The 72089-nt window shown below is 38.7% G+C and overlaps 1 protein-coding gene across 1 annotated transcript; it reads left to right on the top strand.

The window, feature by feature from the left end:
* Window positions 1–38702: 38702 nt before the first annotated feature.
* Window positions 38703–70819, top strand: CWC22 (CWC22 spliceosome associated protein homolog; the record flags this gene model as incomplete). The annotated part of the gene is made up of 19 exons (XM_082001621.1): window positions 38703–38729; window positions 41229–41296; window positions 41936–42052; window positions 42185–42442; window positions 43528–43656; window positions 45916–46084; window positions 46426–46479; window positions 47407–47542; window positions 47628–47834; window positions 47948–48010; window positions 48367–48459; window positions 49736–49817; window positions 51048–51108; window positions 63215–63292; window positions 64375–64527; window positions 65445–65572; window positions 66525–66626; window positions 66730–66923; window positions 70217–70819. The coding sequence occupies 19 exons, from the start codon at window positions 38703–38705 to the stop codon at window positions 70801–70803; spliced, it is 2706 nt and encodes a 901-aa protein (XP_081857747.1). The 3' UTR covers window positions 70804–70819.
* Between the last annotated feature and the right edge of the window lie 1270 nt (window positions 70820–72089).

The raw sequence follows: 72089 nt of genomic DNA, 5'->3' as shown, positions 1-72089 counted from the left end.
CTGCAAGCCTAGTGATTTAATAGGATTAAATTCTGATCAGCAGAGAGGAGATTGATCATAGTAATGAGAAGATGGGTAGAGTACATCTGGCTCAATGGCAAACGGGCTTGAGGAAGAAAGTGATACCGTTCCGTGTACATTATGAAGGAATCATATTGGACCTCGGGCTTATTTGCTATGTTAAGTGAGCAATACTGTAAGAAAATCGGATAGGCTAGCATCCTCTTTTTAGGTAAGCATCTAATGCTTTGCTGTGATACTTTTTTCCTTTTTCAGTACTAGGCATGAAATGAAGAGTTCAAAATATTATGGTCATAAAAGCAGATTTACAAACAGAGAGAATTCCCAGCCCAGTAGCAAATGTAGTACCACGCAACGCAGCATTTGGTAAAGATTATCATGAAGCAATTTTCATGGTTGGATTCAAAACGTGTGCTGTCAGTAGTCCTGTTTTCAGTAGCAGTGAACCTGACAGGGAAAGCATCTGAGAAAGAATAGGGCCCCAATGCTGTCAAACTGCAAGGCAATTCTCCAACAGGGACAGCCTGCAGAATACAGATGAAGTAAAGAAAACTACAGAAGGTTAGACTCCGGTAAAGTATGGTATAGGTGCTCATTACTTAGAGGTATAGCAAGTGGAGAAAGAAAGTTCAAGCAGAGGGCTCCAGGGAATTCCCGGGGAGAATTATTAAAAATTTGGGGGAATGCTAAATGTGCTGAACTAAGAAAAAGGAAAAAAATTAAAGATTAGGAAAAAAAAATAGGTCAAGGGAGTAGAAAAGGCAATGAAACCTGACGACTACAAATGTGCTTTCCTGCTCTCCTGGCAGCCTTAGCCCTGATAAGCGGAGATTGGCAGAAAGCAGGCAGCGCAACCAGCATATCCAAGTGCAACCAGCAGACACTTTTAATGAAAAACAGTAATTGGAAAACGTCCTCTTCAAAACTACTTTTGCCAGAGTTTTGTTTCGGTTGGTTTTTTTTTTCCCCTGTGCTATTTTGCATTTCTAGAACGTAATTTTTTTTTTTTTTCCGGCCCTTTGGTGGTGGTGGGGTTTGTTTCAACGTGGCCATTCTGGTGTCTTTGCATTGCTGCATTTCAGTTTGACGGCGTAATAGGACTTTATTTAAACCTGGAAGTTTATCATACAAAGAATGTGCAATTTTTAAACTTAGGGAAAAATCTCATCAAGAATCCATGCATGACTTCAGGAAATGTGAAAAGTAATTTCTTTAACAAAAGCAAAAAGCTGCAAGCATCTTTTTATGCCATTGTGTTTTATTTTTGTGATGTTTAATGTTAAGTCTCCACATACGGTCCATCTTTTTTTAGTTCAAGTCTTGAAGTAGAAGCAGTGAATAACAACTTCCCTAATGTTCATTATCTGATTAAAGAAATCGAGGCATGTAGCAATACAGAGGTTAAAAGATAGGGAGGATTAAAGGATGAGCGTAGCTAATTAAGGAACCAGTCCTGCAAGAAATTACATACATGGTTAACTTTAAGTACTTCGGCATTAATGCGACTACTCGCACGCTTAAGTTAAGCACATGTGTTTGTGAACTGGAGCCTGAAGACGACATCCTGTGAGATGTTGAGAACATACTAGACATTGAAGGCAACAGGATTGCCCCGATTCCAGTGGGAGCTGAGGGTGTTGTGCACTTCCCAGTACGAGGACAGGGTTAGCACAAGCTAACTGGGAAGAGGCTGTTAACGGGGGTTTCACAATAAGGCTTCCTAGGTAAATAATGGACAGCGTTTCTCTTCAGACACGTTCAGAAGCAAGCCTTTACTGACGAGCATCTATTTTGAATAAGCTTCACAAGATCCATACTGAAATTAAAAAGGTTTTTTATGCTATCAGACAGCAACATAGAATACAAAAGACACGATCTGAAAGGGATCCATTCTACCGGGGTAGGTCGGTACAAGGTGTGGTGCCTGCAAGAAGAAGTGGGTTGCGACAAGGTGCAGTTTTACTTCCCGAACTGCATGTTATGCAGCAGCATGAAGTGAGCTACCTCATTCACACATTTGGGCTCACACCAAGGTCACAATACAGCCCTGTACAACCAAAACCTCATACCCAAAGGACATATAGCAAGTGAGTCATTCTATGTATACATTCGATACAGACATCATTGCTTAAGTGACTGAATTCATACATCCCTGGGAGCTGTTAAAATCTTAGAAATACTAACAACTGCTTTTCAAGTAAAAGTGCACTGAACCCACTCCATTTATATGAAAAAAATTGTTCTGTATTACCCCTCTTCCTCTGATAAAGGTAAATTTAATTTTATTTCAGATTAAAGTTAGTAACCCTTGTCTCTCCTGTAGTGATGATCTCTTGATTCAAGAAAAGCACAGAACGGTCGATCCAATAGGATTTCTTTAGTTTGCCAGTTTAATTTTTAGAAGCCTGACTACCTGTAACTTAAACAAGCAAAGGGATCAAATGTAATTTGGTCACATCTTCTAACAGTCACAACGGCCTATGCTAGCTGGGAAAATATTTCTTGCACTGTGTTTGGTTTGCTGTTTCCTAGGAAGAAGGAATGGCTGTGGATATCTTATCTTGGTTTTTGGTTTTTGGGGTTTTTTTTCCCCTGGTGTGCCAAAAGGAAAGGGCTTGTTTGGCATCGTGTTCTACGTCATTTATGGTCTTTCTGTATCATTTCCAGAGAAAGAAATAGTTGTTGACACTGATTTAGAAATTAGGATTAAACTGTCAGCATCATAACTGCCAACCAGTTGAGCAGACAGTAAAATGATGAAAAATGAGAAGACAGCCTTATCTTCGGCAAAGTGTATCTCGATGTCCTATAGTTTCCTCAGCTGGAAACCACTAAAATGACTGGGATTTGGGGTTTTGTTTTGGGGGGGGGGGTTGCGGTGGATTTTTTTTTTTTTTGTCCTTTCCAATTTAAAGGAGCTAACCTTTTTAAACTGGACACTGTAAAACCTTCAGTGCTGGTGTTTTCTCAGCTGTTGTCTTCACCAGTGAGGCTCCATTAGTAGTGGCAATTGTGAGAATTCAAAAGAGGGGAGATGAAAGGCGTGGAGGAGAGGAGGGATTGACGTGATTGATTGGGCTATCGGAGAAAATGCCCTTTGACACTGAAACTCTTGGTTACTGTCGACTCGTCTGTCTGAGGTGGTCTCTTGAGAGACAGTAGGAGTTACAAGGGATGGTCCCTTCTCTTGTATTGGTTGTTGTTTCACTTTGAGGTGTGAATTCTGGAGCAAACCAACTGGGAGAGTTTAGATGCCAGCAGCAATATGTGGCTACTTGGTGTTAAATTCCAACTTGCTACAAAGGTCTGTCATTTCACAGAGACACCATTCTCTTCACGTTCCGTAAACTTTCCGTACCCTATCATGAGTAAATAGCCTCAGCCAAAGAACTCCTCCTCCCAGAAGAAGGTGAGATTCTCCTGCCTTCCTCCTCAGCTCTCACGTTAGCAAGGTAATGCTGGAAACTATTTATTTTCTGCCATTTTTGAGACAGCGTCCATTAGCAAGTCCATCCCAGACTCTCCCCATCATGGTTTTTTGCCCCATTCACACACTTCCATGCACGTTTTGGGAAAAAAAAAGGTTTTTTTTTTTAAAGTAGAATTCACATATAATATTTTCAGCAGTACCTTTTGTGCAGTGATAAGCCTTATGTTGCTAGTGTGGATGCCCATGTCAGTATGAGAAGGGCAAGACTACATCTTTCATTTCTTCAGTCACCTTGTCACAGTTCTTTCTTCTCCTCCGAACACCATACCAACGTACCACTTTTCCACAATCTTGAGTGAAATTTGAAAGACTACTGCGACAACTCTATTGCCCCTGAAAACAGGAAAGGATGGTTTTCATAGCATACCTGAGGGCTGTCAGCTTACCTATCGTTCTCTGTATCAGCACCTGTACACCCTTCCCATACCATTTACCCTTAAACCACTCTCTGAAAGCCTCTGCCTAGCACGCAGACTTTGCGAAAGGGTCAGGAGTAGCATCTCAGAGCTGCTTCTTGTGAACCTGAGAGGCCATTGCCAGTTACGTTACCTTTGTCGTTCGCTTCATTTAGACACCTCAGCATGGGCGCATCCCAGGAGCCGTGAGCACCTGCGCAGTGATGTGTGCCAGGTTCACCTGGACCGGCCCGGACCAGAGCGAGCTGCCAGCAGCAGCTTTGGGCTGGGGAGCATAGGGGAGAATTTGGCCTTTGCTCTGCCCTGGAGTCACCCCTAAGAATTTCCAATGGCGGTATCTTCTAAAGGCCCTAATTCTTCTTAAACCTTGTGTAATTCAACATCAAAGTTCATACCCAGCTGTGCTCACTGTTGCTTTTTTCCGTCTTCAGATCCAAATCCATCGCTAACTGCATTTTCAACTTTTTCAAGTTCCTGGGTCTTTTGAAGTGTCACTATGCCTGTGTTCCCCATGGCCTATTCCCCAACCTTCTTTCCACTGTTATCGAGGACTGAGAGATCCTTTGTCCTAAATCCTCAAAGGAATATTTCAGTTCTTTCTTTATCCATTTCTGAGACAGCTCTGTCCCTTGGCCTGTGCACTTCTTAATTTACTCTTAACATTCAATGCATTTTTCTATGGACGCTTAAAATTCACTCTTAACTTTCCTCGTTTCAATCAACATTCACACAGGGACAGTTGCATGTGTCTGGAATTGTCATTTTATTACAACCCTTTGCTCCTTTACCATTTCAATTACCATTTTGTATAATATCATTTGCATTTGCATGGTACCTTCACACATAAAAGACAAAAGTTTTTATTCTCTCTTAACAGATGAGTAAAATGGAAACAGAGAGATTAAAAAGATATCTTTGCAGCTCAATACAACTATATGGTCTCCAATTCGTGAGCTTAATTGCATTGGAGGAAAATACTGTAAGCACGATGGATTGACATGTAAATCAAAGTGATATAAATCACAGATCTGAATCATGGAACCTTGATTTGAATAACTGCTTTTAATCTTGGTTTGCATTTGCACTTTTCTTTGTTATTCTAAAAATGTTTGCTCTTAGTGTTGTGCATAATCATTAAAAATTGCAACAGCACATAGCCTTTACTCCAGCTGGATATTTCCTACTACATACTGTTCATATACATTTATTTAAGCAGAAAATCTAACATACTTATTCAAATTCTATAGTACAAACCTTAACTTCCATTAGAAAGTAGTTCACTACTTCTTCAATTTTAGTAGATGAGAGATTTTTTTTAATTTGTATCAAGCTGAATGTACCATTACAGTGCAAAAGATGTACAAATTGAGATTTTAAAAATATGCTATTAGTAAACCCTTTTTTTCTTTTTAATCATTTATTAAAACATATATTAGCATTATATTAGTATTAGCTACACTTAGTGAATTGGAGGTTTGTTTCTTGTTGCTATAAGCCAGATATTAGGACTTGAAATCTGCAGTAGAGGTGTAATGAGATTTTCAAAACTGCACTGGCAATCAGGTGCCTGCTTCCAAAGAAATCAATGGATACAAGGTGACCTGTAGGTAGTCTTCACAATCCCCAGAGACATCTGTTTGCAAATGTGCTGAAAAACCTGTGCTGGGGACCTTCACATTTCTGAAATTAGTTGGGTTCATTCTCACTTACTGTGTCTATTCGTGGATTTTGAAATAGCAAAATAGGCTGTTCTTTTCAACTCAAAATTGATCTCATTACTACAAATGACTTATTTGGAAAAGAAGCACATATTCTCTCTATTCCTGCTGAACCGCAGCACAAAGTCACTTGGCTAAAAGCTTTTCTGCAGTCCTGAAAATACTTACACCTACAAAAGTAAACAGAACCCCTCATCTGCTCCGTTATAAAGATATAGAAAATATATTTAATCAATAGCACATTATATATGTTGTTATATATAACAGTGATTCTGCATGTAATTTAAAAAGCAATAGTCTTCAACTTGCTCTTGAGTAGGGTACTTATTTATTAAACATGGTTTTGTTTAGCAGTAAGTTTTACTAAGTGTAAGTCTTAGCACATTCTTGCTCCACACATCATTTCACGTTAAATTTTAAATAGTTTTAAAATGAAAAAATAATCTTTTTTTATTAAATACTTTGTATGAGTTCTCTAAAAAACTATTTTGGTAATCTATTCTTCCCTTGAGCTAAACAGTGGACCTCGGGAAACTTTTCAGACTTTCTCAGCCCTGAACCCTGGTTTCTGTATACAGTTGCCAAAACCGTCTCGAAGTCCCTGACAGCAGCACTGTCACTGTTTGACCCCTCAGCCCTTTTCCGTGCGGGTCGTTCTGCTGTTGCTTATCCTCTAAGTGGATTTTTATTAGAAGATGATGAGTAAGTTTTTCAGAGTCCAAGATCTTTCCCCAACTAATTTTCTGTGGGATCTGCGTGCAGAAAGAGTGTAGCAAGAGATGTGAGATGAGCCAGAAACGGGAAAGCGATGGCTGGGGCAGAAGGGGTAGGCCCCGCCTGGGCACGATGGGGAGACAGGCCTATGGTATCCAGCAGTCAGACTACTTCAGGCCTCTGTGGCTGCTAACCCGGGCGGGGGGGCAGGTTGTCTTAGTGGTGCAAAATTGATGTGTGCCTCTGACAGGCCATGCCAAGCCGGCCGTACCCATTGCTCTCGTCTTGTTCTCCAGTGTTTGGGCAATGGTTGTGTGCAAGGCCTGACTCTCAAACACCCCCCTCGATAAGGCCAAGTGGCAATTCCGCTGAGGGCTCGCGAGCAAGACAACTACGCCGTCATTAACGCCATGAATTTGGGTGGAAGAAGCCGCACCACCGCCTCGTTTGCCCCGCTCTCCTCCCCGAGTCACGGCTGGGGCTGGTGAGCGCTGACGCAGGCTCCTGCCGGAGCCGGCCTGGGCCGCGCCGCGCAGCCCCAACGCCGCAGCGGGCCGGGCCCGCGGCTGGGGCGGGGACCCGGCGGCGCGGGGAGGCGGACGGGAGGAGAGGGCCCGTGTTGGAGCGGCAGCCCCGCAGGAGCGGCAGCCCCGCAGAGGCTCTGCCCCCGCGCGCTGCTGCAGGCCCTTCCCGCGCCGCCTGCTGCCATCTTGTGGGGAGGCGCCCGCGCCGCCCGCCGCCTGCCCGGCGGAGGGAGAGGGCGGCGCTGCGGCCGTGTCCCTGCGGCCGTGTCTCTCCGCGTCCCCTCAGCGCCCCTGAGGCGTTACCAGGGCTGGTACCGCTCACACGCAGCCGGCGACTGCGCCAGGACAGGAGCTGGGCTCAGGGCAAGTCGTGGCATTAGTGACAGCTAACGCGCCGAGCCCCTTTGCTCTCTTGACTTGGCAGTGGGGGGAAATGGCGATGGTGCAAGTGACCTCTTGTGACCAGAGCTGTTTGTATAGTGGTCATTGGAGGCATGTGTGTGCAGGCCAGATACGGTATTTCTTTGCCCAAGGACCATGAGGTGGGCCTTCATGCCGAGGGCCACAGGACCACCAAAGCCGGGCCCAGCTGCCCACAGAAAACCCTCAGCAGCCTTTCAGAGAGGATGCTTTCCCATAAACAGCCATGTGTCAAAAGCTCTGCTTAACCTTTCATAACATAGAGACCAGAAAACACTTCTTGCCAAAGGATATTTTTTATGATGTGAAAATTGTCATGCTGTGTGCAAAGAAAAGTACACGTTTCAGTTTGACATACTAAGAATTATTATTTAAATTCTAACCGGCAATTTTAAATAATTTCTATTTTATTCTAAAGAATGACGTTTCAAGAGCTTTAAGAAAGAAATGTTTCATTTTTGAATCAAAGGAAATGTTTCATTATGTTAATTTTTTTTTTTTTTTTTACTTTCTGCTTTCCTTTACTTGCAGCTTGCTGCAAATGTGAACACTTTTTGGGTTTGTTTCAGGTTACTCCAATACAATTTTCATTTTGATAGATCTCCAGGTAAAACACAGTATTTGTTACTTATACAGCTCTGTCTGTTAAAGCAGTAAGCGATATTCACTGCTTACCACTTTAAGGACAAATTGAGGCCCTAATCCTGTAAAGACCTACCTATTTTTATGGGTAGAACTGCTTACTGAGAATAAAGTTAATCACATTAAGCTTGTAAAGCACTAGAGATCCTAGAATGGAAAACACTAGGGATGTGTTTGAAAGTCAAAATACTGCTTTGCACGTCTCCCTTTCTCGGCCTTTTCCTGATGAAAGATGGGGGGATGCATTCAAATGGAATTAAAAATTTTTTTAGTTAGAATGTCAGTTCTGCGTATTTTCTTTCATTTTATGCAGAGACCACATTCTTGATATTAGTTTAAATAATGTCTGTATGCTCAATCCAGTTCAACTTCAAATACTTTATTCTGATCCTTTGTTTTAAAATGCCATATAAATAGGATGGGTAAGAGCTGTGCAGACATGTAGAAAATTATTGTTCACCTTAATTCAAAAGGTGCTCTGAGCAATGTTTGTTTTTACAGTTGGGAAAATGCCCTGTTTGCTCTCCTTTCCCTCCTCTCTGTTCTCTTCAGAACATAGATCTCGGAGTTACTGACCAAACCGAAAGACATTGCGCTCTTTGCTAACCCTCTTCTTTGCACCCTCTCCCACCCGAAGCACCTCAGAGCATGTCTCTGCTGTAGACTTCACTCAGTGTCATAGCTTAGGTGATGCTTTTCAGTCTCCTTTTTTGTATGTGGGAAAAAAAAATCATACACCATCTTGAGAATGCTTTATATTCAAATAAGTGAGATGGAATGAGAGATAGGCTTAATCTCAGTTTTGCCTCAAACAGAGTTTGAAATGGGCTTTTCTCAAAATATATTCTAAATTAGCATGGGAGATGTTAATTTTGGCATCCACAGTTTCATGTGGGCCATACTTCTCCTAATTTCTTTCTTCTTTCGCTTTATTTTTCATCCTCTTTTCTGTAATTTAGCTGCACTTTCTCACCGTTCAAACAGGGACAGACTTGGAGACCTACTCTCTCCTACCCCCCAGACTTAAGATGGCATGATACCCGATAGATACGGGTTGGTGGAAGACCAGAACAGTTGTTAACAAGATGTATTGTTCCCATGCTGGGCAAGACAGAAATAGAAGTTAAAGAGAAAAAGCTTTCACAGGACTGGGAAGTCTGAGAGCCACTGGAGGCTGTAAGTCAGCCAGCTGTAAATCCATGCCTTTGCACTGCGAAAACGGCTGGACTTTGGCATGGATGGTACCAGGCAGGTTCTGCAATGCCAGAGTGTCACCTGAGCACAGCTACTATTGCAGGGAAGATGTAACGCACCTCAGGACAAAACTCTTGGGTTCTATCCTGAGGGTAGGAGTGCAGGTTTAAACATACGTTGGAGCTGGCGATCACTGTTTATCACTTAGGGTTGTTCAACGGTTAAATTGGGCTCTGGCAATGCAGGTCCTCAGCTAGCATGGCTCTGAAGGCTTCTCTTTATTGCCTCTGCAGCTATGCCAGGCTAGCCTGGCTGGCAGAGGCCCTAATACAGATTCAAGACATGCTGACAGAAGGAATTTTTTGGCTGGTATAGCTGCACTACATTCCTGACTGACATCAGAAAAGACAGCATTTTTCTGCTGACATAGCTGAGCACACATTTCTGAGCATAGCTAAGAGAAGCAGAAGTGTGGATTTATTTTTAAGTTTAAAAAATAATTATCTATCATGATTGCTCCAGAAATCTTGAAAATCTGAAGCCAAAATGTTCTAGAACTATAAAACAAATTAAAAAAAACAAATATCATTTTTTAAATCTCATTATTTGCAGTAATGGGGAAGCACAGCTCATGACTTATGTTTTCTTGCAACTGCAAACTTTGCTGTTTGATTCGTGTGTGCCCTGAAACCATGACAGTCAGTGTAGTCATATGTTGACATAAGTCTCTGTTCTTTGGGTAGGGGCAGAGTGTAAACCGCTTATAACGATTGCTTAAACGTTCAAACATGTATTTTTTTCCCCTTTCTTGCTGGTACTTTTCAGCAAATAAAAGAGTATTAGTACCTAATTTCTTAAGTACCATTATCAGGCAACAAGGATTTATTTTTAATTAAAAATCAATGGTATAGAAAATAGTTAGCATGTTATTGGCAGAAAAACACAGAAAAAAAAATCTATGTATAAATCCACAAAACATCTCACTAGTGACAATCTTAATAAAACTTATCTCAAGCCAAAAGATTAAGGGACTTTTTAGCAAGTAAATATAGAAGCAAAGAAGAAATTTAGACATTCAGTCAGGCGTTTGTATAAGTAAATATATTCTTTCATTTATTGATGAAGATCAGAATCCTGTTAAATTGTTTATTAAACAGAGCTTCAATATCTTTTGTGTCTGTAGCTGAATGTACTTTAAAGAGTGAGAGATTCAATACACAAAAGATTAAAATAGCATTATTCACTAATCTGTCACAGCAGGGTGACCAAGTCTGCCTCCATTAAAGCTGTCATTGCCATGATACCTAAAATACCTACATTCAGAGACTGAGATAAATGTATACATGAAATATTTTAACATTATCAACCAATGAAAACAAAAGTAGCAGTTAATGTGTTTTGTAAAAAGATTATTAAAAAAAAAAGAAAACAAAAGTAACATCAATGTTCTGCTGCAAACATCAGTCTTCTAGTTTAGTACACATTTCAAACTTACCATTCATGGATTTGAATCACAGAATCACAGAATCACTAAGGTTGGAAAGGACCTTCAAGATCATCAAGGAATTATCTGTCAGGTTTGCCACTGATGCAAACACAAGGTGTCTTCAAACAAGTTAACACTGTTATGATGTTGCGTGCTCACTTCACTCTAACTTAAAAGTTTTTCCACACAGATTGAGCAACATGCTGTGTTGCTGATAACGTACTCAGAGGCAATGCTATGTTAGAATACAGAAAACATTTTTAAGCCCAGCTTTGTTTGCTTAGAATAGTAACCTTTCTGGTTGAATTTTTGCTAGAGGTATTTTTTTTCTTTTTTGCATATTGTGTTTTGGCAATAAGCATTTCAGCCATTTCAAATGAGGAAAGACTGAAATGTCATTTTTTAAAATAGATGATACAAAATATAAACAATTACAGCATTGAAGTAATTATACACAATTGGCACTGCAAACAGATCAAGTTCTCCAATGCAGTTCTGTATTCATAACTTTGTCTTACACCTTTTATAAAGAAACGTTGCACATGGAAGACACTTTATAAGGAAGGCATTGTCATGACAGTAATTCCTTTATGGTATTTTACTATATCTTATGTAAAGATACTTGTGAGTGAGTTGTCAGGCAAATGCATAATTATTTAAGAACATTTACCTGTGTATTTCAGTTTGTGAACCTGTGTCAGTGTGCATATTTGTATATAATACATGATGTATTTTAATATCTAGGTAGCTATTCAAATTACTACATCATACTGGAGTGGGGCACAGTAAATTTTAGCATTTAACAACATTATGCATAAGCCCCGAGCAAGCAAAAAAAATGCTGTTAGCATGTGTGTTGTGCCACAAGTGACCAAAACCATTAATACTGAAGTTAAATGATGTGCTATTAACCATAGAGATACGAGTGGAAATACCTAGCCAACAGCTTCCAAAGCTTTTGAATAGAAGAACCACTGGTTTTCGAATATTTCATAGACCACTGTGCCTCCGTATCATCAATCTTTATGAATACATAAGAGCTGTAAATTAATGAACACGTTTAAGTAATTCACACATTTATGAACATGTTGAAGTGTGTGTTTCTGTACTTGGAGCACCATCTACTGGGAAGTCGGAATTAATGGACATAGCTTTCCTGGGTTTTGGGATCAAAGTATACCGTTTTGTAAAAAGAAAAATACTGTAGCAGGGATAGCTATTAAGTGAAAAACATGGCTTTCTTCATAATTAAATTTTGCACTGTTATCAAATATAAAAGGGAAATTATAGTGTGGCAGTGAAGTTAAAATTCTGTAGACTTAAAAAAAATTATTATCCACAAATAGATACCATTAAGTAATGCAAACTTGCCTATCTCATGACAAATCTTTACACATACAGTTTTAAAGTATTTTTAGTAACATCATGGTAGCCACACATTGGAAAAACTGTTACCCCCAAATTAAGAGCAAAGCTCAAATTAAGAGCAAAGCTTTATTCTTGGCTGATCATTTTACTATACATGGTGAAATAATAACCCAAGGTTATGATGTAACAAATCTACTGTTAAGACTTAGAGCTAGAATGCAGTTTTGTGTAAGGAAACCTTCAGAAAAGGAATTCAGTGTAAGTCAGAAGATGGCAAAATTCAGCAAGGATAAAATAAAAAAGTTTGCAATATGCCTGTAATTCACAAAGAATAATTATAAGGAGCTTACCTGCTTGTTAGTTTGCTGTCTGTATCCCCTTTTTTTGTTGTGGGTTTGGTGTTTTTTTTTCATTTCTGATTCCTGTTCTACCATTCTTGTTCAAGAAAAGTGGGGCCAAACAGTGGAGCCCACAGTCTGTGGGTTTAGGACAGCAGAAGGTGGCAGGAGATGGATTCTAGTGAGCATTGGTCACGTTGTGCTCAGTTTGTGTAAGGTATTTATTGTGACTATGACAGAAACAAAAAGTTAAGATGAAGAGGGAGAGGGGGAAGCAGTTGACTGGCAAGACCTCTGAAAAATGCTGTATGACATCGCAATGAAATGAAGGAGACAACGAAAATAGGGGTTATTCCATTTTATAGTTACTGGGTTACCTGTAGACCTACTGCCTTTTCTCACTGAATGTTTCCTACAAGGTCATGCCTGGGCACTACTACATGGGGACTAATGCAGGTAAATTTCTCTAAAATCAGCTTTTGTGGCTCAGTGACTAGCTTTAAAACCTTAAAATTAAATAGCTTCTTTAAAGGAGTAATGTTCAGTTCAAACAGTTAAAATACAGCAGGGGCAACAGAAACTCAGCTGCTAGTTTATGTTTCTGCTGCTGTTTTCAACTGTGGTACTACTTCAGATGTCTTGAAGCATAGTTCATGATACAATTAATTTATAAAGGATACAATGCTGAATTGCTGAGTCGAAATAAAAATCTGTATGAGGTGCTACTTCATTATTTTTTCTTTCTGAAAGGAAAACTGGAAGTTCTTTTCTGAGTAGAACTGGATGAATTGATTCAGGTAAAGGAAGCCACCTGAAACATCTGACATAATTTTAAAAGGATTAAAATACCTGCTGGAAAATTTGGAATAGCCCAAGTAATTTTCAGTTGGTTTGTTGTTGGTTTCTTCCGTTTATATTCCCCGTTATTTTGGTTTGGTTTTGTGGGTTTTTTTGTGTTTTATAAACTTCTTATAGTGGTCCTTTGAGACATAATTATCCAAGTTTTATAGAAAAGTCTATCTTTGAGGAAATTTTGACCAGAGAGAAATGGGGGGGAGGTGTCAGATACCTGACCAGGAACTCTGTCCTTGCAAGCTTAATGTTTGTGTGCCAGATCCAAGTTCTATGCAGGCTTCTTTGTGTGCATCTTTACCAAAGATCTTAGACTGGGGATAGACTCTGTAGTAGGGCCTGTAGCGACAGGACAAGGAGTAATGGTTTTAAACTAAAAGAGGGCAGATTTAGACTAGATCTAAGGAAGAATTTTTTGACAGTGAGAGTGGTGAAACCCTGGCCCAGGTTGCCCAGAGAGGTGGTAGATGCCCCATCCCTGGAAACATTCCAGGTCAGGTTGAACGGGGCTCTGAGCAACCTGCTGTAGTTGAAGCTGTCCCTGCTCACTGCAGGGGGGTTGGACTAGATGACCTTTAAGGGTCCCCTCCAACCCAAACTATTCAATGATTCTATGATTCATCACTGTTTTCTTTATGGGGCTGGGAGAAGGTTCAGTTCAATTTGCAGCTGGACTGAAAAATTCGGCACTGAGCACGTTTCACTGGACTGGTAACTGCCTGTACAGCTTGGGACACAGAAATCAATGGCTCCTCTATCTGGAGGACCATCTAAAGGGAAAGCTGTCTTACTGTAACTGAGAAGCAGAGGTGTAAGACGTCATCAGCAAAGGAAGAGTTAGCAAGAGATACAGAAACACGAAGGAAAAGTCTGATAAATAGAAAATGTCATGAAAATGAATAGATAGACAGTAGGAGAGAAAAAGGGGACTCTGTACAATGGGAGAAAACAGGAACTGAGAAAATTTCAAAGAAAATACTAACTTAACCTCAGTAACCCACTAACACTGGAAGGGCAAAGAATCTCATTTAACATTTCTTAGGTTTCAGAATTCATTGTACTTTGAAAGAATACTTGATAAATTATTTAGACAGTTTCAGCCAAGATTGGAAAAATCCCAGCCTGTCAGAAGCTAGGTTAAAAAAGGTTGGTGCTGTATAAATAATTTACTTCTTTGGGGAGGAAAAAAACATACAAATGCTAGTGTCTAAAGTAGAGAAGCCTGCTGAAGCTCGCTAGCCAGACAGTGAATTTAAGCCAGCACTACAAACCGAGTGCTCTCATTTAAAAGCAGAGGCTATGCCAAAGCTAAGTTATCAAAAGAAGGTCTACAATTCACTGCTTTTATACGTTCAACCTTTTAACACCATGAGCATACTCCAGTTTAAAAAGAAATGGTAAAAGCCTCTTTCTTCAGTGATTTCTCATAGCAACTAATTTAAGTAAAGCTAGCTTATCATATCACTGTTGGTTTTTTTCTTAATTCATTAGTTTTTTTTCTGTAAAGCAGACACCCTCCAGCTTCATCATAACAATCCACTATTCTTAGCAGATACTTCCTCTTCCAGTCAGAATTGCTTGACATTTCAACGGAACGAGTGCAAGGGGTTTGTTTGTTTTTACATGGGATAATTGTTATTCATTGTGTTTATTATAGTACCTATTAAGACTAATCACCATAGTAACAGAGGAAAGGAATTTTTTAAAAATATGTATATATATTCTATTATGGCTTTTATGTCAGTAGGTACAAGTGCAGAATTCAGGGACAGCAGTGCTCTTCTGCTCTGACATACCAGCACTATGTAATATTCTGGGTAAAGTCACTTGAGTAATACCATATAGTGAGCACAGAAGCTGTCCCCACTGCCAGCTTAGCTTTGCTGGCTGTCATGAGACAACGCTCCTCCCCAAAGACACCCTTCCATGAAGGGCTTTTGTCTTCCATACCTCACTGAAGTGTACCGAAAATGAGGCGACTCAGCAGCTCAGGAAGGACAAGGCCCTAAGTGCAGTCCTTATTTCTGGCCACCACAAAAGCCCTCGGATAAATAACTAATCAGCCTATCACTTAATTTTGTGTATGGCCAACACACTCAGTGGCAAGGATGAGGAACGGTATTTCTAGAAGTTTGACTGGCGTGTCAGGACCATCTCAAGATTTGTGGCTAGCAAGAGAAAATAAATGCTATAGATCTGGTCAGTGAACTACAGAAAGGAGGTTAGCTAGATCACAATACCTACAAATTATTTAGCGCCTGCCCATACATAAAACTGGAATTCCACTGGGTTGCCTCCTACGCGGTCCCATTAGCTCACTAGTCACAGCTAGGATATTTGCATCTCAAAGTTGCCGTGCAAAGTCTACTTGATGCTTGTCAGTGGAATTATTATGTGATCTCTGCGAGAAGATGTATTTAGACTTGATTTTCAAAGTATCACCGCTGTGAGAGAGCATGCCCTGTAATTTGGTTGACCTGTGAGGGAGGCTGGGGGAAGCAGAGTCATGACTTTATTAATTGCTGAGAATCTTAAAAGCATATGGCCCACAGCATGGCAGCATCCGCTGCAGGCACGGCTGTGACGCAGCCTCTTGCACCTCAGAACTAGAAACATAACACTTTCTATCTATCTTCAGTGTCCTCAGTATGTTTTTTTTTTTACTAAAAGGGTGTGCCTCAAACACTGGCTTTAATTTGGCACCTCTATGGCTCTGTAGTAAACCTTTTAACTGGAAGAGCTTAACGAAGAGGTGATAATAAATGAGTTGGCCGCTTTCTTGTTAGCATTTACAATATTTTTTACATACCTAGTGAGCAGAACATGTAATAGATATATGCTCAAGTTATCTAGAAGCGCTACAGATAAAGACAATTACCACCCTCAGTTTTAGCAGCAGATATTGATGTGGTAGGAATGACAACAGCTTGTAATGTTATATGGAGTTTGGAATAGGGAGTTAAATGCAGAACAAGAAAGTTTCCCTCTTTGAGAGATTTTTCAAAATGAAGTGGCAAATCCAGTGAAGAAAATATTGTCCATGGTGGAATTCCTCTGTTTTCAAAGAACAAGCTAAGGTAGTTCAAATATTTCAAAAAGTTGATATTTTGTACACTTGAATTAAAAAAAAAAAAAAGCAAACTTCAGAAAAATCAAGCAATTCCTTAATATTTATTGTTAATCCCTTCCAAATGAGGCTTTATTCACTGCTTGTTATACATCAAGGGGTTTATCAAGGTGTTATGTATTTATTTACTATTTTTTTCCCAGATTTTCCAACTGTAGCATAACAAACGGAGAAAAGCAAAGAGCATTAAATAATTGTGATAAAAACCGAGCAAAAAGAAATGGAGGATTAGTTTGCTTGTTAAATTTGATGTCATTCTTTGCTTTCAGAATTAGCTGCCTAATCGATATTTCTGCTCTTCGCATTTACTTACATCAGGCACCGGAGGGGAAAAATCACTCATGGATAAGTAACACCAAGGATAAAAAAAGTCTATTCCAGTGTTATTTTGCCTTACATAGAGTGATAGCCACTAGATGGGAAAATACCGATGTGTCAAAAGAAACAAAGCTCTTAAGCGGGTCTGCCTTTTATGAAAGCTAGCGCAAGCTGGAGAGCCCGCGGCCTGGGGAAGGGCTTTTGGGAGCTCCCGCAGACCCCACGCCCCGGCGCATCCCGCTGTGCTGCTGCGGTACCTCTGCCAGCACCATCGGGACTCGGCCACTAATAGGAGAGATGTGCAACTTTGGCTTAAATTCTCTGTGGAAGAAAGATGTAATGACTCGCTTGGGGTGGGAAGGGTAATTTTTAAACCGGTACACTCTGTTACTTCACGTTCTTAATTGCTTGTTGGTTGGTGGTAGGAGGCAAGACCCGGGAAGGAGGCGGAAAGGGACTTCGTGGTGTGTGTTTGCAGCCTGTTCCTACAAGGTGGCTCTCACAGGGTGGGCGTCAGGAAGCATCAGTTTATCCAACCTGACGTAGCCCATCGCTAACCCGGCACAGCACTGCCTTCCAGGCATCCCACTGGGGTCTGCTTCCGCGCCAGCGCCCACAGATGCCAGGGACTGAAGCGGAGAAATGGGCACCGCGGCTACCACTGCGGCTATCGGAAGCATCATCACAGGGGCCGGGCCGGGCCGGGCCGGGGGAGGAGTACTTCGGCTACCTTTTGTTTCTGTTCTTGCATGGCTGCATAACAATTACCGACTTCTATTGAATCTCTCCCCGTCTGCTCCTTGGCCCTGTGGCTGCGCGGGTTGCAGCACCCGGGCACGCCCGGCGTTGCTGCCCGCCGGCTCTGCTCGGGCGGGGCCCCGCAGCGCCGCGCCGCCGGGCCGCTGCCGCGGTGCCTGGGCAACGCTCCCCGCTTCCCCGCCGTTCCCATCTGCATCTCAGCGCCAGAGCCGGCCGATGAGCTGGACTCCACCTCACTTACACCAGAGGAATAATTGATTTCAGGCCTGAGTAAGTCCGTTGAGCTCAGCTGAGTTTCTCCAGGTTTACGCTGATGTCACCGAGATCACTTTGTGGCCTCTGTGCGAGATGAAACGTTATTATTAAGAATTTGTCCTTCGCCTTCGTGAAGAGCCACGGACACGCTACTGACAGCCGTATGCTAGTAAGATAAGGGAGCAAAGGATGGCTGAGGAAGGAAGAAATAGTTTTAAGTGTAAATCTTTCATAATTCTGAGACAAGGTGAACAGTATTTAGATAGAGATGGATCTGACAAATGTACTATATATAGTTCTAAACTTTCATTCCCATGATTTCAAAATGGTTTTTCCATCAAGTTCAAAAAAATTAGTTATCCAAATATTCCCTTTTCTCTTTCTCTCATTGAACTTTATGCTTTCATGTGAACATGCTCACCTTGCTTCACTGTAACGCTTTGCTTTTTTATTTTGAAAAAAAATCTTTGAATATTGTATTATAACCTTGAAAATGAAATACTGCACTTTGGTAATTATTAATTGATTTGTAGTTCTATCTCCTGTTTTAAAAAAATCTGAATTCTTTGAGATAAAACCAAAATTCTGTAATTTCTCTGTGAAAGAAACATGCAGGTCCCACCTGCTGACCAAGCCTTGTCCTTTCTGTGGCAGTACGTAGCTTTGTCCTATCCAAAATTCTTCCTCTGCGTTGCATTGCCTTCAGCTGCCATCGCACGGCAGAGATCCCCAGGTCTTCCCGAGAATGGTACACGACATCCACCTGAAACTCCAGAGGTTGGTACGTTATTACTTGCCTATGTAGAAAACAGCAGGAAGAATATCAGAAAACCTATGTTACTCGTTTTGGAAGGACCGGCTGTAGTAAGATCCAACACCTTACTATGTCATAGTAAGACACAGTAAGATCCAACACCTTTAACCTTCCACCAGGGGAAAGAGGCAAAGTCCTACATCGTATCACTCCCACCTGAAACGGGAGGTGGGCAGATGAACCACACCAAATTGCTTGTCTGCTGCAGCCAACACACAGGCTGCCTTCCCTTTTGAAGTTCATCTATCAGCTTTTCACATTTCTGTTCCCCGTCCTGCCATTACTCAGTTCTGTGACAATCTCTTATACAGATGCTGGCAAATGACAAAGACGGCTAGGAAATTCAGTGTGAAACATTTACAGATTATACATGCATAGCTGCGTACTGAGTATCTAAGAAGAAAGCACATTTCTTGGCAGAGTGGATTTAAAGGAAGTCCTACAAAGTTAAAACCAATCGTACAAAGTTCTGTCTTTCTGCTGTCTTTCACTCTTTTCCTTCCTGTATTCTTTTTTTTTTCTTTTTTTTTTTTTTTGTCATAAAGCAGTAAGGTCAGCACAGCAAGCCCCGCTCTCTATGCATTGGTTACTAGCTGAGGCTAGCCTTTGATGTTGGGAGTGGGATCTGACTTACTATATATTTCACTGAAGACTTTTTAAGGTACCATATTTTTTCAGCTGGTAAATAAAAAGACACGATCCATGCTTTTCAAAGAACGGACGTGTTTTCCACACACACAGTGGTTCTTACTGACTGGCTGAAATAGAATTCAGACAGCACTTGAGAAGAATTAACTTTCTAAAATCCCCACCGTCCCTGCAGAGGTACTTTGGTCCAATTTTAAATAGACAGCTCTGTTCCTGGTTTTATTCAGTTTTAAGATGCTACTCATTTTAGTGCATCTTCTTTTGCAAATCCCAGAATAAAAAGAAACATTGCAAGTGTACAAGTCAACGCTGTTTCAAGAGAATGTATTGTAAAATTATCTTTGCATCCTTTTCATACTATAAAAGTGCTGACAGCACTTTGATGTGGAAAGGATGAGATACAGTAATCTGAGGGGCTGCTATGAAAGGAACGACATGCTTGAGGCCGGAACTATACAGAGAAACGCACAGTAATGACAGCTTCACACAACATCTAATTTGATTCCTTCTTTGCACCACAGTGGAATCATTAAACCACAGCCATCTGCTAATGAGCAGGGAGGCTTCTGAACAGAGGTCACCTTTTGCAAAATTCCCTCCACCCCAGCTATAAAACCATCCATTACCTCCTTTTCTTCCACAACATTTTGTCTTTGGTGAGTTTACTGTCACATAGAATCAAATCAAGAAAAGGAAAAATTAGTGCCTGCTTTTGCAATTGAAATTTCTTCTAATTTGAAGTAGAAATTACTTCTATAGATGGGGAAATCAGTTACAAATATTCCTAAAAAAAAAAAGGGGGGGGGCAGACCTCCTCTCCCACACACACACTCCAACTAAACAACAAATGCAAAGCCAGAATACTATAGTTTCAAGCAGGAGTAACACTACATACGTGCTTGCAAATTACTGCTCTACCAGCAGCTGACCTGCTGTGTGGGATCCCATTTTGGTATTGCCAACTCAAGTTGGCAAATGTTGACTACAAATTAGGGCAAGAAATTTCAAGAGCAGCAGAACTATTCCCAGCTGCACTGGGAAATGAAATGTTAACCTATTAATACACCTGTTCAAGCTTGATATTTGAGTGGGCTAATGCTAAAAAGAACAAACTTCCAGATAAAGGAAAATGCTGAATTTTAAATGCTGGAAAATACATGCATCAAATTATTTTTATATCTATGAATGTTAGATAGCGAAATATTTCCTAAAGCTCAGAGATTTGTCAGATTATTAACCAGAACAAAATAAATCCACTGAATTGCTAGTAATGTCCTGAATGCCTAGTGAAAAGGCATGCCGATACGCTGTACCACAGCGTTCCTGTGCTTACACCAAGCACAAAACACAAGCAACTCACCCCAAAGTGTCTGTAACTACCACAAGGCACCTAAAAATTAAAGGAGTGTTTAATTTTCTGAGAGTAGAGTTTATTCTTCCACCTCCAAGGTATGTGCTGCGATGCAAACAGACTGGAAAAACTAGACGTGTGGTGTCAAAGCTATGAAGACTCATAAAATAGTGATTAAGAGAGTAGAACTTTACTTACATTTGTTTGAGAAGCCAATATAGCCTTTAAAAGATTGTCTACACAGATGCATTTGACAGATAAATTACAGCACATTTATTATTATTATTAGGGAATCTAGTTAGTTGCTATGATTTACTTCTCGGGTGTGTGTTTTGTAGTACTTTCTCGTACGTCATTCACACGGATCCGTACAACTCAGAAATAGCCACATCTGGCTGGCTGCACGCTTGGTCTGAACAACATCATCTCGTTCACGGCATTACTGCGCCGGCACAGACCTTCCACGTCACAAGCCTTTTACACTTATTTATCCGTCTGAAATGTTCTGTATGGTGTCCAGGTAGAGTTCCAAGCGCTGGCTTCGACCTCTAAAGCTCTCAGTGGCCTGCGACCTGGCTGGCTGTTGTCTGTAGTTTAAACTGAGATATACCTGAGAAAACTAGATCACCCTGCTAAAGAGAGCTATTAGCAGGCTGTTTTGGGAGACCGTGCCTACTGTTGTAGATGAAGTCCTGAGCTGTTCCTGTGACAGGTTATTGAAAACTATTGCAAGCAATTATTTGCATGTGAATGTTTTTTTAATTTCATTTATAAATTTCAACTTACGGCCAACCCGTGCAATGGGATGGAGAGAAAGACATAGAACTACCCAAAATTCTGTCGGTGGTAGATGCTTTGCAGGGTTAGACAGTATTAGGGCACCAGGGTGGTGTAAGAAATATCAGAGGGGAACAAATTTTGTTTGCAGAGGAGGCAGCTGCGTTGAACCAGCAAAGCCAGGGCCACCAGCTCAGCAGGCGGAGGGGACCCTGCTGAGCCCAGGAGGTGCCTCAGCTGGGCGGTGGAACCTCAGCAGAAGTGCGTGGGCGTGTGACTTCCATCGCCTTGCACTTACACACCCCCAGCTCCTCAGTTTTGGTGTGAAACAGCCCGTATTGCTAAACATCGCAGCACGCTGCAGAGCTCGTCTGTCAGGGACTGCGGTGGATGGGACTGGCGGGGAGACTCCGTCTGCCAGGACGGGGAGTTCTTCCTCTCTGTGTCGTGAATGTTAATTTGTCACTGCTGGATAGCGTAGCCGCTGTGTAAGGCGGATGCTCTTACCTTTCATTTTAAATTATTTCGCAATAATTTTCATTGGTGTGGAGCTCGTTGAGAGGAACCTTCTTCTTGCTTTCCTTTCCAGTAAGGTCTCTTACTCCAGGAGAAGACCAACCATTACGGAGCAATGAAGGGCCATGCCCTCTTCTCCCGGCCGTTCCCCTCAGGAACCCAACCTCGGCCTGTCGGCCACAATCCCCACTCCCTTTCTCTGCCTTTCTCTTCCTTCGCCGCTCTCAGCGATGAGCTAATCAGAGCTAAATGTTTAGTGCCCATGCACAAACCTGTAGCATCACTCTGATGTAGACCCTTTAACTGAAAGGTAAAAATTGCTACTTTTCCATAGATAACTATGTTAATATACTACAAAGCAGACAGATTAGACTATCATCTTTTCTGGGAAGATCCACAGTCCAGACTGTCCTGTCTGTACATGGTAGGTAATCTGCAGGCAGCTTTGGATTATAATTAAGTACAGTTTTATAAAACTAGTTTGCAGACTGAAGCCAGTTATTAATTTTCCGCAAAACCCACCCTTTCCTTTTGCTTATGACTCTTCATGTTCTCTGTGGTGCTAATAATACATTAGATTCAATTCTACACTGAACGCAAAGATTAATGAAGGGATTTTTCTCCCAAGTGGCATCCTTTCCTCTTTTCTCTCTTACCCTTCCCCTTTCCCTCATGCTCTCTCTGAATGTAAAGGCTCATTGACAGATAAACCATAATTTTTTCATTTCCAAATTTTGCTTTAAAAAATTCCTCCTTTGCAGAGGATGAATTTACTAGATGCTGTGGTTATGATTCCTCAGTTTTTCAACAGTCATGATGCTGTCAATCAACTGTTATGTATTACTTGGAAAAAGTAGTTACGACTCTTAACACTTTAAAAACGCTAAAAAATTATGTTGCTTCGGGTTATTGTAAAAATCTGCCCCTATGAGATTTAGAGGCTATTCATTATTATTTTCATGTGTATTTCATGTGTTTTAGGGAAAATGCCTGGCAGGCTTGATAGTTGTGTTTTTATGAGGCTGCTGTAGCTCAAGCTGTTGCTTGTTTACTCGCTCTTTGTTCTTCTTCGCTTCACGCCTTCTTTCTTCTCTGCTTATCCACAAACCGACCGACCGACCGACCGACCAACAGTGCTTCCCGCTGCCTCCGGGGCCGCTGCCAGCTGTCCTGATGTCAACCGGCAAAGGACAAAACCAGCCCGGCAACAAAGAAACCCGCCAAGGAGCAAAGCTCTTCAGCCTCGGCAGACAGCGCGCCCTCCCCTTCCCCAGAATGCCAGCGAAGATGTCCTCTGCGGGCCGAGGTCTCCGTCCTGGAAATATTAGAGGAATTCAGGAATTTAGTTAACTTTTTATTATTTGGCATAAATTTAAGAAAACCGAAATAAACTACCTTTCGGCTGTCCTTCAAGCCAACATCTCTGGTTGCAATACTTGGCAGAATTTTTATGTTTAGAGATTAATATAGTGGTGAATAGTTAATTGGCTTAATTTTCTTAAACTGCCCCTTCCTAAACAAAAGCTCTTGAGGGCACTGTTTCATTATGAAGAGAAGGGAGAAAAGCTGAGAACAACAAGATGCTTCTGTTCTCAGAATTTAATTTCCTTCGGTGGTACACAGTGATACTATAGAGAATGACACATAAGTGACAGAAGCATTATCAGTAAATTTTGAAGCCATGAAAACTCCTCAGTGTCAAAAATGAATAACTACATTCAAGGTAATTCATAACTGGAGCTGAGAAGCAGTGAAACAATATATGAGGGAACTTACTTACAAAAGGCTTTCCAGAAGTAATAGCTTATTATTAAGGTAGGAGGTGGGGAAAAAATCCATATTGTTGCTAACAATTGGTATGATAGAAAACAACAACAGCTATTTGATTAGATGGGGAAAAATAGGAATGTATTTTAATTCCTAGAGAATCCGTGCCTGAAAGAAGAAATTCTAAAAAGAAATTATAAACAAGACACCCTTTCTCCTATTAATTCTTATACAAGAAAATTACCTATGATCCAAAGCTTAAAAAAAACCCAGCAAGAACCCAAACCCTCCAACGCTTACTAATGCACACTGACAGGAACGCACACCAAAAAGAAAATCAAATCAGGTTTTCAGGAAACGTTCATGTCCAAAAATAGACTACCTTCAAATTTTAAGATTATACCAAATGAGATTTTTTTTAAATTACATCTATGGAGTAAACCGAGTTTAAAGCTGAGTCATAGTAGATCTGCAGGATGCCTCATCCAAGTAAGAGTTAAAGAACATGTTTTTTGTAAATTTTAGTAATTTTATTCTTTTTGACCTGCGCTCTTTTTCAGAACTGCTGAACCTTAAGCGTATGAATGGGGTGAGTATTTGTGCTTATTTTCAGCTCCGTTAATTGAGGAGGCCGTCTGTCCTTGCTTTAACCTACTTTCTCTGCTGAAGTCATTTTGCCTCATAAGCCCCATGGAGATTTGAGACGCAAAGCCAGTTTATTTCTACAGTGGTCCCACTTTGTTCAGAATTATTGCCAAAGGCTTATTTGGAAACCCTTCTCACAGGAAATAGGAACATTTGGTACTTTGCAAAGACCGTTAAGGACTCAACGCAAAACAGAAAGTAGCGTTACCAACCGCAAGATGAGTACACTGCCTCCCTTCAAATTTAACATCTGAGGAGAAACCCCATTAACCCCCCCCCAAATTAATATTCATCAGGTATTAAAACATGGCGTGACTCTAAGTATTGATATAATTATTGGTTAATTGCTTAATAGTTATTATATATGACATTTTCTGGTATAGGACTTTACCACAAACTCTGTAGCAAACAGTTAAAGAAAATCACTGGTTTTGTGTACACTTTCATGCTGCATTTTATGCCTGAAAATGTAGAAGTCTTTTCACCATGATCGAAAAGGATGGGACGTTAATTGCACATTTTCAAAAAAAAATCTCAAATTTTTACAAATTTGTAAAAAATTGAAGTATGTGTCGATGTGCTGGAATGCCTCCTGTTAAGCGGGACGCAGAGGTGGCTGACAGAAAGTGCCATCTGTGTGGAGGCAGGTTTTTTGTGAGCAGTCTTCACGATTGCTTTGTGCTTTCAAAAGAGAACAAGCGTCGCTATTTCACGTCATCCTCCCCACGGCAAGGATGAACCCTCTCTCTCCAGAGGGACTCCCGGGAAGCAGCCAGATTTTGTCAGTGGTCAACTGCAGTCATGGTGTCCCCAGAAGCTTCGAGAAGTAGATACTTCACCAGTAACAGGACAGCAAAAAAGTATAACCATACCAGCAGCTGAATGTCCTGCCCGGGGCCGCTGGGAGGAACGGTGCGTGGCCACAGTGATGCGGGGGGGAGGCAGTGCTTGGGATTAGAATTTGACCTTGCAGGGGAAAAGAAGAAACCTCTTCCTTGAGCGCAGTAGGACTCTGCCCTTCAGAGGATCACACCCATGTCATCATACAGTCTGTTTCGGTACGGGCCACGCAGCAAATCTGTTCAGGTATTCCCGTCGGTAGTTTTTTGTTTGTTGTTCGTAGGAGGTCTTCGTCAAAACAACAGTGCAATTAGCTTGGCATTACTCCATTAGCTGTACCCTGGTGCTTGCGGATCTTCTGATCTGCAGGCCATAATGCTAACTCACTCATCAAATAACAGTAGTCTAGATCCTGAGGTTGGTATATCACAGCCCTTCGGAGAAATACAGCCATATGCCATAGGCAAACCAGTGACCGTCTTTAGCACAAGCAACACCGAGATACAAATCACATCACACAGAGTCAGAGTTAATTAAGTCAGGCACCTACTGTTTGCCTATAGTTTGCAATAGCTATTAATTTGAAGGTCTGCTATAGTCCTATGAAAAGATAATTAACAAATGTAGCATTTCATGACATGATGAACACATTTCTAAAGGGGCTTGTTACGGAGACTTCTAGGGATAACACTGCTCAGTAAAACTTTAGACAATATATCATAGTAATTTAAAGGGGCAAAAATGTTAACAGATCTTACATCTGTCTCTAGGTAAAATGGAAAAAGGCCAAGAGCTCTTACTGTTGAATATACAGTGTGCAAAACCACACTACAACTGGCAAAACTATTAAAGGAGCATCAACATTTTGGCATTTTCTTCATTATTTTGAACACATCATTTTGCCAATTTGCCAACCTTAAATACATACATTTTCAAACATGACAGAAACTCTGTATTTTGTTTCAAATCACATTGAATTACGTACATGCTGCCACTGTCACTCCAAAGTCATTGCTTTTCTCTATTTAGTGCACCTGTATTTGTTGACTGAAATACCTCCTCTTCTAGATTGAAGTGCTAACTCTTCCGTTACACAACACCAGAAGAAGCTTTGATCTAGGAAAAAAAAGACAGTCTTCTGGGTAGGGCTAAGGAACAATTGCTATGATATGAACTATGATTAAGAAGATTAAAACGAGAGACAGGAGGCAGCGTTAAGGCTCTGCGAGGACTTAGACCAGCTACAATCACAAGTCAGAGAAGATCCTGGGATCACTTCCACCCTGAACACAAATGTAGGTCTCACATAGTGCAGAGCTGCTCTTTAGCATAACTAAAATGTATCACTTCCAATAAAAGAATATTGGCATCATATTTTGTACAAAACCTAATTCTTATTGCAACACTAGTTGGCTGTTATAGAGGAATTAAATATTTTAATACAAATATGCTTAGTTTTAGAATGTAATTGTTATTTTTCTGGCTACTATACTCTCCTGCCTTTATTTTTTTCACTCATGTTACTGTTTTGTATATAGTAAAGGTCTTTGAGAAATACTTCAGGGGGTCTTCCCAGCATTGTTACTGTGTCTAAACTCTGAAGGAAATGTTTTCAAACAACCTTCTAAGTTTTTAAGTCTCTGTTGAGATGAACTGACATAGCTGGATATGCTGCAAGATCCAGGAGCTCCAAGGGGTGCTCAATGTCCTGCCAATATCTGGATGTTCTGTCATGACATCAGGACCGCATGATTAATCAAGAACTGAAGAAATTTAATTAATACCCAGGTTTTTAACATTTCAGGTCCACTAAACATAAGGCAAACTATATATAGTCAGGTTCTTTCCAGGACATTATGATATACCACCTACTCTGATGTATTTATGCTTTAATCTTACATGAGATTCATTGCAAGCAGCCACTAGCTCTAGTCAGACAGTACCTTTCCCTCTGCGTCACCAAAGAGATGAAAGATGAACACAACATCTAAATGCTAGTTCAGTAGCTGAGAAATAGTTACGCTAACTTGTCCTTTAGTTAAAGACTTGAGTGGCAGCTTCTGCTCGATGAAATAACCATAAATGCAAAGCAGAAGAGTGACAGAAGAAACAGGGGACTATTTTTTTTTTCTTTTAACTGTTGTGAAAGATAAACTATGGGAAGAACACATATTTCCATTTCTAGCTTGGAACAGCAAAGTTGAAGAATGGTCTAACACTCTAGCCACATTTTGAGAAGCATGTAACAATTGGTCCTTAATACCGGCCAAAATTTAGGTGGAATTTCCAGTATGGATGGAATAGTCTTGTTTCCGATATCTTTACACTCATGTTCTCTTTCTATTTAAAGAGTAAAATTTGAGTAAAATTACATACCAAGATTTCAGTAAGAGAAGATTTACATCACGTAAGCTTTGCACGCTTAGCAAAGAATGTGGACACAACCCCCCAAACCACTAACCAGCACATTATGCTGCTGTACAGTCGCCGGTTTAATGCAGGTACACCAAAAGAAAAGTGCATTCATCATAGCCTGTCCCACGGTTTCTGGGCACAAACCCACCTTCTGGCACTGAACGTCGTGTCCCCACGAGGGGCCTCTACTCTCCCAGCTCTGCAGAACAGCAGAGCTATTTTTTCCTTTAAAGGTCAGGAGATATCAAAATATTTCATAGAGGCTAAAAAAAAAATCAGCATAAAGAAACAAAAAAACATAATTGAAGGTGGTTTTAGTTGCTAAAAAAGGGGTTTAGTTGCTAAAAAAGGATTTTAGTTGCTAAATAAGCAAAAGCCACCAAATGATGACACAGCTCTATTCATGGTATAGCCTTGAAATTTTAGACAGACTTATTCTAACTTCAGGGGGCTGGCTGTAGAGTAACACCTTAGTTTGATGCACTCTTATCACTGTGGAAGAGAATCAGCATTCTCCTGCAGTGTGTAAAGATGAAGTGAAACTAAGGACAGGAAAACACCAGTTCACACAGACCGGAGTGACCTGTATCTACAGCTCTACCTCTGGCTTCAGTCCACACCGTTGAATAGGAACAACTTCAAACAAACAAACAAAAAAACATTAACAACATTCATGAGCAAAACCTGAGAGTAAAAAAAGAAAGACTTTTTCATGCCAATCCGCATTTGCTGTGCCCTCCTTTTCTGAGCAGTATGCTTCATCTATATATAACTTTAAGGGTGGAAGGTGCCTAAAGGAACAGGAATTGCTTCCAGCCCCAGAAGCTGGTCAGACAACAGCATTGCCACAAAATTAAAAGACCGGAAATCCCAGCATAAAGGCTAGGAACCTGCTTTAAACAGGAGCTGAGCAGATTTTTGACTACTATGAGAAGCAGCTGAGAGACTGTCATTAAAAATAATAGAAAACATATGTGATGTGTTTTCACACAGTGGAAATTGTATGGAACTTCCACATATGATCATCCCTACCCACTGAGCTCATGGGGATGGCTTTGCTTTGATGAGGTTTCAAAACAAGCTAGGAGTCTGCTGGAAAAAATAAATTTTGTGATGGAGTGTCACGAATGTCACCCATTTAAGGTACCAAAGAGAGATATTTCTCAGCGAGTATTGTAAATCCATGATCTTCTAGCATTTATTAAAATGTAACAGTGATGGGACTTCACAGCACAGATATTAGATCCCTCTGAAACAGTGGTGTATATGTGATGTAAGAGCTTACTTGCTTGCTTGCTTTCTCTCTTTCTTCTCCTTTCCTTTCCTTTCCTTTCCTTTCCTTTCCTTTCCTTTCCTTTCCTTTCCTTTCCTTTCCTTTCCTTTCCTTTCCTTTCCTTTCCTTTCCTTTCCTTTCCTTTCCTTTCCTTTCCTTTCCTTTCCTTTCCTTTCCTTTCCTTTCCTTTCCTTTCCTTTCCTTTCCTTTCCTTTCCTTTCCTTTCCTTTCCTTTCCTTTCCTTTCCTTTCCTTTCCTTTCCTTTCCTTCCCCTTCCCCTTCCCCTTCCCCTTCCCCTTCCCCTTCCCCTTCCCCTTCCCCTTCCCCTTCCCCTCCCTCTCCCCCCCTTCTCTCCTTCTCTCTTTCTCTCTTTCGCTCTCTCTTCCCTCCCCGCCCCGCTGTAGCAGAGATTACTGCTGCCACAAAAAAGGTAGCAGAGGGATTGCACGGCCACGTCCCACTCTGCTGTGTTTGCAAAGTTTGACTTTGTTGTCTCAGGCCTCCTTTGCTGGCTAGGCTCAGCTCACTTACCCGACCTGTACTGACGCCTTAGAGGATGTGCTTCCTTGTCTCAGCTGAGGTGTGGAGCGGTGTCCGACGGCTGGCACGCTGTAACAGCTACCTGGAGACACAGGTTGAGCCTTGCACAACATTCTGTTTCTACAGCATGCTGAAGGTCACACTGATATTAACTGTAATGGGAATTAGTTGTGTATAAATGCCTCACTCCTAATAAAGCAGGCAGGGAAACCAGTCTCCAATCCGTCATTCTGTGATTAATTAATGGAGCAATATTAACTGCAAAGAACCAGCTACCAGAATAAGGTATTGGAACCACTATGGTTGCTGTTCCAGTAGCATTAGGTACTTCCAGTGAGCTTCTAGATACAAACCTTTGTAGCTCATTTGTAGAAGCCAGGGAGCTGATGGAGCTACCGCTGCTTATGCCAGGAGAGGTGCCAGTCCAGGGAGTGCGGCATGGGGATGATTTTTAACTTGTATCATTTCAAGCACAATGACAAAAACCGCCATGGGAAAACAACATGACTAAAACTATGTTTCCTGTGGCTTACTAATGGAGTATTCATGCACAACATTAAGCTGATGAATATGAATTTGTTGGACACATTATCCTTTCTCCCTTTGTGCAGGTTTCAAAGATTATAATTATGTTTGGTTTAATTGCTATTAGTCTCAGTTGAATTGTCACTGCTTTCAGCATTTTCAGTGCGTAGACATTTATATTTTAAATTTGCCTTATCTGAAGGCACAACTTCTCATGTTGATTTAATTTTGTATGAATTGAGTGTTATTGCGTTTTAAGGTCCGATCTATCATTGTGCTCACTTAAGGAGAAGCATTCTATGTTGATTATTCCTGTCCTAAATATACATAAAGCCACTTGACATGAGTTAATTCAGATACCAGAACCGATGTGATCCTGCTAGCTCATCCATAGCACTGTGCTAACCTAATGAAACAAGGTGTATCAGACAGCACAGATTTCCACTTAGCGTGGCTATATGGTTTCTGGTACCAGCACTAGCTATTTAGAGTTAGCTGAGCTCATTTATCTCCACTTCACTTGCACTGTGCAGTAGACATGCCCTGCGATAACTCGGAAATACATATAAACCCATATGAAAGTAATTGCCAAAGAGCTCTAGAGCACTCTCATGCAGTTTCTTCCCATCTGTGTTTGTTTAACAATGTTCATGAGTTACTCTTGCTTTTATACATTTTACTGGAACTCGAGGGGGTCAGGTTTTGGTACAGGGTTGAACAGATTCCTGCCACACTCCAACTGGTTCCACTGGGTGAAGGTGCTGTTGCCTGGGGACCTGCTCTTTGCACGTGGAGGCAGCTCTGCGAGCTGCCTGGGGTTACTTGTGCATAGACGTAGGACTGATGATCGAGTATACACTTCTTTAGGGCTTTTTAAAATTTTTATTGGGCTTTTGTTGTGTGTTTTTGTCTTTGGGGTTTTTTTTCAGACTCCATAATCATGCTCCATTCTAACTACAAGAATTTACTTCAGACCGAGATAGAGATAAGAGATGCTAGACATCTCTTACACTTACAGACTAGCTGCACGGCTCCTGCAGAGGGATTAGGTGTTAGGTGCTTCATCCGCCACAGCCACAGAGACCTGAGTGCTTCCCAGCAAGTCAGAAGGCCCACATGCTGAGCAAGAAGCTCTGCAGGACACACCAAGCAAGAGGATGCACCTGAATTCCTCCAACTCTCTTGAAGTCAGAAACCACAGTCATGGCTCTACTTCAGACTCCGTACATTTGGGATCTTGAGTGTAGTAGATTCAAAAAGGCTGTTCTGGGGCGTTCAGCCTGCACTGCTGCCTACTCCTTAAAGCATTCACTCAGGAAGCGCAGGCTTTGGACACACTTGTCTTTTCACCCACATAGGATTAAAAATTACATCTCTTAAAGCACGTTGCCAAACGACAAGACTAGACCCACTATAAAACTGAAGGTATTCTTCATTCACCCTCATGAAGAATAAAATGTTAGGGTGACACGCTGCAGAAAAGGGACTGCAAGATGAGCAGACCAGAGAAGAAATGCGCAGAAGGGAGTTTTGCTCCATAATCCAGTAGCAAAAATTTAGGAAAGGAGAAAGGAAAAACATCACTTCACTGCTTCTATTCAGTGTGAAACTGCCCTTTTCCTTCCTTGTTCAAGGAGTCTCACCCTCCCAGCCCCTCCTCTGCTTTCCACACTTAAGCAGAGAACTGAAGAGTGTAGTTTATGTCACCCTGTGTTATTCGGCTGCTTTCAAAACGTGAACTTGTTTCTCAGAGGTAATCAGTTGTGTCCCGGTGAAAGCACTTTGAAGCAGACTGTTTATTTCCCATCCCTGCCCTCAGGCTCCCTGAGGCGAACGCTCGGCTGTCCGTGTTTGCGCTCTCCCAGGGTGTGTGGAGGGACAGCCCGAGTGATGGTACGTGCGCCATCGGCCACAGGACGTCCTTCTCGTGAGATGCTGCTGCCACATTGATGCCATATGCCTTTTTATTTCATGACACCTGTTTACACAGTGTGAGTCAGGAAAAAGATTACTTTCACAGCAGAATAGGAAACCATACAGCGTTCACGGGCAGGGGTTGTTGTATTTGCAGTGGGTTCATAGAATATCTAGTGAAAGCATTTAACAATTCATATTGTCAGAATCTCTATAACCATCCAGATACATGCTGGTTTCAGTCTCCTGTGTAAGTGCCACAGTTGCAAATCATTTTGAAAGCCAAAGAAATCAAATTCTGTAGCTAAAACTTAGTTATAAGCAGAAAAAAAAAATCATGTACTTTTTCTGATTATTATTACTTAACATATCCTATCCCTGTGTTTGTTTTGATTAGGGATTTCTTGCTTTATTGATTGATTATTCTTCTCAGTATTGCAAAATAAATGAGTTGACTTTTATGACTTTGTAAGTAAAAATAGCTATTATCTCTGGAGTGCAGAATATTTATAGCTGGTATCATGCACAATTTTATGATAGAACTACTGGCCTTTGGAAAAGTTTGAGAGCAGGTTTGTACTCATTTTGTTAATGCTTCAAGTGCTGGAGAGCAAAGACTAGTACCTTAGTTTAACCAAGGCAGTTTTGAGTTAAAGTGCTGCATAGCATACTCAATGATCTCAGTGCTGCAGTGGGAAAGCGAGGGACAGCTAAGAAGGAGGGAGGAAAAGAAGGGCACTGATGTTGCAGGGAAGTATGTGCTTTGCCAATCAGGAAAGAGTATCTCTAGAAATGATCAGAAATTTGGATTGTAGACTCTAAAACTGTAGTAAATAACCTCTTGGACATGAATTTGAGCCAAACTCCCCTCTTTTTATACTAAAAGGAGATGTATCCACATTTTGAATATGGCTCTTATTACTACTACTGACCTTACTAAAACAGAGTAATATTTTTTCCAACAAAGGCTGGTGCTCCCTTTCTCTCGCTCTTCTGTGGCATCGTAAGTCTTGGAGAGAAGAGCAGGGCAGACAGCTTAAATCTTGGTGGCTAAGTCTTCAACTGCTGCACCAGATTAACCAGACTTAATCTGTCAAATCAGGAATGTCCCCTTCTCACTATGTTGTGATTTTTTTTTTAACACTGAGGATTTAAGCTTTTAATACTTGTTGCAATGAAAGTAGTGTTACAGGTGCATTACCTGATATAACAAACAGAAGAGAGTAAATAAGTTGATTTAAGAACCTACAAAAAGAAAGAAAAAAACTTGTAGCATTTTCCAACCTTGAGAAAGTTTTACTAAATTCAGTTGATACTTTAAAAAATTAACATTACCAGAAAATATTTTTTAAAACCCTAAAAATATTAACTGCATCGCATTCATATAGTTTCACCCACAAAAGGAAAAAAAACCACAAAAACTGTGATCAAATATAAGCTAGATCTCAAAACCTCCCAATACACCCGAGGAAGCTGTTTTCTGCATTGTTGTTCTACAAAAGGGTTTTCTGAATCATGAGGAAGAGTAGGAATTAGCCCAATGTATCACAGCAAGTCATTGGCAAAAGCATAAAAACAACTCAGGAGTCCTGAACAGGAATTATATGGTCAAGGAGAAAACAAGCTATCCCAGTCCCACAGCCAGGAAAGTGGTATCATTAAAGAACAGAGAAATATGTCCCTTAAGAACATTTAGGGAAGAAGAGGAGGAAGAGGCAAGTCATGTCCCTGAGCAGGGTCTGAGAAACAAGCCTCTACAAAGCAGGAAGATGGATTCCCATTTGAACAAAACCAGAGAAGTATGCAGAATTCTTTGTCTTGTGTCTGTCTTCTGGCTGCATGAAGCAGTTAAGCAGAAGTTTAGCTACAAAAATGACAAGTCATCTGACCTAAAGAGAAAGCAGTGCTGGGAGTGGTTGTTTCAGCACTGAAGGAAAAAATGGGGCTCTGAGTGCTCTGAGAGGTCCTGGGGCAGGGTGCAGAGCCAAGCGATTGCTCCTTCAAGTTAGCTGAGACACTGAAGTGGTCACAAAGGACTGACTCAGGTGTAATCTTAGAGATGTATTTGCTGCTTCATCAACAGCTTCCATTACTGAAATATATAGTTTAAGAGAATAAAATTAGCCTTCTACCTACGTAATATTTTTTCTAACAAAAAAAACTCCAAAGCAAACAAACAGACCAAAAAAACCAGCTCCAGGTAACATGATAAGTACGATGCGAGAGTAAAGTTCTTTCATGAGTGGTAAACTGGAAATCTTTGTAGAGTTGGGGGACACATCTCATTCCTTGTTGTAAGAGCAGGTTTAGGATCTAGGGATTCCCTCTGTAAGACCTGCAATGTTTCATGGCAGGCAATAAGCAGCATTCCTCAGAAAGCAGTACAAGCAGTGCAAACACCCTGTGTTCCCAAGAGTCAAACCTTCAGAGGGCAGAAACCAGAGCTGCTCTTTAGAAACTGTTCTTAACTGGAAGTTTACAAGAGAAAAAGCAAAGGTCAAGCAGGCAGTACAATAAAAGTGCTGCAGTGGGAAAGCGAGGGACAGCTAAGAAGGAGGGAGGAAAAGAAGGGCACTGATGTTGCAGGGAAGTATGTGCTTTGCCAATCAGGAAAGAGTATCTCTAGAAATGATCAGAAATTTGGATTGTAGACTCTAAAACTGTAGTAAATAACCTCTTGGACATGAATTTGAGCCAAACTCCCCTCTTTTTATACTAAAAGGAGATGTATCCACATTTTGAATATGGCTCTTATTACTACTACTGACCTTACTAAAACAGAGACGTCCATGTCCAAAAGAAAAGTAAGAGGCAGCATCGTTTTAGGAATGCTAAGAACAGATGACAGCTGAATCAAAAAAAAGAAATTGGGGTTTCATAATAATATGTAGTAACCACCATTCGATTATGTACTTCATCTGTTTTCTCCTTTACTTATTTTGTAAGCCAACCAAGCCAACTGGGTACGTTCATGAAAACCAGTATTTCTTCATAAGGCACCAGTGACTTAGTGGCATCCATGTACTCTTGCAGAATAAAATGCTGTATCTGAATTTTAACTAAATGGTATGACTGCGTGAAAGTTACCATGATTAAAATGTTTTCCTATATTTGCATGAAAAAATCCCAGCCTCACATTTACTAATATATATTCAATGTGAGCGTAAATGCTGGGCAGGAATGGCTCTTTTAAGTTACAGCATTTTAGAACATTTGGTTATGTGATATAATGTTCTAATGTCGCTGGTAATCATCTGCATGACAGAACCTGGCGGTAGAATCAAGCCCTATTTAAAGTGAAGCATAATTACAGTAACATTTGAAAGCTATATAACCAAGCCTATCTACCCTTAGAAAGTAAGTCAAACATAAAAAAAAATTCCATAAGCAATTAAGCAATCAGGCCCCAGTCAAAGTCATCACGGCAAGGCCATGCTGTTTACAAGATCACAGCTGTTAGGCCTCAGCTCTGTGAATTCACCAGCCCTACACGTCACTTCAAGCAAGAATTGGATACAGCGGATGTTGTAGACCTGATTTTGCAAAGCAATCCACAGAAGTCAAGGAGGAGATGATGTGCATCACTGGGATTTAAAAACATTTTCTTTCAGTACAAATAGCCTTGTCCCAAGAGAATTGTTGCAAAATAAATACTGTTATTTCCATATTGACGAGAATGAATAAAATGTGAAGTGTTAAACATGTAAGCACAACTAAATTTTTAATACTCTCATCTAGTCCTCTATATGCATGTATTTAAGCAATGACAAATCTTTCAGAGCCCGTAAAAATTAGTTTCCTTGTTATTAAGAGTAACATATATCCCCATCCTTTCAGTAACTACCTTTTTTTAATCAACATCTTAATCCTCCAAAAGCAGAAGCCTTGTATCATTCCCACAATGAGAACTGACTCACATGGGTATACATCAAGCGCTAACAGAAGAATGAGACTGATGAATAATAAAGGAAACAAATCAGTGTCCTGAAAGGTCATTTAAAAAAAAGGTAGCTATTCCAGCAATTACATGTAAGTGTGAGCTGTTGTGAAGACGAAAAAAATTCTGGGATTCCTGACAGTAAGTTTTGGAAAGTAGCAAGAAGATGCTGACAACTATGCTTTCCAAAAAAGAGTGCAGCTTAAAATCTGTAGCCTAAGCAATAAATATTACAGAATAAGTCAATGTAACATTTCCAATAACTGTGTATTGAACGGATTTTCCTCAAAAATAAGCACTGAGTAGGACTTCTCTGTGAGTTTTCTTACAGAACTTTGTGTCATAAATTTCAAAATTTAGTGTTTAAATGAAACATCTTCATTTTGCTTTCTTTCGTTCACCATTTTGTTTTCACAGTTTGTTCCATACTTTGTGGTATATTGAATTAGCTGGTTTTCTGCACCATTTCAATAATATTTTCCTATTGTTTCAGGAAATAATGCATCTTTACCTTTTTTCCTCAGGCATACTGTTTCCCCGTACTGTTGTCTGGCATGTGAGACTGGCCAGCATCACAACTCAAAGAGGAGATTAAGCCCTTATGCCCCTCTTAGTCGCTCTGCACCTGAAGTAAGTGGTTCAGCTATCCAGTCCCTTCTTGCTTTACAAAATGCTAGGGAGGACTGGAGTTTTGCAGGTTTTAGGACCACAGTCACTGAACACTTACTCAGGCTGGCTCACCAACCTAGAGGGCCAAGGTGTCAGGGATGCAGAACCTGGGGCAGAGGAAGGCTACATGACCCTAGGCACAACCACGTGTCCCCAAGCTTCTGGGCCCCAGACCTGGCCACCTGGGCTGCCCTGGGAGCTTGAGACAGAGCAAGGACTCTACAGTACTGCAGAAGACACCTTCCTCTTGACAGCTACCTGGGTGCAAGAGAGCAAAGGAGCGGTTCTCCCACTGCCATGACTGGAGCACATGATCAAGGGTGCAATTGTCACAGGAGGGGAACAGGAATAAAACATGTAAAATGACATGTTTTCATGCCCTGGTCCTTGCAGGGATGCTGCAGGCAAACACCCCGCGCTCCCAGGAAACAATCTGGTGGATTGGTCTATGAATATCATAGTTGAGTAAATTTCGGCTGTAAGGAGGAACGCAGGGAATGCATTAGCAGATAACACCGTATTTTTGGCTGTGAGTCAGCTTGAGGCAAACGTACACTGTGGCTCATCAGAACTACTCTGCTGTTGATGCGTTTCTCCCTTCTGCTTGAAAGGGGAAATTGTGAGTAGCATTTTTCCAGCATTGCTCTTGCCTCGTTGCCACCTTCTTCCCTTCAACAAATACCGTGTCCCACTACATATGCACGCACAGGGACTTGCGCGCAGATGCTGGCAGGCGCAGCACAGCAGTGCGGCCGCACGGCTCGGTTACAGGCGTCCCTGCTGAAACCATCTGGCTCTTGGATGAATTAATGCCTTTCTGACCCTGATCTGCTGTGTCCTCTAGGGGTTTATTTTCATTATCTTACAAGAGCTGAAAATGAATCGTAAGCATTTTAAGACCTTACATAGCATTTTCCCTTTTTTCCCCCACCCTATGCATTTAATTACTTTCCACAATCCAAACAAATTTGTACCTATAATACCCTCTGTTAATGTGAGTCGATGGTGCTCAATTACTTCAAACTTTGAGAGGCCAAAAAAACCCCCTCGAATAAGCAGGTACCCTAACAGCACTGGAACTCATAACGTGGGATAATGTATTAAGTATGTCCCGGGCATATTTCAAGCAATGTTTGACCCGCAGCTCATGTGTGACAGACGTGTGCGCTAGAGGTGTTACTGAAGGGGCCGGTATACTAAATTCACTCAGCAAGTTCACGAAATGTTACAGAGGTGTTGGGAGACTTTGCACAGCTAACAGAAGAATGTTAAAGGAAGTGAGTTGAGTGCGTATTTGCTGTTACCTGTATTTCTGACAGGAACCTTGTACACTCGGTAACAATGGGGTGGCTTATTCTCAGATGCCTTCACCTGAGAAGACGGCACTGGAGAAGCACAGACTGAACTAACACACCTCCTATTAGCGACTCACTTAGGAGTCACTCTATCGGCTTATTTACTGTTGTGGGTTTTGCTCCCATGCAACAACAAACATTTTTATTATAAGTAAGAGACTCAAAGGGAAAAGCACGGACGAGGCCACACCGCGCAGCTCCCAGGCAACACCGCGGCGGGGTCCGCAAGATGGCCGCCGGGCGCACCGCCGTTGCGGAACTGCGTTTCCCGTCGTGCAGCGGTGCCCGGGCGGCCGGAAGCTCGGCCTTCCCCTGCGCCGCTCAGAGAGCTGTGGGCGACTACGTGCGCGCGCCGAACGCCGCCGCTGGGCGGGTCCTGAGCATCGCGCGCTCGTTGTGCGCCACGTTCCGCCGGAAGTGGCGCTTGTTTTTGGCCGTGCGCGGCGGTGGGTGGTAGGTTCGGAGCTCGGTGGGCCGCGGGCGGTTGGTGACAGCCCTCCCGCGGGCAGGGCGGCGGGTCTCCCTTCCCGCCTTCCCCCCGGGAGTCGGGGGAGCCCCTGGCCGCCGCTCGCCGGCCGGGTCCGCCGGCGGCTTGGGTGGTCGCGGCCTCCCCTCTCAAGTCGCAGCTCAGTAGTCGGGGGGGCACTCGGGCCGGGCGGTAACGCAGGTCGGCGGCCGGCCGGGGCCGGGCGCCCCGTGGCTGGGCTTGTGAGTGGGGCCTCGGCATCCCCTGCCGTGGCCTGGTCCCCGGGTCTCGCGGCTGGCTGTGGCGAGTGGCCACGGCGGTGGTGAACTCCCGTTTTACAGCCTTTGTCTCCTACGACAGGTGCTGTGTGACCTTAAGAGATCCGACTAGGGTTCGGGGAGGTTGGAGCTGATTGTTTTGTTTTAAGAAGTTACGCAAGTATAGCTTTAAAGAACAAATTAAAAACGCAGGTTCCTGCACCGTATGCAGCAGAAAGTTTTTGATTTTTTTCTGTGTGTTACAGATGAAATGTTTTTCATAGACTGAAGTCCACTTCCGATTGTCTCATTGTTGCGCGTTCAGAACTTCATAAAAAGCAGGAAGTCAAGATGAAGAGCAGAGTGACACAAGTAAACGTAAGTGTTCTTAAACCTAAATTGTGGTGGCTGATTATTCCCTTATTACTGGTGGTAAGGTTTGCAGTTGATGTTGTGTTAAGTAAAACACCCTGAATGTAAAGTGAACAATCTCCATAATTGATACCAGCTGTTTACAAGAGAAGTGTTACTATGAAGTCAGTGAATTACTGTTCTTTCTAATGCTTGTTGTCCTAACAATGGCCGTTCTGAACATTCTTATCATATAACGATAAAGTAATTGGTGAAAAGCAACTGAATGATGGCTCAACAAAGAACATAAGCATGTGGAGGAATGGAGAAAGAGGTGTTGACAAATGAGCAATGATGTTAAAAGATAGAGAAGCAGGAAGTAGCAGTTAATGTGGTAACTGTTTCTTACTGTGAAAGTTAAAGGTTTCCCATTTAAAAGCTGTGTGGTACATTTCCGAATGGATGGGAATGATTTTTAGGAATGCAAGAAGAAAAAATTTGGCTTAAAATTACTCTTCTAAAATGATGATTTAGAAATGCCACGTTTGTAAAGTACACTAAACTTGGGACAGGCTAATGGAGCGATACTCTTTTGATATGCATCTCAAATCTGTGGTATTTCTCTGCCTGTGTATGTTTCTAGAGTTCAATCCTGCATAAGCTTCTTCACTCTCTTGGTTCCAACTGTTCTGACAGAAGTGGTTTTTAATAGGGATGCTTGAGGGATAGTTTGATATATTCTCATATCTTCCCAATCTGGTGGTTATGGCAGTGCTCCTCATCTGTCAAAATAAGCCAGTTAGTGAAAGCATACTGTTCGGACCATTCCACTAATAATTTTGATCAAAATGGACAAGAAAGAAGACTTAACTTGTGACAGCCTGGTGACAAAGAGCTGAAGGTGACAAGTTCTTCAGCAAACATAGCTCCTTTTGCAGAGAGACATGGGAACTGCCAAATACAGAGACATCTGTAACTTGTTTTGTTTCTGTGAATGCTTGTCTTTTTGGGTCTGCTGGGGCAAAGGCAGATGAGGTAGAACTCGTGAGAATGGATCATCCTAAAAAGACCCACCTCTTCCAATCTGCTAAATCTTATTCAAATACAGTAACTGTTCTGTGTTTTTTCCAAGATTTTTATTACCAGTTTCTTGGAAGCTTAGGATGCAGTCTTGCATTATATTATTTGGAGAAAAAACCCAGCAACTTAATGACTTCTTTTTTAACCTTGAAGGATTTCAGTGATCTGCTATATGGTATAGTCCCACAAGTGAATATTGAAAGGGGAAGAAAACCATGGTGAAAATATAGGAATTTCTTGTACTGATGGACATTCCTTTGTAAAGATGCATATTCCCAGTAAATGATGCAATGCGTTTGTTTTGTACCATTGTCCTGATTCTGGCAAGACAATACTGGGAATAATTTTAACACAGTGTTAGAAGCGTACCCTAGAGAAGACTATATTCTAAGATATGTTACAGTGGCCTGAAAAATATAAATATATGTATTTACATCTATATACACACATACACACCAATTTGAGCGATAGCAAGTCAGCCTTGTCAGTCTTTTGATAGGATGATGCTCATAGTCTTTTTTTTGCTATTATTTCTTTAGGAAGCCTCAGTCAATATTGATTTTACTTGCACAGCTCATTGTAAACACCATGCTTGCTGTTTAGTAAAGATACGTTTTCTAATTAAGTTGTTGGAGATCATTGGGTATAACTGTCCATCAGGATCTGCTTATGAAGAAGTTGTCATTGTATTCTACTAATCAACAGTTTTAACTGGTAGTTTTGAAACATCTTAATGAGGTCAATGTCTTTATATATGTGTTGAAGATGCTGTCATACTCCGATTTTTGTGTATGACTCCATAATTCTGTATGTCCTGGTTCAGAATTTGCTGTGAAATATTTAAGCATTTATTGCTTAAAAAATCCTACAAACTTAAATTTCAAAAATCTGGAATTAAATTTATTTCCAGGATCTGTCAAATGGAATTTAGATGTTTATAATGTAATGTAGGAATGACTCATGAGAAAGTAAATAGTGGTTAGGAAAAAGGAGGAAGGTAAGGAAAAATTATGCAGTAAAGGGGATCTTCAGGAGAGAACAGTAATTCATAGCACATGCCTTGAAAAGTTTAGGAACTAGGCAACCATAAAAGTACTTGCCCACATACTCTCCCAGTCTCTGCCTATTTGCAGCTTCCTGAGCCAGATAGTTTCTTTGGTAACAAATGTGAATTTTTCTTCAGTGTGTGTCTAGTCTCTTGAACCCACGTAAGCATTTGGCATCTGCAGCATCCTGTAGCAGAGAGTCCAGCTGCTTAACTACTTGTTGTTTAAAACCAGCTCTCCTTGTCATAACTGACTGCCATTAGCTTTATTTGACAACCCTTACTCCTTGTGAAGGAGTAGGGAACTGAAGACATGGAATGCTTTGATCTCAAAAATATATGTGCTCACAGTAATTAACACAAAATATTGGAGCTTAATTTTTCTTTCTGTTTTCTGAAAGCATGGTTCCAGTTATGAAAGGAAGGAAAACTACAGTTCACACCAAAGAAGTTTGTCTCCAGAGGACAGGTAAAATTATTGATTTTTATACCCTACAATTCTGTGTGTATATACCCCACATAGTGAGTTAGATAAATTTAAAAAAATCAGGTTCTGTTTCTTTTTATATATTATTATAACTAAGCAGTGAAAAGTAAGTGTAGGTTTAATAAAATACTTGAACGTCAATATAGCAGTAATTAAATAGATTTGTTATTAAAACTAAATGTTTAAAAATCCTTAGCATTCAGTTAATTTATCATGGGACTTGAAAATTAGATGCCAGCTTATTGCTTGGACTTGCATATTGCTGATACCACAGTTGTCACTGTAGAGCAAGATTATTGATGCCAACAGGAGGTGGAGAAATAACATTTGAAGTGCAGTCTACTGAGGCAGGAGATGAACTGTTACCAGTTTACTTTTATTTTTACATTTTAATTACAATGAAACTTGTAAACACAATACCATTTTTTTCTGATAGTGTTTTTTGCTGGCAACAAATTATTATAAAAGGAGCATCTTCTATTTGAATCATGCATATGTTGAAACTCAGGTTACAGAAGTGGAACAGTTAGTATATATGTAACATTGTATTGCAAGCAGATATTAATAGCATTGTTCTTCTAAGCCTATTACTAAGAATTTTGTGTCTTGTGTTGCAAATAGGGATATAGAGCGTGACAGGTCTCCATCTCCCAGAAAGAGAAGGTACTCTGATGACAGCAGATATGATCAGGAATATTATAGAAGGGAATACTATGATGACAGAACTTCAGAAGGAAGGTGAGTATCAAGCCTTTTCTTAATCAGTAATAAAATATTTATTTTAAAGAATAAAACATGAAAATGTTTCACAAATCCTTGTTTTTGTGGGTTTTTTTGTGTTTTGGTTTTGTTTGTTTTTTTTTTTTTTAGAAGGATGGAAAGGGGGAGAGAGAGGCACTATGAGAAATGGGAGGAGAGAGAATATGATCGAAGGAAGCAGACTAGATACTCATCACCTGATCGTAGGAGTCCAGAGAGGTCGACAGTCCAGAGTTCACTTGCTCACGATGAGACCACTTCAAAGAAGAAGAAAGAAGAAGTGGATCCAATCCTTACTCGCACAGGTGGTGCGTATATTCCGCCTGCCAAGCTCAGGATGATGCAAGAGCAAATCACTGATAAAAACAGGTGAGTTGAAAGTAACATATTGTTGTGGTTTAGCCCCAACTGGCAACCAAGCACCACGCAGCTGCTTGCTCACTCCCCCGTGGTGGGATGGGGGAGATAATCGGAAAAGTAAAAGCGAGGAAACTCATGGTTTGAGATAAAGACAGTTTAATAAGTAAAGCAAAAGCCGTGCACGCAAGCAAAGCAAAACAAGGAATCCATTCACTACTCCCCATGGGCAGGCAGGTGTTCAGCCATCTCCAGGGAAGCAGGGCTCCCTCATGTGTAATGGTTTCTTGGGAAGACAGATGCCATAACTCCGAACGTCCCTCCACCCCTTCCTTCTTCTTCCCCCAGCTTTATATGCTGAGCATGACATCATATGGTATGGAGCACCCCTTGGGTCAGCTGGGGTCAGCTGTCCTGGCTGTGTCCCCTCCCAACTTCCCATGCACCCCCAGCCTTCTTGTTAGCAGGCCAGCACGAGAAGCTGGGCTGTCCTTGAGTACTTAGCAACAACTCAAAACATCAGCACGTTATCAACATTTTTCTCATCCCAAATCCAAAACATAGCCTCACACTAGCTTCTGTGAAGAAAATTGACTCTACCCCAGCTGAAACCAGGACACATACTAAAATTTTTAATGAAAAGCAAAACACTAAAGGGTTTTAGTGAATGTTGGTGAAAATGGAATACCTTTTGAAGGCTGCGATCATTCTTTTGAAGGTATATTTTTATCAGAAGAGAGGTAAGAAAATCTGATTATGACTGTACCTGCTTCTGCTACAAAATGTAAATGGAAAAGTGGGATACAGAACATAATCAGAAATTTCTTGGAATATCTTAGAAGACTGAACATACTGGGTTATACCGTATCTGTGAAGAATTACATTTTGGTGTATCATGTTGGTTCAGTGATATCCTAGTAGTTAAATGTATAATTGTGAACTAGTCTTCATATTTATGCAGTGAATATTTTCTTACCTGTTTTACTTACTACAACTTACATTCACATTTTCATGTATATATATATAAATTGACTTGGTGCTATCTCAGATAATTTGTTAATGCTCAGCATTAATAATTTGTGATACCTTTGTAATAGCTTGGCGTATCAGAGGATGAGTTGGGAAGCCTTAAAGAAGTCAATCAATGGTCTTGTCAATAAAGTGAACGTTTCTAATATAGAAAATATAATTCATGAGCTCCTTCAGGAAAATATTGTTCGGGGAAGGTAAGCCTTAGTATTTTAAAACAATTCTTTTGCTTTGTTGCCAATATGTATAATGTTCATTCGCACATCACTGTGTGTGCTATGTGTAGTGTATGGATGCTAGTCAGATTTTAAAATTAATCTTGGGCTATATTTTTCTATGCAAGAGTATTCCCCTGCTTGGGGAAGGGGCCAGTGGGGAAGGGATTGTATGCTTGGAGGAATAAGAGTGAAACAGATGGTATATGTTTTCTTTTCTTAAATGTTTTACTTGAGTCATTTGCAATTTTCAGGTGTCTCTGTCTATTTACTTTTGTATTTTGGGATTTTTTTTCTGTGGTACAAGTAATATTTGTAGCCAATATTTAGCAAAACAAGCTTTATTAGTTATCTGGACAAATTGTTTACAGTTGTAAAGTAGAGAAAAGACTATTATGCTATTTGAGCTCAATACTAAGTCATGGTGACTGCGCAAGTACTGTGTGATGACTGTCCTTGCTTTAATTTTGATGTCAATAGAGATTAAATACGCTAGTCTAAAGGAATATGGGTTTCTTAGATTGGCTATCATGCAAACAAACAAAACCAAACCACCACCACCAAAAAACCCCTCGGAACAAAATATCCAGAAATAATTCTGTTACCTTCCAAACAGAAAGCAACACTTTCTCTGTCACGACTTAATCACTGTTATTTGAGGTGTTTATAGCTAAGGAATGTGTTACTTTCATGAATGTCATAGCTGATGGGAAGATCAGAATCCTGCATAAAAATAACAGAAGAGAATTCAGTAAAATCTAGAGTGAGCAAGTAGTCCTGAATGTGACTTCGTTAAAAGTAATACTGAAGTCTCGAGCAGTCTGTTGTAGAACTGCCTTTTACTTGCCTATGTTTCACATCCCCGAAAATTAATTTTCATACAAGCAGTAGTATTTTTGTTTAAAAATTAGCTTATTAAATGTTTTTAGAATACATTTGTCTGTGGAAATTTTTGTGTGGCTTATAAAGCTTACAAATTTCAAAATAATGTAGATGGAAAATACACCATTTCTCTTCTTAGAGTTGATTTTGACTTCCAAATTTGCACAAAGGTGCCTATAAAAGTAATGACGCAAAGTTTTATCTAACTTTTCTGAGTTTTCTAACTAGAGGGTAAATGGGATCTGAACCAGACCAGTTTCAGTTTGTAAGCAAGAAATAACTAATGGTTTCAAAATGAAATATTCTGTTTCTGTGCACTAGTATGAAATTAGTTCTATTCCATTTGTTAATTCCAAAGTAAGTAGGAATAAGGTATTACGCAGTTTTTATTTAGTACCATGTAAGGAGGTTTTTGGAAGTTTTCAGCAGACCACAGAGAAGATAGGGTTGGATACCAGTGTGCACTTCGAAGATTCACGTTTGGAGGGCACTTTTTCCCCCCTTACCCATTTCTAACGGACTAATACAGCAAAAGTCAAATTCTATGTGCTGAAGCATTAGAAAAAACAAAACTGAGAGGGGGGGAAAAAATTCTCAGATTCTTTTCAGACTTCAGTCTTGATATAAACGAGATAGACTGTTAGTACAATAAAAGAACTATTATCTCAGGAGCACTGTGTTTACACTCATTTAGGCTCTAAGTAGTAATATTTTGTAATTGGTTCTCAGTTCCAAAACATAATTATTGTGTTGAAAATATGCAGTTTCATTTGAGAAAAACATTACTTTGCTGATTCTGGTTTTACTGAACATTCACTTTTGTTACTCCTAGCTAGATCTTCATAGTTAGGAACGGTTTATGGAAATGCAGCTTTTATTTCTTAGAAGTTTGTTTTGTTTGTTTAAGTTACCGTTATACTGGACGACAATTCTGTGCTTTTCATAAATAGTTGCAGAGTAGATATTTTTTTCAGTTACAAACTGGATTTTGTTTTTTCAACCAAGGAAAAGAAACAGCACAATTGTACAAACTTCAAAGCTAAGAAGAGCCTCTGTTGGGGTTAAAGGGATAATTGCAGGCTCAAAGATTAAGACTTTTTCCATGCTTATCGTTTTCAGATGTAGTTCTAATAGGAACAATATTTAATGAAAGTTTAAGAATTTCTCAGCTCATAGACATTTGGGCAACACATTTTGCAAAACTCGATTTGTGGCATGATAAACAACGGTTTGAAAATGACCATGTGGTATCTTTGAACTATTCCAACTGTACAATACCATTTTATGTGATATGTACTGAATAGAAACATTACATGTTTTATTACCAGAAAAATCTTAAACTTTTACGTATTTTTACAGGGGATTGCTGTCTAGGTCCATTTTGCAAGCTCAGAGTGCCTCTCCAATTTTTACCCATGTTTATGCAGCTCTTGTGGCAATTATCAATTCAAAGTTTCCAAATATTGGTGAATTGATTCTCAAGAGATTGATACTAAATTTTCGCAAAGGGTATCGCAGAAATGATAAGGTATGTAAAATGTGAAGAAGCAACATGCTGGAACTTATAATTCTGCTGTATTAACCTAGTATCAAGTGTATTCAAATGACATGCTTCAAGGGAACACAACCAAGACCTGTGGGTTGGGACCTATAATTAGTACATTAAGTAAAGTAGTATTAGAGTATTCTGAAAGCTCAACAACCTGTTCTGGGTTGGTAAGTGTACAGTCCTAATTGTGAACAGCCACCAGTATCCCAAAATAGGTAGTTTCATGACTTAATTTGATTGTGAGATCCACGAATCTTAGTAAATAAATTTTTTCTTCCCTATAAGAGGTGTTAAAATTTCCTATTTTATTTCTTTTGCAGCAACTCTGTCTTACATCTTCAAAGTTTGTTGCACATTTGATGAATCAGAATGTGGTATGTTACTTCATGTTATTACTCAATCCAACCCCCATATGGCTATTTCTTTAATTTCAAGACAGCAGTAGCCTAAGTGAAGATGCTCTCGCTGTTCTAAAGGTTACTGAAAATCTGAGTTCAGCTTTCCTTTTAATGCCTGCTGTAAGCTGTTAGGACCTTTTTAGAAAAGATACTGGTAATTGCCTGTGCAGTTTACCATTGTACTTATACTCCAGAGCTTCCCCAGACTTCGTAAATATGTTTGGGCTAGTATTCAGACAAATCTTGATGCAAAGCCAACTTCATCTGAAGCTCTGTCCCACAGATCTTAACAGTGTTGCAGGAAAACACTGTTTACCTGACCTAAACATCTGTGTAGGCAGAACTAGACTCGGTTGCATCTAAATCAAATTTGTATCCAGCTGTATGCCACTTTTTATGTGTTAGAAATCAGGGTACTCCAGTTTAAATAATGGCAAGAAGTAGTGTTTTGGGAATGCATTGGGAATATACAGTATTTTGGTAAAGAGGAAACTAATGTGAGATGTGCCATTTGCTTATATGCCTGATCCTGGAAGACCTCATTTAATTATAGACATAGTGCGCTTAGAACTAGTTTCTGTAATGTAAGTGCTGTTTTATTTGCTTTTTGGAAATGCATTTTATTTTTTTTTCTTAATGGTAAAATGTTTTTGGTTGCTTGCTTGTCCATTTCAATAGCATAGTCAGATTCTCTACAAAGTTGGTGTGAATACATGTGGTAAAATTTTATTTGAAATTTGTATTTGCTTTAATTAGCTTTGTCCCACTACCGTTGCCTTATGTGTCTGATTAAACAAGTGTGTTTGTGGCATCCTCAAAGGCTGGACTGCTCTGTCAAATAAATCACTGTAATAGTAGTGTAACATTGTACATTCTAATTCCCTAGTGATATTCTTTCCGTAGGCTCATGAGGTTTTATGTCTGGAAATGCTCACTTTGCTTCTTGAAAGGCCTACTGATGACAGTATTGAAGTAGCAATTGGATTTATTAAAGAGAGTGGACTCAAATTAACAGAAGTTTCTCCTAGAGGTATTAATGGTAGGTATAATTAACCAGAACACTTGTCTTTTCGGTGTTTGCACTAGTAAATCCTTTTCATATTTGCATTTATCTTTCTCCAAAGCAATCTTTGACCGTCTTCGACACATTCTGCATGAATCTAAAATTGATATGCGTGTTCAGTATATGATAGAAGTCATGTTTGCTGTACGGAAGGATGGCTTCAAGGACCATCCAATCATTCCAGAGGGATTAGATCTAGTGGAAGAGGAGGATCAGTTTACTCACATGTTGCCATTAGAAGATGACTACAACCCAGAGGATGTTCTTAGTAAGTTAGAAATGGAACATAATTCTATGACTTCATTCCCCGTGAAAAAAAATTTAACATTCTTTGTTTTCTTAATTTGGTATTTTAAATAAAGATTCTCTTTTATTCTAAAGATGTTTTCAAGATGGATCCGAACTTTATGGAAAATGAAGAGAAATACAAAATGCTGAAGAAAGGTAGGGGGCTGTGTGTATACACATTTTACATAAAACATTTATATATTTACACACTTACAGGGTGTTTACTTGTCCAACTATTGTTACCAACCTTTGTTATTTAACAGTGGGTGATATTTGTGTGCCAGATAACTGTCTTTCATTTCATCCTAGACCTTTCCAATGTATTTCTGCTGTTTTCTTTAGTATTGTTTCTTCAGCTAAGGTTTTGTTTTGTTATGACATACCTATTTTTTGCGGCTCTGCCACATTCCCCACCTGAGACACCGTTTCACTCTTAAGTGTTGGATCAAGTTTTTTTGGTAGTGAAACTACTGTGGTCTATATCCCTTTAATCTGGGATACTGCTCTTTCAGAAATTCTTGATGAAGGTGACAGTGACTCTGAAGTAGATCAAGAGGCTGGAAGTAGTGAGGAAGATGAAGATGATGAAGAGGAGGATGAAGATGGTAAGTGTATGACTGGCACCTTAGTAGTGACTGATTGGATGTAGATGACACAGGAAAGAAAAGCTTAACTTGTTATACGTTTTACGAAACTAAGAATGTTCAAATGTTAAGGGATGTTTTAATCTTAAATTTTTCTCAGATATAAGTATTTGCTAGCAAATAGTATAAAAGTAACGGTCTAAAAGGAAGCATTCAGCACACGCAGAAAATGAAAAGCAACTTTGCCTGATTGTTCTTGACTATATTGATTTCATGTGAGAAAAGCCTTGCAAACATACGACATGAAAAGTATTAAATGTGAAAACACTTCCTTAAAAACTAGCAAAGACAACCTTTCTGGACACTTTCTAATGCTCTATAATGTTTTTAAGTCACTTTCAAAATCAGACTGGGTTTTCTTACAACTGTATTTACATCCTCTGTATCTCACTTCTTAGTTCAGTTCATCCTCCTTTCTTGATCTTTAGTGGAAGCAGTCAGCATTTACACATTTTCAAAGAATATATTTGATTCCCGGGGAAAAAAAAAAATGGATAAGCATAACTGAAATGTTTGTGCAGACCGTGTGAGTAATTGAAAAGCCAGCCAAGTCCTGTTCTTGTAGAATACCAGGAATAGATTTCCTCACCAGTTTGCTGGAGTATTTCGGAGAAGAGCAGAGCTTCCAGGCTGATGAAAAGTACGAGAATTCACAAAACTCTTCATTATTTATGCTATTACCAAACTTTTAAAAGAATGAAGTAATAGTTAATACTTTATGAATGAAGGTGTTCCCAGAATTATTGTGGTTTGGAGTGGATTTTTCTAGACTTGCTCCAGAACAAAACAGAACTTTGCAAAATGCTGCAATGTAGATCCTACACATAACAGAAACAAAGAATTTCCTGTTAAAGTTGGGGGAGCTACATAAAGCATTGTCTAGTCAAATTATGCAGAAAATACCTTGCTAATAATGTATACAAGAAATGTTAAACCCAGAGGGTGCAGTGGCTAAGTCATGTGAAAGCTCTTTAAAAGGGGAGTTACCTTTTTAAAACTGTATCTCTTAAATATTTACCTGTTAGTTACAGATGAGGAAAATACTGATTTTTTTTTTTTTTTTTTTACTCTGTAAAAATAAATTAAAAAATACATAAACTTGCTAAACAGTCCTAAATACTTCTAGGAAAAGTATTATATAGTGTGCTACAGACTTAGTAAGTAGAGCTGTTCTAAGAGATTACATGTATTGGCCTTAATGTTTTGCTCTTTACAAAACCATGTTTTTCTTTCCCAGGTCAGAAAGTTACTGTCCATGACAAAACAGAAATTAACCTGGTCTCCTTCCGTCGTACAATTTATCTTGCTATTCAGTCAAGGTAAGTTTAATGTAACTTGTACACCTCTGAGTGTAGTTCTTTTTAAATGGGTGAACTGGAATTCTCTTTTTAAATTTTTTTTAATTGCACACTAAAAAATAAGGCAGGGGACTGTTCTTTATGGAGGCTGACCTAATTGTATAAAGCAGACTGTTTTGACAAGTAGGTACCCAAATTCTCATTCTAAGATAAACATTTTGAAACAACTAGGATTTAAGTAGTGCACTGGGACCTATGAGGATTGCTGTAATCAAAATTTTCTGAGTGAACAAAAGTCAGTGATCTTCAAATTATACAGTATCTTAAGAATTTCTGAAGAAAATGTGAAACGCTTGAAGTAGAGATGCTGTAGAGTTTCTCCATTTCTAAGAGTAAGGAGTTCTGCAGTGTGGTACTCTTTAGGTCTGTTGCCATCTGCATTGTTTGGAAAATAAGTGTACAGATACCAACCCTAAAGTGTACTGTATTTGTATTTTTCTTGAGAATGAAATCCTCTTGCCGTACGTGGCCCAAATAATCAAAACATGGTAGTATAACCGCTGTGTTGCCTGGCTGAAAGGAGAGATTAATCTGTTGCATGCCACTCAATTCCATTGTTAAAAGTAGGTATGGCCCACAATATTCTGCAGATCTGAACCTGCACGACAAGGGAGATAATGTAGTTGTGATATTGATCATTAGACATATGAATTAATACCGTACTGAGGTGTATGAAAGGCTCTTATATTTCTCAAAGTTACTGTTCAATACTTTCTTTCTGTGCTTACATTTGTTCATCTTATACTTGGGTGGGAGGAGATACTTCAGTCTGTCAATATGCAAGAATGGGTGTGCAAAGAGGAGAGTGTGGTATATACTAGTTTAGTATATACCTGGAGCTTAGGTACAGTGCTTGCGTTTCAGTGTTCTTTGGGGTGTGTAAAATGAGCTCACATGTTCGTGTTTTATTAGGTTTTGTAAGATGATGTAATAGTAATAATGACCCAAGTCATCTTGTTTTCAGATTGTCTGTAAATGTAATGACTTTCGGTTTATTTTCAGATATAAACTCCATGAAATACAAAATGTTTATTAAAAAAAAGTAACAAAAACAACAACAAAAAGCCAAACATCTCATTAACATTTAGAAAGCTACTTTATTTCAAAACAGTTGAACAATATAATTCTGAAATGTTTTTAGCATAGCATATATTGCACAGATAATGAGAAGTATTTTTTCTACTATTGCAGCTTAGACTTTGAAGAATGTGCTCATAAATTGCTGAAGATGGACTTTCCTGACAGTCAGACTGTAAGCCTTGCTTCTTATTCTTTTTTGTTATTAACATTATTAAGAAATAGCACTATGGTAGTACCGTATCTAGAATCCTTACTCTTGTCCTGGGACCTAGTCTGTATAGCAAGCAGATGAGAGTGATTCCTTATAGCTGTTGTTCTTTAAAATGAGCCTTGCAACCTTTAGAGCAAATAGGCTGACACGTATTTCATAAGACATTTGGCGTATGGAATTTATCCTTTCTGTCAAGCAGTTCAAATGTTTGCTCATAGCCCGTTTGAAAAGATTTGTTGGTTGGACTGTTGAAACACTTATCCTATGACAAAAGTACTGTAGTGCGTGGCAGTCATTCTTAGAGCTCTGTCTCTGAAAGAACTTGGGAGTTGAAGATCATATTTGCAGGCAGCTGTAAACTTTATCAGTGGGGCTTGAAATTTAGCATAGTGCTAAAAGGATGTGGTGTTTTGTTGCTTTCACAGTCCTCTTTGAATAATAGTGTATTGAATTAAAGCAGTTGTAAATATGATTGCTTTGTTGTAATCTTGGAGATCATTAGACAAAATCTGTTTTGTCTTCATACACTGTGTGTAAGATCAGTACAGTTGGTATGTTTTCAGTAAAGGAGACTGTCCTTCAGCTCATACTTATACTAGATCCTGGTAGAATGTAAATATCTATCTAATTATATATACAGCTTTTCAGTCAGCTGTAAGCTATCATCATGAGAGTTGCACTTGAGAGAGCTGTTAATTTTCTTGTGGCTTTAATTATCACTATTCTGTTTTGAAACAATTTGTGTAGAAGTAGCCTTGTTGGTATAATAGTAACAGTAAGTGGAGACCTGGGCTACAGCTACGTGTTCTTTGAAAATTTGATTTACTATAGTAATCAGAAAATGGTTTGTCTATTTTTCAGTTCTTGTACTGTTTTGTTACTAAGCAATTTATGTGGAAGCAAACTAAGAATTCAGATGATTGTTGTGTATTTTCTTATTCTTTAATTCTGTGCATGAAATGCAATATTAAGTATACATAGGATTATGATTCTCAGTGAAGCATAACCTGAAGAATTCTAAAGAGAAAAAAATCCCGTTTTCCAGCAAATCAATTCTGTTATAAAGAATAGAGAGAACAATCTAGAATATATGTGCTAGATCATACAATGGAGATACAATTTGTGTAATACTGTTAGGTAACTGCTCAGAGAACTACTCAACTGTTTTGGAAAATGTAAAAAATCCGCGAAGCATTTGTAGCATTCTTTGAAAACTACTACATTTAGATGAATAAGAGTTTATGTGTTTGAATACTACAGTTTGTGGTATTTAGATAATTTATTTTGTTTAGCACACCACCCTGTTAAAAAAAAAAAAAAGAATATTCTGAGGTGATGTAGTTATGATTCAGCTGTAATTTCTACGACTGAGACGCTTTTAAAATAAATGCGCAAGTGTTAATTTTGGCATTTTGTGTGTGCGAGTGTATAGCTATATAAAGAGATGAAAATAAATTAGTGTCAACCCGTGATTCAGTACTAGTTGTAGGGATTATTACAATTCCAAGGTTCAAAACTGCTGTAGAACTGCATCTTCTTATAATGTGAGGCATCATCTTTGTGTGGATTTCTTTTATCCCTAATAATCATCCTTACTTTCCACCTCACCTTTATCAAAGATGTGGGAGCTTTGACTTGCTCTTTGTACTTACAGCTCCTAAGGAGTGTTTATGGGGGCAAAAAGAAAAAAAATGAGGTTTCCTGATCAGTGTGAGAGCAGAAAGAACAACCAGATGCAGGCAATAAAATTATTTAGAGATTTATGGGGCTCAAGTCTGTCCATGTGGATAAAAAACTGAATGCACTCAGCAGGAATTTCTGGTTGAACTAACTGCTGGTTTCTAAACAAGGAAAATCATCTTCTGTTCTTTCAAATTAGTATCTTCTGATTGAAGCCTTTAGTGAATTGATTCCCACTGTCTTCATTATCAAAACAAACCGCAGGTTTATTTTTTTAGCCATAAAGCACTTTTTGGTCTGTTTTACTGAAAGCTTTAGCAACCTGTATTGCGGGATGATGTGTCTTTATCTATAATTTCTTTGCACCTTATGATTCGAACTTTAAACAGTCTTGAGAAATTCCTGAAATGTTTCCTGAGCTCTTGGGTGAATCTTCAAAGTTTGTTTAAGCTTGTAAGAAAATGGCAATTTACATCAAGTGTAGGAGAGGTGATAATGGCATGGCTGGTTATTTCTTACAGCGAAGACTCTGTAGGTAAGAGCTCATTCTCTATGCCAACTCCTATTATGAGCGGAGGTTCTCATAAGAAGCAGGTACTAGTGTGTTTGACTGAAGTATCATTTAATGCAGTTTCTGTTCATTAAAAATCAGGTGATACTTAAAATTCTCGTTGCAAAATGTTTGCTCAAATTGAGTCCAATTTTACAGTAACTTTGTGTTTTCCTTTTGGAAGGCTTTACTTAATAAAATCAGCTTTCTTCAGTTTTATTGTTAAGATTGTTTTCCACAGGTTTTGAGTAGTGAATTGTCAATTAAATACAATCTGAAAACTGGTAACAATATTCAAAACCTAAAGACAGATGGGAATGACAGTTTTGAGACTAAGATAGTCTTAACTTTCTTGCAGGTTAATTGTTCTGGAAATCTTTAAGTACAGAGATTTTTTGGCGTGATTTTTCAGGCCTGAGCTCAGGAATATATTTAGCAGTTTTTATCAGTGGTTGAATTATCAGATTATTGTGTCACGTTATCTGCGGTGCAACACAAGTATTAATACACTTAATATCAGTAATGGAGCTGTCTTACAGCTCTGACTCGTAGAAAGAGGATTAAGGTTCAAATGGACCATCTACAGAATAGAACAACATAATGCTGCTTTTTGGCATTGCAGTTTAGTACCAGGTGCTAAGGGAAATGTTGGCAGTATTTTTTTTTGTTTACTAGCCTAAAATTGTTGTGTTCTGACTTGAGATAAACACATTTTTCATTTTGCCATGAATTGAAATGCTGCTTTTTCAGAAGTAAATGATGCTGTTAAACAGAAGCATCCATCTTCCCATTTGATTTACAGGTAGTTAATTTTTAGTCTCCAGCTATATATTCTCCTTCCTCAAAATACTCGCTTATTTCTATCTCCTCATTGTTTATTTTTTTCCCCCACACCTTTTTTGGGTGAAAAGTTTGCCTACCATAATGTCCTATTTTTCTTTCGCTAGAAAACACCTTTTCTTTCCATAGTTTTCCAGGTTCGCAAGCTCAGTTTTTGTTCCCAGCTTTCTAGTTTTTCTTTCTCCTTGACTTTTATTCATTTATTTTTGCTCCAGGATTCTGGAAATATGTCTGCTTCTTGTACCTGGGCCTTGTCTTTAAACTGTCCTGACTACACTTGATCTGTTTCTTGCCCTTTTTAATCCTCTTTTAGATGCCTCCAGCATGTTCAATGTTGTCTTCTGTGTCAAAGGGCCCTTCTTTAGTCATTAAAAAATTGAATCTTCTAAAAGGTATCATTTTCTTCTGTATTTTAGTAATCTTTGATAGATGTAAGCGATGTGCTTTCTTTTTTCTGTATCTTTCGTCTTTTTTTAACCTTTCAGGTTTGTTCTCTGTAGCCTTTTTTGGCATGTCATAGTTGCCTTAAATGAGCAACAGCATTACTCCTCTGTAGTTTTGGGGTTTTTTTTACATTGCCTATTTAATATAAATGTCCGGAAGGCATTTTGAAACTTTTTTGTTACATTTTTTTCTGATTTTCTTTCTGATCCTTTTTCCCACTGTCTTCCATGTTAGGGATTTTCAGGATCCCCCTGTGGGTGATGTTTTGTAGATCCTCTCTTGTTCTACCACTGTGTTTCTTAAACAAAAAAAACCTCCAAAAAATCAACCAAAAAAAAAAAAAAATCTTGTAACTTTTCTCAGTTCTATGATGAGAACTTTTCCTGAATCTGTTACTAAAAGCCTGTTCAAATTAATTTTGTTTTTCCTGTTATTTCTCTTTCTTATAACTTCAGCAGATTAATTGGTATCGCTGTCTTCCTGATTCTGATTTTTTGTATTACATTTTTCCCCGCTTTGTTTCTGACCTCTCTTCTGAACTCTTGTCCAGCTATGAAAACTTCTAAACTTTACTTTTTTTACTGTCTCTTGTGCTGACATCTCTCGCCACTTGAGGAGCAGGTTCCAAGTGGACTCTCGCTAACCTAGCAGGCCTCTACTTCCTTTATTTCAGGCCTGTGAATGCTGTTACTGTAACTCGGATATGAAGACAGTTGTGTGCCTCTCCCGTGAATTGGGACTCTCTTGTTCCCTTGTGCTCTTCCATGTGGATTCTTAAACTTTAACAAAGGAGTTTATTGGTTTTTTTTGTTGATTTGACTCACTTTGGTTATCTTAGTTCTGCTCTTCTGCATTAGGCAGTAATATTTAAGTATGTCAAATACTCAGAATTTAATTCTCATGTGTTGGTTTCTGATTTTTTTAAAATATAAAATTCAAATACTTGAAGTTCTTCCCTTTAACAGTAAATTTAATAGGAGGAGACTTGCTTTTCTTGGTGTTATTTAGACCCAACCAAAGCCTGCAGATCAAAGTTGAAAAGCTTTGTGGTAGTCTGTACTGCAGTCTGTGAGAGGCTGTTTTAAACAAGCCTTACAGTTGCTTCTTTGCACATATGTTCACTCTTGGCAGAGCACACTGTTTCTCTTTTCAAAGTACTGTTATTATCTGTGTCAAAGCTGCATTAATCCCATGCATTACCAAAGAAGAAAATTTAAATAAATTAAAACTGTAGTTAGAGGAATATGGTATTGCCAGTTGTTCTGGCTTCTGAACCATGAGGAAAGCAAACAAACAAGCCTGACTGGAATGTCAGAAATAGATGTTTTGTTTTTTTTTTTTACTCTATGCTTTCCCGTAAGAGATTTTTGCTGCCTATGTTCTTGGAGGAGTACATTTCAGTTTCTTATGTTTTTAGTTGAAAGAAAAAGAGTTGAGGATCCCCACAGTAATACAAACCTAGACAGGAGTGACAACTACTTAGCTAGAAAATTGATCCTTCTTTAGGGAAACATATATGAAGAACATAGATTTTTTTTTTTTTTCTCTTTTTTTTTTTTGAAAGATGCTCTTGCCTACAGACTACTTAATTTTAAAAGGTTCTTTGCATCATTCAAGCTAAGAGCAGAAAGAGAAATGTCTTACCTTATTGCTCAGTCTCCCTCAAGGGGAGAGGTGGGGCAGGGATGACCAACAAAAAAAAGGACCAAAAGTCTAAAAGGCAATCTGTTTTAGGCATGTTTTCAAAAAGCAAGAACAATATGTGGTTGTTCCTTTTTGTGACGAGAACTACACTTGTATACAACAATGCTTGGAACGTTGCTAAATTAAATTGGAGCCTCTTCTGTAAGAATATCTGCCATTCAATGCAGTTATCACAGACAAAAGTAATATGCCACAGGATTTTTTTTTTTTACTTGAAAAAAGAAAAGTTATTGTAGGCACAGCCGCTGTGAAAGAATTATGCATGCATTTGACACATTTTTGTTTTTACATGATGGTGTCACACTTGCTCAAAACAGTCCTAGCTGGAGGGGTGGAGGTGTCAGTGTCTCTTTTGTGCTATTTATGCATTGAGTCTTGAAGATAACAGAAGTACTTATTTTGACTTGACATTCAGTGAGAATATAGTTGAGGAAACTGATACAGAGTGAGATGGTCTAAAGCTGATAATTATGTTCTGATCAAGTTGATGATTTCTTAGTTTCATTGGTTTCCTTTGTTATTGTAGGACATTGCAACTGGTAGGTTTGGCAACTGCACCATGATTAGTTCACAGACTTGCTACTGCCTGTGAAAGATGATCATCCTCAAGTAAAATTCCTGTCTTTGAAGCAGGACTTTGTGTGGGCCTGAGATGCTGAATCAATCTGAATTTTCATAATTTATCAGTTAAAAAAAAGGTACATAGCAGTAACTCTGACATTGAGGTTAAAAGTATGTTTAAATTGAGTTCTGTTAATCCATAAACTTCCTTTATTTCCCTGCTTCTCTTTTTGTTGTTAATGTCTGGAAGTAGAAGTCTAATGAGATGGATACATCTGATTTTATGAACCATATACTACTTTAGCCTGGACTATCATGGCATTTAGTTTATATTTTTCATTAAATTTAACTGTACTTCTTTTCAAGTACATTGCCTCAAATCTGTAAGTTCTATCAAAATCAAAATGATCTTATTCTCAAACTGCTCATCTGAACATCAGGCTGGCTCAAGTCATTAGTTATCTTAGTTTCCGAATGTTTTAATATGATAAATAACAGTAAAACAATTTATTGTATGCTATATAAAATCTAATATGTAATTAATGTATGAATTTTAAAAATCTTAATTCTCTAAAAGCATTGATAGCTCAATGTTTGTAATATATTTCAAAACTTCTGAAAGAAGCTGGCCCTCAGCCTGATTTCCTTTGTGTTGAGAAGGACTGTGTGTGCTTACAGCTGTTTCTTAATCCAAGGTGCAGTAACTAATCTGTACCTACAGGGCATAGTTCTTAAACTGTTTGGCTATCTCTTTATAGTTTGTATGATCCTGGGAATACTTTTGACAGTCCGTCAGTTTACAGGGTATTTATTCAGTACATAAGATACACAGGTTAACTTATATGGCTTGTGAATTATATCTTTAAAATGGAAATAATGTTTTTTATGCCAGAGATGTGTAGGTCACAAGTTGAAAAGCAATCTGAGGTGTGTTCCTCAGGAGTCTTCAAAAGGTGTTAAAGAAAGAAAGGAATTACTAGTGTTAATCAGTAGCCTTGAGTTTGAGGTGGGTCCACACTCCCACTAGAAATTAGACTTTGGCATTTTTCAAATCAAAGTGTTGATTTGTTTTGTTTATGTTACTGTGGTGATTTTACACTGACCAAAGTTTTTACAAATTATGTAGTATTTTTGGCCTGTGTTTTACACATGGAGGAGCCTAATAAGACTAACATAAAAACAAACCCTGCTTCTGAACATGATAGCTAGGATGTAAAATTTTGATAGACAAGGTCTTGCTACTTCAGTGGCTTTAATTTGTGTAACATACAGTGCTATTGATGTCAGTGTAAACCATGAAGATACAGAACATCAGAAAATGCGCACATACAGGTGCAGATTCTGGATATTGAGTTAAAATTTGGAAAGACCCGTTAGTGGAACCAGTTTACCCTCTTTCATTCTCTCCAATTAATAATATAGATTAAATTACAATTGAAAACAGTTTCTAAATAGTTTGGTAGGTGTGAATGAACTAGTTGCTTTGGCTGACCTGAGATTTCTTTAGTGACCTTAAGGATAGAATAGGTATTACTTTTAATAGGCTTGTGCAGAGGGGCTGAGCTTTGACAGGAGGAATCATTTAAACATAGATGGATTATTCAAAACATCACTTGAAATAATTAGTAATCGATTAATTAATTGATTAATTAATTTCTGGAACTTCATCCCACATAGTTTGAATGTTTGAATGACATTCAAACCATACCTATATGGGATGAAGTTCCAGAAACATAACTTAAGTTTTAAAAAGTACTTCTTTAAATACATTATCTCTATTCGATAAGATTATTTTAAGGATATGCTCATAACTTTTAATGAGTTTAAATTTTTCAGCTCTTACTGATCTTTTCTTCCAGAAAATAATTAAAAAAAAAAAAAAATCTAGGTCCAATTTTTCAACTATCTTGAGTGCTTAAAGCTTAACTGTATTTTTTTTGAAAATAGACTGCATGCACTTTAGAAATGTGGCAGGTGATATTTACGTTAAAATATTTCCAACAAGCATAAAATGAAGTTTTCTACAATTGCATATCTTTATGACATTAAAGATTCTAATGAGGTAAAAATAGCCAGTTTCATTATATAATTGGGAAGCTCTTTGCCCTTTCTGTATACGTTTTGGTATATGTTGATGCCTACAAAATGAAGGTATAGAAGACATAAAGAATTATGCTATATTTGTGTGTTACCCATAACAGGCATTAGCCAGAATTCTCACTCGACTTTGATCTTCCAAACATGTATGTATGCATTTAACCTAAGGAGATGGCATTGCTCACATTACCTCAGTGGCATCACTTGAAGTTAAGCTTTGCATGTGTAGCCTTCAGGTAGAAGGGAAGTGGATACTGTGAGGCTTTAATGTATTATTTCACTAAACTCTTTTGTGTGTGTGTTGCAGACTTATAGCAGCATGATTAAAAGTTTATCTATCCTTGTATCCAGTTAATGATGCCTGCATAACATGTTATAGGTTGGATTTGTGCAAGATTTTTTGATAACCATACTCAGCTTTAAGCATACATTGCTCAACATAAAACAAGCTGAGGTAAAAAATGGTAAATGAAGGAACAATAAAAGTTGAGAAAGACCATTAGCTGATCAAACACAGGACAGACCTGGAGACGGCATAGTAGCTGTCGAAAGCACTGCACGTATTTTGCGAAGAGGCCACCTGCTACTGAAACACCTTCCACGGCTTTGCCAGCCTTGGCTCTAAGTGGTAGTTTGAATGAAGAAGAAAAGGAGGAGAGATGCTGGAAAAATGTGAGGATTGTGTGAGGCACATGTGACTGTTACACACATTAAAGTATGCAGCAGTAGAGAGCTTTAAGGGAGGAAACAAAGTACAATGCACCTCATCTGAGAGGAGAAAAGAAAAACGTCATCTGTAAAAGCAGTGCAAATGTATAAAATGCAAGGCACTAATTTCACATAATTCCAATTTCACGTTGATTTAAACCAACCCATGTCCTTTACTAAGTTTGCTTCCAGCAAATCAATTCCTTTAGTTCCTTCTATGATTGTAGAAACCGTGTGCTGGGATTGATAGTTTTACATTTTAAGAAGCTACATTACAGGGTGTGGATATCTCATGATTGCTTTAGCTTGTGTGTGCAATGGATGGAGCAGAGCTGTGTAGCTTGCAGGGGAGGGGAGGTGGGAATTACATTGCTTCCAGCTAGGGAGGGGAGAGCAAGACCTCCTCTTGGAGGCAGCCTGTGGGGCAGTTCCAAAATTGCAGTCTTAGCCAAATGCAAACGTTAAAGAAAAGAAATAGCAAAAAATAAGGGCAGAAGAAATGGAAAAAATATGTAGTAACTACATGATCAGAAGGGAAGGAGAAAGCTGCATTGCTTTAGCTCTTCTATCTGCAGTGAACGTGGCCTTTGTGTGAAGCTGAGAGAATATAGAGTGGGCAGGGTGTACTTGTTTTTTAAAATGGTAAAGCTGGGGAAAAAAGCAAGTCTCATTTTCCTGTCTTTTCCTAGTTTACCCCTTAGCATCTTTAAATTTATCATTATACTTGCCATGTTGGGTTGAGCCACCATCTGTCTAAACCTTTAGCTTGTTTGGTTAAGAGCTAGTAGGAAATGTTTAGGGAGAACTGTAGGAAAAGCAGTGTATTTAGAGGGAGCTTTCTCCTTATCTTCTGTCTTAGCGGTTTTGGGAACTGCCTTTTCTTCCCATGATACAATAATGAATTAAAGATCTTTACAAAAGATCATTCACCATCTATATGGGATGTCAGATATTTTCAAAGCGTTCTACTTCATGATTGGATAGCTGTACATACTTTCTTAACTAAGCTGAATAGTCACTTGTTGAGAGTTGTGTGAAAACCGTTGAACAAGGCAGTATATAAATTGCCTGTAAAATTAGGAAACAAATTCGTTGCTTTCTTTAAAGCAAGTGATGGGCTAAAAAACACAGGCTCTTCCTGCCATAAACATCACCAGAAGTGTTACCATTGTGAGCACTGAAATGAGTTAACTAACCTTTAAAGCTTTAAGTGAAGCTAGAATTGCTATGTGAACTTGTCGCATCTCTCAAAAAATAATTACATCATTTTAAAGTTTGTTAATTTTTAATCTGGAAGACAGTTACTCTAGACCTAACCTCGAGTTGTTTTGATAACGCTAGCAAGAATGTCTTTGTGGGCAAATCTGTTTTCATGTGTGCGATTATTCAAGATAACCCTCCTAGAAATCATTGTAATATTTAATTAAAATGTTAAAATATTTAATTACGGTAAACCACAGGGGATACCAAAGTTGTAATTGCATTTAAGATGAGGAAGAAAAGTAATTTGTTTTTCAAGTCTTGCTGACTTTATTAGCAGTGGCATCAGCACTTCACCCTTTTTATTGTTTAAAACTGATTAACTGCAGCATTACTGTAAAACAGGATAATATAAAAAGTTAATATGCATTTTAATACATCACACTAACACAGTGTGACAGTGTTGAAAGGAATGCCTTTAAACACATCCATAAGGTTGTCTTACACGTTAATGCCTCAATATTTGGAGGGGGTATTTTTTTCTTGTTCAGCATGATTGGCTTTTTATTTTTTTGAGTTTTTGTGATAGGCAAAGTATTTCTTTTCAGAATACGTGTTTGGAAGAATGGCACAAGTAGGAGAATATGAAATCTGGTATATGTTACAGTAAACTGATATAAGACATAAAGCAGACAAAATGCTTGAAATTATCCAGTATTTCTTTATAGGTGTGTTGTTATTAGTTTAAAGATAAATTAAATTAATTGTGAAGGATACATGACTGACAGCCGAAAACCTATTTGGGAATGTCATAAATTGGTTTATGCTATGAAGTTGGTCTTAGGAGAAAATAATAAAAAAATAAAAAATTAATGGGAAAAACTGCAGTCCTGTTTAAGTGCCGTGTATTTCATGGCTCTTAATTTATAGAAAAGTGTTTGCTTCACTTGTCTTAATGTTTCAAAATGTGCCCTAAACCAGTTCATAGCTGTATTACAATCTGTAATTTACATAGTAGGTCAGATGAATACGTTTGTTTTTAAACTCGTCTATGCTTACTTGTCTAGATCCTTGCTCTTGGCCAGTGAAGGACTCTGGTCCTAGAGGGGAGGTGCAAAGCAGAATTCACCTGTGTGTTTCCTTCTGGTTCTTGGTTTGTGTGTGTGAAAGAATAAGAGGTGGTAGCTGCCAGAGGGTGATTCAATAATGATCTTGGGGTGATGGTATTGGGGAGCAAGGAGAAAGGGAGCCAGACAACTTGTATTCCAAAAAGACTGGGTCTAACAGTTCTAGATAGTTGGTATCAATGGAAAGAGAGCATATTCTGCCATAGCTGGTGCTTACATCCATGTCTGCCATGGAGATGGGGAAAAATGGAAGGCAGGCCATCGGCAATGGGGATGCACAAAAGTTTTAGGAGGTTAATCTAGCTAGGTTTTATCTGCTCCTTCCAGCTAAGGAGGAGAGATGCTTTTCTAGAGGGCGATTCACAACATGAGCCTAAAACAGTTTCTTTAGAAAAGTTCCTCTCATTCTCTTGGTTTATAGGGGAAGCCTAGGCAGATCAGCCTCCTAAGGCTGAGTTTAGTCTTTCTGAACATCACCTTCAGGCCCCTCTGGTGAACCAGCTGCAGTGAAACACTGCCTTCTGCTTGCTTCTGGTAAGCAAAGCTTGTGGTAAAAATTATGGCTAAATAATTGAAGGTATTAGTATATACCACAATCTACAGATATTTCTGATTTTGGAAATATGCCGCTAAGCATGCACATTGTAATTGAGTTTCCAAATGGCTTGTCTATATGCCATTATGACATTTGGATGTTGCAAAGAATCTTCATTTTCTGTAAGCGCGGGGACTGGTGTTATTTAAAACAAACAAAACAAAAAAAACCCCAAAGAGATCCAAAACCACAAAAAAAGTCCTCAAAACTTTCTCTTTTTTTTTATGTCAAACCTCCTTTTTTGCACTCTGTTAAAGTCAGTTTGTAAATTAGTTCTGACATTTTTTTGGTGAGATGTACAGTGCATTAACTCATAAATTTTAACTTAAGCAGAAGAGGAAATTGGAATGGCAAAAGCTCATATCCATAGCCCGATAATTTCTAAAACATGGGAAATTCAGAAAACTACTGATGTTGCCAATAAAGATTTATGTAAATGCTCTTATTTCAAAGCTTGCATCCGTGTAAGACTTTCTTCAATATTTTGGTACTTAGTAATGATTTTTTTTTTTCCTGCTACAATGAATTTACCTAGAAAAAATATTTTTTTTCTTAAACTAGAAAGAACTCTGCAATATGATACTTGACTGCTGTGCTCAGCAAAGAACATACGAGAAATTCTTTGGGTTACTGGCAGGGGTAAGTTCTGTTTTCAGATTTTACACTTCGTGGTACATAATTTCCTTGGTCTATTTTTTGTGTGTCAAATTTAATTTTTAATGGATAAATAAAACTAATAGGTTTTTTTATTCTGAAAATGATTATGTTAGTTGACTGAACTAACATTTTGATTGTAGTAAACAGTGAATGCAGAATGAGAGAACACACTTTCTCTTTATATTGTTGCTTTTTTGCCGCCTTCTTCCCATTATGGTAGAACAATAAATCAGTGGCAAAGGAATGGTACTAAAAAGAGGTAGAAGTGTTATGAATTACTGGAAAATATCCTTTTTACAGTGCTAAAGATTCATTTTGGAGGCTTCTGTCTTACCACTTCATTCAGAGCTGCTTAATAGGTTTTATTTAAAGCACAAGACTGAATACTTAATGTCTCGGGGTCGTGGGTGGGGGATTTTTGTTTGTTTGTCTCTGCAGTTATGTCTTAGTTAAGTTTTCCCTATCTATGATACTGAGGGATCTGACTAGTTAAGATAAAACACTTGTCTTCTCAAGGGAGCAAGTTATGCTGAAAGGGAGTAGTTTTTTTTGCATTTGTATGTTTTATCTAGTATTTGAGGAAATACTTCTGCTGATAGTCAGTTAAGAAGCACTAAGCATAAGAAGCTACATGTTCAGTAGAATATAAATGTTAATTTTCATGTTCTTTGGAATGTCTTATGTCCAAAATGTCTTACTTTTGTGTTCCCTGCTGCCTCTCTAATTTTAAATAGTCATTCAATGATGTCATGAAAAAATTACATTTGATGGGGTTACATCAGGTGAAAATACTGGATGTATGGAAGTAAAAGAAATTGCTGGATAATTTTGCTGCAGTTCAAAATTGATAATTACTAATTTGCAATGCAGATGAGTTTCTTGTTCTGACAAACTGCTGAAAGCGATAAAATGTGTCTATTTGAAGGTATTTTATTCTCCAAATGTTATTTAAAAGGAAAATCTTGCAGTAAATATTTGCAGCATTAGGTCACTTATATGTAGGTTATTTGCATGTTTAATATTTTGTTTAATCTGATTGTTTCAATTGTACAATGTTGTCTCAGCGTTTCTGCATGCTAAAAAAAGAATATATGGAATCCTTTGAAGCTATTTTCAAAGAACAGTATGATACCATTCATCGTTTGGAAACGAACAAACTGAGGAATGTTGCCAAGATGTTTGCTCATCTACTGTACACTGATTCAATTCCCTGGAGTGTAAGTGAAAAAGGCTATAGTCCTAGATTTCTTTTTCAATAATTAATCTCCAGTATTGAGAAATAATATAGAATGCATTAGTTTTAGTATCCATTCTACAATTTGGAACTACTTGTATTTGTAGCAAAATGGATTATTTTAAGTATCTTCTCAGACACTGTGAACAATTCTCTGTTGCTCCATGTTCTCTCTCTGCCCCTGTGCATCGTTGCCTTCCCTCCCCCATTCTGAAGTAGTTGATTAAGCTGTTATTTTGTGGAGCTCAGCTGGAATTGGTTGATTAAAATGTACTTGTTTTTAGAATTTTGAACTTTTCATCGGCAGTGTAAATAACAGAACAGTCTCTAAAAACAAGCCTAAAGAAACCTTTAAAAATTATATATGAAATTAAAATTTTTATATAATTATTTAAAAATTTAAATACTCTCTTTTTGTGATTTAAGTGCTAAATAAATACAGGCGGTCCTGCATTCTGAGATATTTATTTCTTCATTTTTAATGTCATATTATTATATCAAGGTAACTTCTTTTTTCCTACTGTTTTATTCTTTTTTCACAGCCTAGTCTAATTGTCATTCTTCAGGCACAAAAGTCAGTCCAAATATTTCAACTTTTTAGAATTTAAGTTCCAAATCTTTAACTCCAGAAGTTCACACACCTAATTTTTCTTTTGTGAGGCTTTCCTGCATAAAATAAATCCTTAAAGAATTACTAGTACAAATATAATCAGAAACTGCTCCCAGGTGGTAGAAAAGAATTTTTGAGGAAGAAAGTCTTGACTAGGAATTGGGGCGAGGGGAGAGGAAAAAAGTTTTTATTAGTTATTTCAGGAGGACAAAGGTTTGTAAGATAAATAAAAGAATGTATGTTTAAACTTAAGGGCTTTTTTCTAAATTTTTTTTTCTAAATATTTTCAGGTCCTTGAATGTATAATACTAAGTGAAGAAACTACTACATCCTCCAGTAGAATTTTTGTCAAAATATTCTTTCAGGAACTCAGTGAATATATGGGACTTCCTAATCTAAATGCAAGATTAAAAGATGAGTAAGTTGAAATTTCATTTCCAAAACCGTAAATTTAATTAGTTTCTTTATCTGAAAAAGTACAGATAAGGACTCTGTTTTCAAGTTCAACTAAGACTGCACTTCTGTAGCTGCAGTACTTCAAGAATAAGTTCATGTATAGATTTAGTCATTGCAAAGAGTCCCATTACGATGAGTGTGTTAGCATCAATTTCAGTTCAAGTATGTGCATGACTATTTGCAAGACGTATCTTATGTTTTTTCCAATGATAGTTTGGCTTGTATAAGAATTTCCCAAATGCAAGTCTATCTTTTTGTATTGTCTGCTGTATAACTCGGTTGTAAGTGTTACTGTGGCTTCTTTTTCTGACAAAATTTAGAAAAAATCACATAATTCCATTCTTTCTAGGATTTGTTGCTTATCCTTAAGTATAGTGTAAATAACACATTATTTTAAGCCTGTATATGATTTAATGCATTGCATTCTGGCAATATTCCTTTAGTTGCATGAGCTATTTCCTGTAAGTTGGTATTTCTTCTGTGTATGATGAAGAATTTAGTAGATGCTTCAGCTTACTTAAACTTGAAACTATATTCACGGCCTTGTTTGTGATTTCAGCATAGGTTCCTAGATCTTTGAACTTCTTGGTCAACAAATATTATTCTTTGCTATCACAGGCTACTGTGATTTCACAAGTCTTCTCAGGGCTTCACAAAATCAGGCTTTCTGTTCTCATAATCTGACAGTATATGTGTAATTCTTTGGTGTGTGAAGAAGCTTATGTTTTCATAAAAGAGCAAGTTTTTAAATAGCATTTTGATCAGATACATCACAGATGTAAACAAAAATGAATGAAGAGAGAACTTTTGCTGTCCTATGGAGATCCATACAGTTTCTTTTTCAGTTTATTAATGTCAATGAGAATTATTGCTAAGCTGGCATGGTGTTTAATTTAGATGTTTGTTTTCATCAGAACATTGCAACCTTTCTTTGAGGGATTGTTGCCTCGGGATAACCCAAGAAACACTCGCTTTGCCATCAACTTCTTCACTTCTATTGGCCTTGGAGGACTAACGTGAGGAACGCTTTTCTGATTTGATACTTACTTTCCTTCCCTCTCCCTGCCAAAAAAAAAAAAACCTAAAAAAAAAAAAATTGTTGCGGTTGTTGTTGAATAGGGATGAATTACGGGAGCATCTTAAAAATGCACCAAAGATGATAATGACACAGAAACAAGATGTTGAATCATCAGATTCTTCTTCATCTTCAGAGACAGACTCTTCCTCAGATTCTGACTCTGACAGCAGCAGTAGCAGCTCAGAGTCATCCAGCAGCAGTGACTCCTCTAGCAGTGGCAACAGCAGTGACTCAGGTACTTAACACTAGCTATAACTATTTACTTCTATTTACTTCTGTACACCTGTTTATTTCTATTTCTGTGTATACTTGTTTTAAGGAAAAACTGGCTCTAGACAGTGTTAGTTTCTCTACTTTAAAAACTAATCAATGTTTTTAAATCTACAAGTTTTAAAATACTAAATATTGCATATGGAAATTTATTTAAGAATTTAGGAAAAACTGAGTTCCATTTTTAGAGACGTCAGTATCTGAGGAGCATTGTTTTGTAGGTTGCTTTTTATGCAGTTGATACTTGTTGCACAGTACTATCACTTCAGTGGAGGATGGAGGGATTAGAGTCATTCCCTATTAAGACCTCTGTGGGATGCTTACTGGTGAACTGTAGAGACTAATGTCTACAACTCTTTTTTGCTTGGCTTGATTAGGTGAGCTTGATACTACTTGTGTCCTTCCCTGTAAATATGTGCTTCTTCTTGGGTCAGACATTGTTCAGTTCTAGATGAATTAGTATCCTTCCAAGGGTCCATTTCTAATTCCTCTTCCTCAGGAAGAGTTTGTGTGGTGATATAGTGAGGGTTCTTGTCTGTAGAGAAATCTCCAAGGAAGAATTAGCTTTTGCTGACAACTTAGTATGTTGTAGTATTATGCATTATAATTAGTGTTTAGCATCTTATACCATCTTGCTAATATATAACCTTCTATTTGACATGAAGTGTCAAAAACATTGCTTAATCTATAAAGTACATGCTAGTATGAGTGAGTGTGTGCAGTCTCCCCCATCGTATGTAGTGTGAGCAGATGATAACACAGCGTGACTTTCTGTAGTACAGAAGCTTGCCGATTCAAAGTTAATTTCATTTATTACATGCCTTTGAAATGAAAATGTTCATTAATAAAATAAAAGCAGTGTGAAGTGTTCATGCTTTGGAAATGCATTTTCGTTTTCCATTGCAATCTTACTGTACAAAGTCTGATTTGTGTGTCATCGCATTAATCGCATTATATGACGACAGAGCACTAGAGGAGGGCACAGTTAAACAGGGTCAGAGGAGGCGTTAGTTCAGCAAAGAGCCAGATGGCTCCTGCGCAGACAGCTGCAGCTCTGCTGAGCTGCTTGAGAGGAAGCAGAGAGGTAAGTCCTTAGTGACAAACCTACTGGGTCTGCAGTCTGCTAGTATGAACAGGTTATTTTTGTAAGTTTAGGACCTTCCCTTTTACTACTTGTCCTTTCTCCATTCAGGAACACATTTATTAAAACTTGCATTTTGATATCTTTACAGCCTGGTTTCACTTTTTTTCCCTGGTTCTTGTGTACTTAAATACAATGGTCAGAACAGTAGTTGGAGATAACTATATTCTTCAATGGTAAACTTGGTTGAGGTCCGTTACTGGCTATAACTCCAAGTCTTCCTGTGTTTGCAGCTTTTAAAATATCTTGGTACAGTTCAAATGCATTTTTCAGAGGAATGTGCTGCAGTATTTCAGTGTTTTAAGAGTGCAATATATAAGATAAAATAGAAAAACTGCTAATTAGAAAATGAACATAGCTAAATTAAGGATTACTGTCTTACTGACAGTTGATTTGTGGAACTTCACCAGCTAGCTCTGGACAGGTTATTCCAGCCCAAACAGGACCAGCAGAGGATGAAATTTGTTGGTTATCAAAGCACCTTGTTCCTTTGTATTTACCTTCTCCAGCCTTTTTCTGCATAATAGGGAAAATACTGTTTAAAAAACTTAATGTATTAAAATCTATCTGAAGTGATCCATCATCACTTAGCTTAGACGTGAGACTAGCCCACTGCAGTAGAACTCAGATATTTGATGTACTAGTAAATCAATTTATGGTTGTAGTATTTTCAAAAACTGATTAGAAACAGTTAGCTGGTATGATCCTATAGTTCATGCAATAAAGTAAATTATTGGTTATTCTAAATGGCTGTAACTTCAGTGTTTATTCATAAATACAGATAAATAAATTTCAAGTGAAATCTAGAGGTTCCTTACAAAGAGCAAACAGGAAGAGTAAGGCCTCTCCCACTGAGATGAGCACTACTGTATACTTAGAAATATACAAGTTGTAATCTGAAATTCTTGAAAAAGCTGACACTATTTCTCTGAAAATGAGCCAGAGGCCATTGGTATGTTGCTGCAGTACCACTGTCTCAAGCCATTTCAACATGCCTCTGTTTCCTCATAGGATAGCGTTAGAGATTTTTCCCCCCATCTGCTGTTTTTATTCTCCATTCACTAACAAGCTTTTCCAGCAAGTAACTGGCAAAGTAAATGACTTTGGATGGTCTGGGAAAGGTGATCTTTTTAAAAAAAATTATTTTTGAGTGGTTTGATATATGACTTTACAGTCGCTGCCTGGTCCTTTTGTATCAAGCCAACAAGAGGAGGATGATGGGTAGAGGTTCTCAAAAGTCAGGCATCACTTGCAGATAGCTAAGGGATAAAGGGCCTGCTGGTGGATACTCGTGAGCGGCAGCCATATCTGTACAAATCTGAGTTGTTCCCTCTTGGAGAGGGCATTGGGGAAGCAAGGTTGTTGGAGTTTTGTCAGTACAGAGAATATAAAATCTTTTCAAATACTAAAATGTATCTTACATAACCAAAAAATTCCAGGATCGATAGGTTTGCAGATCTTATGTCAGATTCCCATTTAGCGAGTTACTCCATTTTAACACCGATATGATGGCTTAGTAATGCTTTGCATTAAAGCGCAGGTTTGTTGGGTTTTTTTGTAAGTTGAGGAGGAAGTTTATTTTTGGTTTGAGCTGCACAATGTTCTTGATACCTGTATAAGTGTTGTAAATGGGATGAAATGTAGAAGACTATGCCCTAATTTCTTATTTGTATGCTCTTGGTTTTGGGGTGATGTGTTGTGACCTTGCTTTTTGTTAATGTGAGGTTCTTGTGTTAATAACAGTGAAGTTACTGAGAAATATTGAGGCTTAGAGGAAAACTGGAGCATAGTCTTGGGCTTAATAATCAGTTCACACTTTCATGGAGGATTTCTATTTATGTAAAATAAAAAGCCTGTAATGCAGACAGGCGTTTAAAATAATCAGTACCTGCTCAGTTAAAGAATGGGTGAATTTTGCCCCATTGCATGAGACACTCAGTTGGGGGTTGGGGAGAGCAATAAAATCAAAGCTCATTAGTTTGAAACCTTTGTCCAGATACATACCCACAAAAGTTTTCTGACAAAAAATAACTCTCTGGAACTTTCTGTGTAGCTTATCAAGTTAAGCATAATAAATTAAAATGCAACCTTATTCCCATAATTTGTTATAATTTCAGATGTTCCTAAAGCCAAAAGAAAGAGAATGCAGAAGAAAAGTAGAGAATCTGATAAAGTTTCCAGGAAAAAACAAGAAAGGAAAAGAAAATCACTTGAAAAGAAAATGGGAAGGAGGCAGCAAGAAGAAAGAAGTGATACTGAAAGCAAATCAGAAAGAAATCACCGAAATTTGAGGGAATCATACAGGAGAGATGACATATCAAAATATCATCACAGAGATGAGTCCAATGGCAGAGACGGTTACCATAGTGGAAAGGATAGGAACCACGAAAGAAGTAAGGATCTAGAAAATAAACACAGTAATTCAAAACCAAAGAGAGCAGAGAGAAGAGCTTCTGTGTCTGATGATGAAACTTACAGACACTGGAGCAAAGACAATGGAAATCGCAGTAGAAAAAGAGAAAGATCAAAATCTGGAGAGAGAGCCCATAATAATTCAAGTCCGAGAGAGGAGGAACAAGAAGACCGATACAGAAATGGTTCAGAGAAACACCGAGAAAAGTACAACCATTATTCTGACCAGTACAGAGAATCCAGAAAGAATGAGGACAGACGAAGGGAGAATTCCCCACACAGACGAAAATAATACCTAACCAGAGTTCGAAGTAAATGTGCATTTCTGAGCTGTTAAAACTGTATTTTAAAATCTATTACTGAACTTTCCGTAAAAAAAAGATTTTGTACAAAGTGATAGTTCGCATTTGTAAATTTTATCAGACTTTTTCAAATTTTCAGTACTACTTTTTTATAACTGTTGCATTGAGTCTTTCTGTTTAATTCTTCCTTTGGAAAGGTGAAGCTGGGGCGTTTTTTGTGAATAAAACCATTAAGATTTCAGCGAAATGGGTGTGTTTGTCACTTAGTTTCAAGTATTTGTTATTGTAACTTTATAGTCTAAAAAACATTGTTTAACTTGCAAATTGAAAGTCATATACTGAGGCTAGGGTGATAAATGTAAACATTTCAGATTGTAGTGGGAATGTTACATGAGGAGGCTTTATAAAAAATTTTCAAACATCAGCACGAGTGCTTCAGGATTCTGTAGCTGTATGTTCTTTCAACTTTGGAATTTTCAGAAAATACTTCAGTTAATTTTCTTCTTCAAGAGTTAAAAATTGGAAAAGCAATATTGCCGTTTTAAATGTTACATTTGAAAGTGTGTCAGCTTGTTCTGTTACTTTTCACAATGTTTTTTTAATATTGTAACATCCTGAGCTAGTTACACTTGTGATCTTAGAGAAGGCAGGGGGAAAGTTGTGGGTTGGGGTTTTTTTTTTCCAACTATGGATTTGATTTTCAGGTGATAGACTCCAACTGTAGCTCTACAAAGGTAGTGCTTAAGGAACATCTTTCCAGTATATTTAAAAAAAAAATCAAAATAAGAGGTGTTTTATCTATTTTTAGATGTTTTGGACTACATGGCTTGAAGTGTTCAAGTTTATTGGAGGCAAAGATTACCAAAAAAACCTGGTTGCTGCAGCAGTTCTGGAGTCAGCTGAAGCAACTAGCTCTCGACATTCATTGTATGAGTAATGAATCAAAATTATCTGGTTAAGACTAAATCTCGTGCGTAACTAAGGAAGATTTTGGAAGTCTTTCGACATGAAATAGGAAATAGCATGGACATGGTCAGAAGGAGAGACAGGTGATAGTGGTATATTATGCAATTGTTGATGCCATAAGACTACATTTTTTTACTTTGTGAAATGAACACAGTTGCTGGGCCATATGAGAACTTACACATTTCGTGTGTAAATCATATTTTGTCTTGTATAAAGCATAGAAAATATATTTGAGCTGTTTTGTAACAGAAAATAGAGCAATTCCTAAGGAAATAGATCAGTTTTCCCTAAATCTTGTCACAACATTTTT

The sequence above is a fragment of the Phaethon aethereus genome (genome assembly GCF_964289735.1).
Source record: "Phaethon aethereus genome assembly, chromosome: 6".
Lineage (NCBI taxonomy): Eukaryota > Metazoa > Chordata > Aves > Phaethontiformes > Phaethontidae > Phaethon > Phaethon aethereus.
Note: the sequence above shows the minus strand (reverse complement) of the source record. Positions and strands in the feature narration are given on the sequence as shown.